The 72089-nt window shown below is 38.3% G+C and overlaps 3 protein-coding genes across 3 annotated transcripts; 1 reads left to right on the top strand and 2 right to left on the bottom strand.

Moving 5' to 3' along the window:
* Positions 1-12345: 12345 nt before the first annotated feature.
* itga6l (integrin, alpha 6, like) lies at positions 12346-24595 on the top strand. The gene is made up of 25 exons (XM_030781145.1): positions 12346-12527; positions 13141-13268; positions 13475-13563; positions 14156-14393; positions 14907-15011; positions 15638-15854; positions 16185-16390; positions 16738-16826; positions 16978-17105; positions 17271-17360; positions 17465-17529; positions 18174-18319; positions 18570-18716; positions 19169-19284; positions 19659-19815; positions 20192-20275; positions 20435-20514; positions 20982-21056; positions 21264-21366; positions 21464-21640; positions 22076-22195; positions 22567-22677; positions 22844-22942; positions 24049-24174; positions 24506-24595. Exons 1-25 carry the CDS (start codon positions 12346-12348, stop codon positions 24593-24595), a joined length of 3168 nt encoding a protein of 1055 aa, XP_030637005.1.
* Positions 24596-43318: 18723 nt separating this feature from the next.
* LOC115808783 (neuronal acetylcholine receptor subunit non-alpha-2) lies at positions 43319-48754 on the bottom strand. Its single transcript, XM_030770266.1, has 6 exons — positions 48742-48754; positions 46732-46883; positions 45149-45193; positions 44912-45021; positions 43915-44797; positions 43319-43459 (listed from the first exon to the last, which is right to left on the bottom strand). The coding sequence occupies exons 3-6, from the start codon at positions 45173-45175 to the stop codon at positions 43319-43321; spliced, it is 1161 nt and encodes a 386-aa protein (XP_030626126.1). The 5' UTR covers positions 45176-45193; positions 46732-46883; positions 48742-48754.
* A 9959-nt stretch (positions 48755-58713) lies between these two features.
* Positions 58714-65569, bottom strand: chrnb5b (cholinergic receptor, nicotinic, beta 5b). Its single transcript, XM_030768978.1, has 5 exons — positions 65384-65569; positions 64374-64418; positions 62245-62354; positions 60859-61828; positions 58714-58863 (listed from the first exon to the last, which is right to left on the bottom strand). The coding sequence occupies exons 2-5, from the start codon at positions 64398-64400 to the stop codon at positions 58714-58716; spliced, it is 1257 nt and encodes a 418-aa protein (XP_030624838.1). The 5' UTR covers positions 64401-64418; positions 65384-65569.
* Between the last annotated feature and the right edge of the window lie 6520 nt (positions 65570-72089).

The following is a 72089-nucleotide window of genomic DNA, read 5'->3' as shown; positions in this document are numbered from 1 at the left end:
AGATCCAATCACAGCTCGAATGAACATTTGTATGGGTAAAATGAGTAACAGTGATTTTGACTATGGTATGATCATTGCTGACAGGTGGACCGTTTCCAGTATCTCAAAAGGCCACCCCCACCCCCTAACCCCTTTGGCTTGTTACATGTAACAATGTCTTGAGTTTACAGAGGAATGGAACTAATGAGAAGATGATTGCTAAGACTGTGCTGATGTCTCAGTCAGGAATAGGTGTTAGCCTGAGTCCACTAACCCTTCCTGCCCAGTGTCAGTGCCAAAGGCTGGTGGTAGTGATTTAATATTTGTTAGAATGTTTTCCTGGCATGCCCAGTCAAGCAGAAGTTGAATACCATAGCACATCTGAACACTGCTTCTGATCAGATGAATCCTTTCATGGGTACAGTTTACACTCCATTATTGGGTAAGACACAATATGCTGTCTCAGAATGGTTTCAGGAATACGACAGTGAATTTATTTTGGAGTGGCCTGTGCATTTCCCAGACCTCAACCAAGTAAAATGTTTGTGGGATGAGATGGAGCATATGGTTCACAGCTTTGATGTAACACCATCCAATCTGCAACAAGAACATGATACCATTACATGCACAAACCTACATCCTTGTGGCATCTAGCCTTGTATCAGACATCCGTGTCAAATAAACTAGCCACTGAGTGTTTATGTATGTGTTTATACTACAGTATACATATCTGTATGTACCAGCCTATCCAAATGTATCGATACAGAATTTAAATTAAAGGTTTTATAGATGACAGGTAATGCTGTATATCGATTCATTGTGTATGTGGTGCACATGGCAAAAGCTGGTCAATCAAATTCAGAAAGAGACATTCACAAGGCAGGGGACTTGAGCACCAGCCTAAAACCACCATTGCACTAAAGTTTCCAGATGACTTTGTTGCAAGGTGTTGTTCACAGTAAGATGCTGATGTCACAGTGGAAAATTCACTTGCTCATTGTGTCTTACTTGTGGTCAAACTACCTATGCTCAGACTGACAAAGAAGCTGCTTGTATTGCTGATACATAAGCACCCTTTTAATACTTTTATTTCTGCATCCTTTTGCCTAACCGAACTTTTTTTTTTTCTTTTAACTGATTTTATGACTGCAGAATACTAAAAAGATTTGCTTCAAGCGATACAGGGTTGGAATGTTCATGCTTCCAGTGGATTAGTTTTAAAGGCTACCTAAGTTAATCGTTTTCTGGCTTACCTTAAATTACAAGTTTTTAACTGATTTAAGCATATGATCAATTACAGAAATAATCTATTACTTTTGTATAATTTCTGTCTGTTAGGTTACTTCAGTTTGAATTCTGTGTCACTTGACAGCAGTGGTTTCACTCAAGGAGGATCAGCAACTGTCAAATGCAATAAAATACTTGAGAAGTATTGGAATTAAGTGCAAACTGAGTGGAAGACAAAATGCTGTAGTACTATCAATATTACAATGAGATAAAAGGGGCTTAAAGTCTCATTATCAAAAAATGATTTTTTTAAACACTATAACAGGCTTTTGAAAAAGGTTGACTGTCAGAGGATGTGGTTAAGCACAGAACATGTAGCTGAGTGAGTGTACAGGGTGTTGATGCTCAAAAAGCCCCGCAACTGTACCAATATAATAAAAGTGTGTGGCTAACAACAGAGTTGACATGTTTTTGAAAGTTTAACTTTTTAATTTGATATATCTTATATTTCCACTGAGAGAGGAAGTCCACTAAGAGGAGAGATTTTTTTTTTTAATTGAATTAAAAAAAAGGTCACCACCCAAATTGTTCGATACAGAGATGAATTCAACTGATTCATTCAATGAATTCACTCGTTCAAGGTTTTCAAAATCATCACTATCCTTAACTAATAAACTTACGTATTCTTTTTAAGGGCTTAATGTTCTCTATCATAAAAAGAAAGGTGCACTATGTTTCATAAGACAAAACACAAACTTAAATTTCTGCTCTTGTTTGCAGTCACAAGCATGAACACTGTTCATATTAAAAATGAAACACTGAACCAGTTTTACAGGATGACAGCACTGGTGCGAGGGAGTAAGATGTGAGAGTGAAGTCTTGAAAAAGTAGATTGTGCAATGAGACATCCTAAACAGCAGTATCCACAAACAAATCTCTTTTGTATTTCTTCACATTCTGCCAAACTAATTCTTTCCAACGCTAAAAATCTTTATCTCCATGAAAAACACTGCGTGTAAATGAGTCCAGGGTTCTGTAAATATTTTCAGAAAGAATTTCACACATATTAAGAACTAAGAGGGAAGTCCAGGGAAACAATCATTTTTATTTGCTCAGTTCTTGCTTGTTTGCACCCACTGACAATCAGTTTGTATAGCTGATATATAATTTGAGCTCATTATCTAACACTGATGGTCACAGCATTGTGGAATGATTTTATCGCTGATAACTGGCGCCACCTAGTGAAAAACTAGACCACATCCACTAGCTGTAAGATTTTGAGTCCAAAGCAGACAGTTAGTGTGTGGTTGGCACACTGGTTGGCAGTCTAACCCAACACTGGTGTCCCTGAATAGGGTCCCTCAGCCAGGCATCTTCTCTCTCAGCCAAGAACAATTCCCCAGTAGCTTTCCATAGAGAGTGGACAAATAGGTATATACACATAGGTATTATCTATATTTTCATGTTTCACTTCTTCTTCCCATTCTCTCTCTCTCTCTCTCTCTCTCTCTCTCTCTCTCTCTGTCTCTAACTTTAAGTCATACACACGTACGCACATGTGCGCACACATACACACGCCCACACAAACGCGCATGCACGCACACACACGCGCACACACACACACACACACACACACACATTTTTTGGCAAGGCTTGGTCCAAAGCTGGCTACACTCCATACTTTATGGTTCTTTGTCATGACCAGTTCTACGTTTGATTTCTTCAAAATTCCAAGGAACCATTTAGTTTTGTTGCTAGGAGTTACACTGACAGGACCAATGGTAATTCAGACAAAAGGGGCAGCAGTAAATGTGAATTAATCATATCAAAAGATCTCAGAAAACTCAGCTGCGTAGAACCGCATGAAATCTTTTTTTTTTTTTTTTTCTGTGGAAGGGCACCAACCCTGAGCAAATCAATCCTCATCAGTGTGTTATACTAAGACACAACACTGGCATTGTGTCACTGTTTGCTCCCAGGAAACTGCTAAGATTCAAAGGTTAATAAACTCTGTCTCTGAACGTAGGACTTTGGTAAATATTAACTTAACTCACTTTATCTTGGCCAAGCCAAATCATACCACACCCAAGTCTTTTATTGTCATTCAGTGTAATTCTAACCATTGCCAGAACCATAGCAGACAGCTAAGACTGCTAGACTGCACAATGCTAAAAGATTTTCAAGGACTCAGTTTGGCTTCTAACCATTTCTAAAACCTGGCTGATCATTTCTTACAAGTTGGGCACTCAAAATGGTCTCAGGAAAGATAAAGAGCCAAGCGACATGTTTATGTGTGCTGCTTCTATATCACTCTTTAGGTTAGCATGTTGAAATGGGGGAAAAAAACATTTAAAAAGAAAAGCCAGTGATTAAAGCCAAGAACAGGGATGTGTAGTAACAGGTACAGAGTACAATTTTGTGTATTTCTGTGATCATGAGCATAAGTGCAGATTTTTTTTTTTTTAAAGTTTTTATTAGTGGTGAAACACTTCAGAGTAATAAGCCACCTTACAAGTTAATGCATACTCTTTCCCAGGTAGCCTAGTTAGCTAAGTCCCATCCAACCTTTTGTGTCATTTATGATACTAAAGATCTTACAGTGTGAGAAAAGAAGCTGGCTTCATATGTAATAGACGAAAAGTGTGACAGCCTCACTGATCATGGTTGCCATAATTGGCTAATTACACTGGACACTGGGAACCCCTTAGCCTAACAATGCCAGTGCACTTAACAGAGGCTACAGTCCTCTATCTACCAGCAAAGTGTAGTCAAGTGAGCTTATGACTGGTATGCGCAACCTTATTTCTTCAAACAAGATTTCATCAGAGCTAAAGACAAGTTTAGGGTTTTGAAATTTATCAGTTGTTCCACTCAGCTGAAATGAAATTGAGTGAAAAAGGACATTGAATATCTCTAAGTTGCAGTGATATTCTAACCATTTCAAAGAAAACAAAGCAATTCAATTCATAGTGGCGAGCATATATACTAAATCAAAAGTTAAGAAATGCAAGGCATTGCAGTGAAGTAAAAGGGAGAAACAATTTGACATTTTTTACACACATTCTCAGGCTCAGTCTTACTAGGAAACAGAAACTGACCAAAGTGGCAGCAGTATTAGTTTCAACTGCAGCTGCGTGATCAACACACTGTGAGATCAGAGGAACTTAACACCTGTGGGCATTCACCTCATACTAGGCCTTGGCAATTTGCTGTGAACTTCTCAGGAACATAGAGGAAGAATAGGCAGGAGTGAAACAAAGACAACATTCTTAATTCTTTCCCTCAATCAACTTCAGCACCATGCACAGCAGCACTATTTGAGCATCACGGAACATTGCAACATTGCAATGAAAGTGTTTCAGCACTCTGGACAGCAACACGCCACACATAAACATGACTAGCATTCAGTCATGCCATGATTATGATGTGTGCATGTATACATATGTGTGTGTGTGTACAGGTGAGCACTCATAGTGGGTGCATACAGATCTAAATTATTCACTCAGGTTTAAATTCAGATACATGCCATTTTTTTATTTGCTCACTTAATGTAGAAAATGTATGCTTGCTAAATACTTGATAACCATACACATGTATGAATTTTAAGCTTAAGAAGACTATACAGTATATACTGATTTTATAGCAAGATCTTCAAAAGCTCATAACTGAGTTACAATTTACAATTTAGCATTTAGCAGACGCTTTTAGCCAAAGCGACTTACAATCAGTGCATCAGTCAGATTCCTAATACCTCATAAGCATACATTGCTAAAAAGACTGAGCGTCAATTTATTCCTTCGTATTGCGCCCTGGAATTCTTAGACAAACAGATACAAGAGAAGGGTTTTTTTTTTTTTTTAAGGTAGAGGTGTAAGACTTAGGGGGATAGGTGGGTTCTGAAGAGGTGGGTTTTCAGTTTCTTGCGGAAGAGGGTGAGGGATTCCGCAGTCCTAACTGTATGAGGGAGGTCGTTCCACCACCGAGGAGCAATGGCGGAGAAGAGGCATGGTCGGGAGGAGCGGCTGCCGGGTTCCCGAAGTGAGGGGACCGTCAGCTGACCAGAGGTCGTAGAGCGGAGGGTTCTAGTAGTGGTATATGGAGTTATTAGGGACTGAAGGTATGATGGGGCAGAGCCTCTTGTTGCCTGGTAGGCCAGTACCAGTGTCTTGAATTGGATGCAGGCAGCTACCGGCAGCCAGTGGAGCGCAGTAAGCAGTGGAGTGACATGAGAGTGCTTAGGGAGGTTGAACACCAGGCGTGCAGCGGCGTTCTGCACGAGCTGGATGCGGCCTGGAGTAGTCCAGACGGGAAATGACAAGCGATTGGACCAGGAGCTGGGTCGCCTGTTGTGTGAGGAATGGGTGGATTCTCCTGATATTGTATAGGGAGAATCTGCAGGATCGAGTGATTGCCGCGATGTGACCAGAGAAGGTTAGCTGGTTGTCGAGGGTTACGCCAAGGTTTTTGGCTGCTGTGGTGGGGAACACCACAGATCCCTCGATGGTGATTGCAGTGTCAATCGTTGGGGAGTTCTTAGCAGGAAAGAACAGAAGCTCAGTTTTCTCCAGGTTGAGTTTGAGGTGGTTAGCAGACATCCAGGAGGCAATGTCAGCGTTATGTAAATTAAAACCAATTTCTCAACCAGGAATCATTTACACCCATAAGAACAGGACTGATGAATGTGAGACAGCTTCTCCTACACAGAGCTGTGTCTACAACTTTTTGAAGAGCAATTTCAGTCACTCTGATGCTGGCACTTACTTATGTGCTGTGGCCACCTGCAGAAAGATAAAAGTTGGGAATGGAACCACTTTTACTACTACTAATTACCATTAGTAGACTGTTATTTTCTAAATTACATCACGGTTGCATATCTCTCAATTTTATTGAATATGTGTAAAATGAATTTTTGTCTCTGTCCTCATTAACATGTTTCACAGAAGTGTCAGTAAGTCCAGTAGTTACTGGAATTGAAGTAGCACTGGGCTTGTGTCTTATTCTAATTGTTACTCTCAGCTGTGAGCTTCATAAAAATGGAAGATGTGAATGCCAGACAGCTAAGTAATTATTTATGACTATTTACCTGTCAGATGTATTTTTAAGTGATCCTCTGATGACCCTTTTCCTGTCTTTCTCCTGCAATGCATGAGATGTAAAGCTATGAAATGAGCTGTACAAGCTCATTGTAAAGCTTTACAAGTGCTGAAGCATGTTGAGATTACCATAATGCCAACCCCCCCCCCCCCTTTTTTTTATTCTTTTGGAGGGGGTCGTGCAGAGGAAAATTAATATTTCAGTGTATACACTGGAGTGCTCTATGGCAGACCAGGCCGGCAGCCAGGCACATATCTGAATACCTTTAAAATTAATTTTTTAAATGGATAACCCTTTTAATGAAAAAGCTTCATTCAGTACAAACAGAAATATAATAACATTTTTAACATATTTACTGAAAAATGTACCTCAGATTTTGCCTCTTGTGACATGGCTATTTTAGCTGACATTTTTGTTGCAGGATGATGATTTAACAATTGTGAATTATGCTGCTTTGCATTTCCCTGAGAGGAGAACTAAAAGAGGAAGAAAGAACCGAGGAATCTGTCCAGAGACTATCTACAGTATGTACCTTTATGTCAATCATTTTACCTTCAGAACAAATCCACACCTATTTTATTGGGCACTTGTTCGGTAGAAAAGATACTAGTCCACCACTGTGGAAACACAGGTTCTTATTCCAGAAACAATTCAGCTGGACAGGGCTTCCTCACCAACAGAGTTGTGTTTGCAGGTGGGAAACCGGCAAGAGGTCATCTCAGTGCACTAGATCAGTGGTGCATGGATATCAGGAGCATAGGAGAAGACCTTTGTGATCTGGTGAAAAGAAGTGATTTTTGACTCCACATGTTTTTGTGTGGGAGCTGTGCATGTGACCAGAATAGAAAAATGGGAACTGGACATGGCTATATTTGGGGAAAAGGGAATAGGCAAAAAGTTACTCTTTTATGTTTTTACATGATTAGACAGTTTCCATTAAACCACTACCCCAACTGCCACTACTACTACAACTACTGCTGCTGCTGCTACTACCACAACTACTCATTGCCTTTAAATAAAATATTCCTTTTTATAAACTGTAGTGCTCCTTGTCAAACAATGCAAGAACAATAATAATAATAATCATCATCATAATAATAATAAGTATAGCTGCAATCAGCGATGTGGGGGCCCAGCAGGGCAGAGTCGCCATGGCAACTTGATCTGATTATGTTAAAAGCGTGGCTTTAAGCACTGATAGCAAGTTTTGCGACAATTGACCTGACACAAGAATCAGTTTTGCTAAGAGAAACACATGAAAACTTAAGAGGCAAAATAATATTTGCTTGTTGCAGGGCCAACCAGAGGTCAGATGACAAAATTTTTTTGCACATGCTCAGGAAGAGGTCCTGAGTTCACATACCAAGTTTGGTGCCAATACATCAAAGCATTGATGAGATATGCTCTAGCTTCCTTTTTGGCACCTTCGTAAGCCGTAAGCCGTGATTTTCATGAGCCGTAAAAAGTGAATGGGTTTGAAAATCAAAAATCCATCTTATAACTTTTGTGAGGCTTTGTCTGAAGATCATCTGTGCCGATTTTTGGGAAGATTGCTAAACTTTGTGGCCTGTAAAAATTATTTTAATCTTTCCCTGAAATCCAAGGTGGTGGCCATATCAATTATTTTGACATAACAAGGTATGATTTCTTGGCCTTGGGAGCTCCCACTGTGTGACCAGACATGAGAATCAATTATTTAAGGTAAACATATCTACAGTTATTAGCCAAAACACATTTTTGCTTATTGCAGCACCCCTCAGTGGTCAAATGAGACAGAATTTTTTGTGCGTCCTCAAAATTCGGCCCCGAGTTCATGCACCAAGATTGGTGTCAATAGATTAAAGTGCTTTTGAGATATGCCCTCAATTCCTGTTTGGCAGCTTCGCCCACGGTTTCGAATGGCTGTGAAAGACTAATGCTTTTGAAAATCAAAAATCCATCTGATAACATTTCTGAGGCTTGCTCTGAACATTATCTATGCCAGGTTTGGTGAAGATTTCGCAAACTTTGTGGCCTGTGAAAAATATTTTAACTTTTCAATAATATCCAATATGGCGGGTGCATCAGTTAGGTTGACATGTCAAGTTGCCATGTCTCGGCCTTTGGACCACCCGCGGTATCACCAGACATCTGAATCAGTTATTTAAAGCAAACACATCAACAGTTATTAGCCAAAACACATTTTTGCTTGTTACAGCACCCCCCAGTGGTCAAATAATGCAGAATGTTTTATGCTTCCTAAGAATGGGGTCCTGAGTCCATTTATTAAGTCTGGTTTTGATACATCAAAACGTTGCTGAGTTATGACCTCATTTCTTGTTTTGCGACTTCGCCAAAGGATACGATTGCAGAACTGGAAATGGCAACATGTACAGACATCAGCATCCACAAGGGCATGATTGCAAATAATAATCATGACTTTAGACCAAACAAGCGAAGAGAAATGAGCAAAAACATGTTTTTTCTTATTATAGCGCCCCCGAGTGGTAAAATGCAGCAATTTCTACTGGTGTCTTGAGTGAGTCCACCAAGTTTGGTGTTGATGAATCAAAGGCCTTACTGAAATTAGACCTCATGTCCAATTTGGCAGCTTCACCACCAATTTCAATTGGCTGTGACGGACAAACGCTTTTGAAAATCAAAAATCCATCAGATAACTTTTGTGAGGCTTGGTCTGAAGATCATCTGTGCCACTTTTGGGGAACATTGAACAAAATGTGTGACCTGTGAAAACCTTTGAAACTTTTTCATGAAATCCAATATGGCGGAATATCCAACATGGTGGAAATTGACGGCATGGGGTGCATTGAACTTAGTTGTCACTTCACTACATGTACATATATTAATAACTTGTTTATCTGTGTTTTGAAAGGTGTCAATAATCCGCAAACATGTTGACTAACTCCCCGCCTTCTAATTATAATGACATATTCAAATGAGAATGTATTATTGACCGATAAAATACTTCTTCTGCTTCTTCTCCCTCTTCTTCTTCGGTTAGACTGTTGGCCCGTACTCAAGCTAATGCAATAGTTCTCTCTTAACCTTTTTCTAATTTGCTTATTTCACTCCTTTCTGGTCATTCCATGCATAACTTGCAATGAAAATCTAGACTGGAAAGTGTTTTCTTGGCTGTCTTGCTTCATTCTGCACTGAGACCTTTAAAATTTAAAATTTTATAGTGTGGAAATAAACTTTCTAGCGAACCATACATGTCGGGGGTGTTTTGGTGTTAAGATCGAAATTTTTTTTTTCTTTAGTGTCCAAACCTGAAAGAGCACTATCATACTTTCTAATACCAATTTCAAGAGTAAAGATTGTTACTTTTGACACCTGATCACATTCATCTGTATTTCAGGGGTTTACAGCTTGCTAATGAAGATGTTTTTAAGGCATTGCCTGGTGCTGTTCCAAGAACATGTTAGAACATTGGTCTTGCGGCATGTAATGCTAAACAGACTTTATAGAGAGTGAGCTGAAGTCAATTTACTGTTTAGACTAAAACTACACAGTACTAATGATGTGTGACTATCACCATTTACTGCTTGGTTTCAGGTCTGACTGGTGAAGTTGGCTGATTTTGATAGCTGAGACAGATTTAATTGAGTAAGTAAACTTGATCTTCATTCACTGACAACATATTCCATGTCAAGAGTTACTAATTCAATTTTATTTTATTTGTATTGCACAAACTGTCACAAATTAGCTTTGTAGAACACTGAGCAACTTCAATGAGCAACAGTGGTACAGAGAAATTCCCCTTTAGTAAGACAGAAAGACAGAAATTCATTGATTTTGGTAAGAAAGCGTAACAGAAAACATTAAAAGAAATGTGACACATCTCCCCGTGTCTGCGTGGGTTTCCTCCCACAGTCCAAAAACATGCAGGTTAGGTGAACTGGAGACACTAAATTGCCCCTAGGTGTGAATGTGTGTGTGAGTGTGTTTGTCTGTGTGTCTGCCCTGCAATGGACTGGCGACCTGTCCAGGGTGTTTCCCTGCTTTTGGCGCTATGAGTGCTGGGATAGGCTCCAGCACCCCCCACGACCCTAATCAAGATAAGCAGCTTAGATAGCGAGTGAGGATATTCATTGTAAACATGCAAAGTCAAATAGAGTCAGAATTTATTTGGATTATGTAAGCAGGAGAAGGAGGAGGGGAGAGTAAGCAAGGGAAGAGTTAACAAACAGGATGTCAGACGTCAGGAAAACTGGCAGGTTGGATGGCACGCCCCAGCAGTAGTAAGGGGATGATAGGGAGAGGCATTTGTACTCTTATGGAACTTTTAGCTTCACATGTTCATGTGCCAAACCGTGTCAAAACATTCTCATGTTCTCACCTGCTCAGAAAGCATTTTAGAAGTGACAAATGATCATTACAGTGAATACGCCATCCTTTGTCAAGTATGTGCTTCAGTTGTCAGACCTCTTCGTTCTTCAGTTCGGAAAAATGTACCGGAAAGGAAAGAATTTAGAGACAAGTCAAATGAAGACTTGTAGTTCACTTACTTTTGATTTTTTTTCTTTATAGTGAAACATACTGTCTTGCTGTCTCATTTGACAATTCAGAAAGTAAATGTTGTCTTCATATCCATATGAAGGAGGCTGTTTATTGATGCACAATGTGGTCCTTTAAGTGAGCATGTGACTGAGATGGAAGAACTGTGTGGCTTTTTTCTTTCTGCAGGGTATTTTAGGTCCTGTGTACCTCAATGGCCTATGATCTTCTTTTCTTGTTTGCTTTATGCTTGTTATCTTGCACACCTACACTCTGAGAAAAACCGACCTGTCTGCATAGGTTTTGCTTGTAATACATGTCTTTGCAGTCTGGTTAATCCACTCCAAGCGTGTTTCTCAGAAAATCAAAAGAGAAAACCCCACCATGCAGGTGACTGTTTCCGTCAGATGCTTGACTATATTGTTTACTTAATGCTTCTCACCCAGTTCCTTGTGGTCAACAAAGGAGAGTTTAAATGAGAGCATCTGTTTTACAGTTTTAACGGTCACTTGGAAAGTAAAGTAACCAGTCCCTATTATTATTATTATTGTTGTTGTTGTTACTATTATTATTGTTATTATTCATTTGATGTGTTTGGTTTGAAGGACCAGCAGACTAATCATCTTCCAGTGAACCTTAGAGTAAGAAGTTATAAATGGCTTATTAAAGTAATAAATGGCTCATTATGAGAGTACCTTAGGGACTACTGAGGTTTACTTACAGAGCAACAATTTCAAGTATATGTGCACATGATAAAAAGTGTGCATTTGACAAGCATCTAGTGATCATTTATGACTACGGTGTGACCTAACATGCTCTATCCCCACAATAGTCTGGATAAATTAGTCTATTGCCATCAAAAACCGATTTAAACATAATTTAACATACAATGTTTATATTGCCCTAGAATTCAGAGAAAGGTCTGAGTAAATGATTCTTCTTTACTCAGTTCTAGATTGTTATTGGTAGCACTTGGTTGTTCGCAATTTTGCAGGATATCTCTCTCTCTCTCCCTCTCTCTCTTCCTCTCTCTCTCTCAAACATGAATTAATGTGGTAAAGCAGGACTTGCAATTGTGGTGCAGGGCTTAACAGTAGTTCAGATTAGAAGAACCGTGCCAATGTAATAGTAGTGTTTGTATGTAGCATAAATGCAGCACTGTTTTTGAAAACATTATTTGAAAGCTTTTTTTAAAGTTCAGGATATAATGTTGTACGTGAGATTATTTTTGAGAGATTTTCTGTTGTCCATTGTTATAATTCAACAATCTATACACTGATTGTTTTTGAACATAACGTGACTGTTGCCTCTCAGGAAGTTGCTGGGACCAAAGGGCACTAAAGTGTCGTTCTGAATGCAGGAACTGGTAAATATTAACTCAGTTTATCTTAAGATACATTGCTGTCTCAGACTTTCTCCACACCCCTACGTGATGAATCAACCACAGCAAATCACACCACACCCAAGCCAGTAACTGTTATTTAATGTAGCTGCCAGCCATATGCAGAGGCACACCAGGACAGGAGACAGTTCAACTGTGGCAGCAAAATGCGAATACATTTTCAGGGACTGACCGTAGGCCTCTGGCTTCTAAACATCTTTCAAACACAGAAGATTGATGCTTTTAACCTGGACACTCAACATGTTCTCAGGAAAGATGGAGAGCCAAACAGTCTGTTTGGATTTTCCCTTGCCATGCACCATCAGCTCCAGCCCACTGATGAACGAGTGTGAGTTTGTTCTCAGACTCAGTTTTACTACCTTGAGATAAATGTGGCAGTCCATACACCATTTGTGTTGCTTTGTCTGGGCAGGTCTTAGGTCTTTTAGAGTTGGCCACAGCATGAGCTGCAAGAGGAATGATAAGAGGAATGGAGGCTTTTATTTGTATTCATTCATTTATTTATTTCATGACATTGTGAAAATGTAGTAATGAGCCATTCATGCATGTACATATTTTTAAAGTCTGTGAGGATAATGTTAAGTTTAAAGAGTAATGTGTCAGTGTAGTCTCAGTAATAGGCACTGGGTATAGTTTTATATGTTTTCGAGATTATGGAATATGCATCATATTAAGTTGTTCTTTTGTATTATCTATGCACTAGTGTATAATCCAATGCTGAAACCACATTTCTGGAATTCAAACTCATTGGGCTTGACAGTCATTATTTTGTGCTGGCATGTCTCAGCACTATTTTCTATTTTTAAAAGAGGCTCATAGATGTTTGTGAAGCAGTTATTGTGATTAATGACAGTCCATAATCCCTCTTTTCAGAAATGCAAGAGTGAATGTTTTGTTATCAGCAATATCAGTGACTCACACACTTTGTATCTCCTTTCCAGGTTATTGATTGGTGCCCCTCGGGCAAAAGCCCTGGCCAATCAGAAAGCTAATGTAACTGGGGGTCTTTACCGCTGTAAATTCACTGCCAAGCCTGGGGATTGTGAACGCATCCAAGTTGACAATAAAGGTCTGTAAATCATCGCCTTTCCACAATGTAGATGCTTTGCTATTTTTATCCCTTTATTATGTGCTTATGTAAGTGACTAAGTGAATGAGAATCAGCGAAAACCAAATTCTATGGAATACAAACTACACAGCATACTTTTGAGGGCATGCTTAGGCTTGTGCAATTTCCATTTGTTTTACCTGATTTTCTCTACTCTGAAATGAAAGCTTCACAGGATTTGAATGGGGTGGATCACAAAGAGAACCAGTGGTTGGGTGTCAGAGTCAGGAGTCAGGGCACAGGTGGTAAAGTGTTGGTAAGGCCATCTTCATGTAGAGCAATGGTTTCACTGGTTTAGTGACCATGCCTAAGCCTAGGAAAACATCCAGTCAGGCACAAAATCTCAGCTGCAGCACTATAAAGTGCACAAGTTGTTGTTTGTTTTTTCCTGTAAACAGTCTGTAGTATAAAAATGCTTAATTTCCCATCAGCACCTTCAAAACAGATCATACCTTAAATGTCAGTGGAGAGAAATGTGTCACCTGTAATAACAATATTAGACTCTGACAAACCATTAAAACAAACATTTTTTGTTAGTAAAACTATGCTTTGGTCTTTACTTTTGCAAATGACTTTATGAATATTATTCAATCAGTGTTTTGTGTGTGCCTGCTATTGTGCTTGACAAATTGGCATTTTTAATTGTGGTCAGGAGAAATATTGTATCACTTCTGTAGTTTTCATATATAAAGAAACAACTTGGTCAAGGATTATGTCAAATAAAACATGATAAATTTGGTGTCAAATAGTCAAAGCATCCTGTTGCAAAAGTGGCATGGATAGGAGAAATTTATCAGTGACTACGTGCAAAACCTAACTGATTTACTAATAACTTATTTACTGTTTAGGTCTGTGCACACCGTTATCAGAAGTGGAGAAATGAAAATCGTGCAGTACTGGGGCAATGCCTCATACTAGAGCAGGACCTCAAAGAAGTGCCAGATGGCTACTCTGAGAGATCATTTTGTCAGGGTCGGCCTATGGGCAAACATCTGTTTGGCTTTTGCCAGCAGGGCATCGCTGCTGACTTCACAAAGGATGGGAATTATCTTCTTTTTGGTGCTGCTGGAGCCTATGAATGGAAAGGTACAACTACAGCCACCTTCTTTAAAAATGTACAGTTTATAATAATAATAATAATAATAATAATAATAATAATAATAATACTTTATTTGTATAGCACTTTTCATAAAAAGAATGTAGCTCAAAGTGCTTTTACATATCAGTAGAAAGAAAATTAAAATAATTATGATAATAACAAAAAGTAATAAAATAAATAAAATGGTAGTAAATAGACCACACAACAAAAAAAAAAAAGTTTATCCTGCCTTGACATAGATGAAGTGTGATGGCCAGTTTACTGAACTGAGGTTTGCTAAATACTTAATAAATTGCTCACTCACACACAGTGAGTGTATAACTGAGTGTGTGTAAGCCTAACCACTGGTATAATTTCAGTATGTCTAACATAAGAAAATTATTTAAAATCTTGAGATGTGTTATGTGCTACAAAGATGTGCAATGTATCATAAATACCCGATTTTTGAAAAATAAATATCAGCATATGGAAAATGTAACACTGTTTGGCATGGGCTGTAGGTACTGTGAATATGGAGCCTGTCGATGACTTTGAACTGGACACCTTTGAAACTGGAGGTGAAAGTAATGGAGATCTCATTCCAGTCCACATCAGCAGCTACTTAGGTGAGCTTCCTATGATTAGACAACTATTGTACCAAAAGGAATTTTGTGGCAGCAAGGGTAAAATACATCTAACTCAACCTGATTCCTTAAAATACTCATGCTCAGAAAAATGTTCATACTGATTACCCATATCACTCATGATATGTGTTTATTTGTATTTGTCTCAAAATTTGCTGATTTATTTGTTTGTTTGTATAACTGTACAAAATCCCTACCAAATGGTCAACAAAATACTAAATGGCCCTGCAAGAAGGACGAATAGTCTTCTCAAACAGATGGTAGATGAACCTACGATTACACCCAGTCCTGACCTTTTCCCCATGATATACATTTAAGATTGAAATCTTTCTACATGTTAACGTGTGGTGTCTGTTAATGAGACCTGATGGCATAATTACACAGTCAGAACTAGTGAATTTTTTGATTACGTCCATTTCAAATGGAATTGTCTGAAAACCTGCTCCTCTCTCAATAATTGATACTCTCCAGATTTAGAGACAATAACCTAACAGAAGAATGGCTCATGCGATAATAAAAATGAAAGTAAAAAGTTTAAAAAATATATTTAAAATTAAGTATGAAATGATTGTTCTAATGTTGTTTTTTGTTGGGTTTTTTTTTGGAAGGCTTCTCTCTAGACCAGGGATGGAACCTCATAAAAAAAGGAGAGCTGATCATTGTGGCTGGAGCACCACGTGGCAGCTACAGTGGAGAAGTGCTAATGCTTCAGAGAGATAAACGGGAAGGTCAAAGTATCTTAACCCAAGTGCACACCTTCCGTGGACCAGGCCTGGCATCTTCTTTTGGCTATGATCTCGCCGTTCTTGACCTAAATGCAGACGGGTAAAACCATCATGAAAAAAAACAATGCTTAGCACCTTTGATGTCTCATTTTTTGTTTAATGACTAGATATTGTTTTAGGGAGATTTGAGAGTGTGGCAGAAATACTTGCATGATGAGTGGATTAGTATTACCACATTTTCTCACACTGTCTGTTCACATTATACACATCTATATCCCTTGACTCATGCAAAAAAAAAAATTGGTCACACAATTCTGTAGTTTTAGTTCTGAGAAGCCCAGCCATACCTACCCTGTAGAAACTTTTAGTGAAGTTTCTCTGCATATCGTATAGTTTTCACGGATTATATTGATGTTTTTTGTTGTTCCAGGTGGGATGATCTCATTGTGGGTGCACCAGAGTTTTCACTGACAGATGTGGAGAAAGGAGTAGGAGGGGCTGTGTATGTCTACATAAATCATGCTCATAGTCCAAACTGGGACCAGATCAAACCAGTCTCTCTCTACGGGAAAACAGAGTCCATGTTTGGAATTGCTGTGGAGCCCATAGGGGATCTTAATCAAGATGGTTACCAAGGTTGGTTGTGACATTTTCAGGACTTCAGTGTATTACTTCATAATGGAATATGTAGTGATGTTTGTGTTGTATTCAGATAATCTGAAACCTAAAGACATTCTCAATCCTTAATGTCGCACTAGTTATTAAAATTATGAAAATGTGTTGCTTACAGCACAGTGACTATTATAGGAATAAACTACAGTTTAGGGGCACTTTAATGTAGCAAACTGGCTGTTTTGTAAAACATTAAATAACATTTTATGTGGTATGCCGATTATAGTCTAAAATAACATTATTAGAAAGAATCTCAGCAGAACCTGTTTCCTTCCCCTCCATGTAATATTCTTATTGTTTCTCTTTGATAGATTTTGCAGTGGGAGCTCCTTATGAAGGAGATGGAAAGGTTTACCTCTATTATGGCTCCTCTGATGGCTTCCATCATGAACCAAAACAGGTAAAAACAATATTTTTGTATGTTGAAAAGGAATTAAAAAAAGTCAATTAAGACATAACTGTTGCTTCATACATTAAATAATTCCAATATGTTCAATTAGTAAGGTCTTTTGTTTGGTTGGTTTTTTTTTTTGTTGTTGTTCACCTTTTAGGTTTTGAAAGGTGAAAGCCACAACATCAGGTTGTTTGGATATTCTCTCACCGGGAATATGGATATTGATGGAAATGGATACCCAGATATAGTTGTTGGGTCACTCTTAGATGCTGTGTTTGTTCATAGGTATGTTTATTTATCCTATTGAAAATGATCAAGAGGCATTTATTTAATGTATGTAGTCTTTTGTATATAATGTTGTATATACGTTGATGCATTAAAAGCATGCAGTGTACTTCTTGTATGGATGTCTTTTGTAACTGGTTTGTTACATTTGTTTGTCTTTTTCAGGGCAAGACCAGTAATAAACATCAAGAGGACCATAAAAGTTGTCCCAACTCAAATTGACTTTACCAAGCAAAACTGCAAGGGACAATCCTGGTGAGAGAAAATGGACAAACTCACAAAACAGAAAAAGAAAAAAAAATGGAGTTGTGGCACAGTGTCCAATTATGCTATATCTTTTTTTTTTTTCAATTATTTAGCATCATCACCACTGAATCCTGCTTCTCTTATTTGTCTCAAGGACTTACTCAAGATCATAGACTGAGTGAGTATGTTCATCAGTGTTCATATTCTTAACACATAACTTTGTTTCTGTCAGAGTTGACCTTTAGGGCTATTTAATAATATACTTAAATAGAAATAAAATATTATATATTAGTGCTGTAGATGAGTTTTAGTACATCCTTTAACCTCTCATTACTCCGTTTCCTCTGAATGCACCATGAGTAACACAATCCAATAATGGAGAAAAGCATATGTGTAAATAGAAGAAGTCATGTCAAAAACTGTCAGGTGGCTTGCTGAATTCCAAAACTATTTGCTTCCACCTTAATATTAAACTATCACTTGTTTGCAAAATGTTTGCTTTATGTTGCTACCGAGATGCGCCCTACAGGAATGTGACAGCTACTTTGTTTGAGTCAATAAAAACAAACTGAGAAAGATTATTTCTTTTCCCAACATAATGATATCCACAACCTCAAGGCTAAATTAAATTCTTATCATTATTTATCAGAGTTACAATGACAAAAATGCTTGAATATAACCCCTTTCTTTCAGTAGTATAGGTACCACCATATTTCTCATGTCAGTGCTGTATATGTACAGATACATGAATGTGTCTGTATTAAAATGCACCTACATATATAGTCTTGTATTTATGATTTATACAATATCTCCGTTGCACAGCTTTTCAGTACAAACTGGAGGCTGATGTGTTGCATGCACAGTTGGATCTGCCACCAAGGGTTGTCTTTGAGAGCTCTTCTCAAGGATCCTATGAGCTCTCCGGCCAAGGCATTGAGAAATGTGTCCAGACCAGACTCAGGCTTAAGGTACAGCTTCACTCCATTCTAGTTCATCAAACAACAAAAATACATAACATTACAGGAAAATTCACATTCAGATTTCTGTTACTGTTGAAATGATCCACACTTTTGACCTTATTTCTAATGCATGTATATAAATTATCATTTCTGGTAGGGTCATATTGCCTGTAACTGGAAACAAAACAAAACGCTTTGATCATTAGGGTTCAGAGATTTAAACAGCAGTAAATGTAATTTCCGGCTTCATCTATGGTAGGAAGGCATCCAGGACAAGCTCAGGAATATATCCATCGCGATATCTGTATCCCTTCCTCCTGAAAGACAGAGGTCAACACTGAGAAGTTCCCTGCCTGAGCTCCAACCTGTCCTTGATGCTCTACAACCTGAGAAGACTGTGGCTGAGGTAGAGTGTGTGTATGTGTGTGTGTGTGTGTCTGAATGCAGATGAGTGTATCTGGGTGGTGTGTGTGAATATTTGGCTGCTTGACTTTAAATGAGTGTGGTTTTTAGATCTTTTTTTTTTCTTTTTAGCTACAATGTGCATCAAGTAAACAGATCTCTCTCTGCAAACATGCACTGATGTAAAACTGAAAGAATTTACTATATTTCATCCACAGTACTCTCTGTTAGGCTGTGAGAGATGGGAGATTCCATTAAGTGTTTATTGGTTTGTTTGTTACCAGGAATGTATGACTGTCATATTGCTTACAGAATGTTAACAAACAGCAACCTGTGATGACACACCGTGTGTGTAATTTCTCTTCATTTAGCAAGGCTGTGTCATACATACCACATGTGCTTCTGTTTGTCATATGTTTATGCTTTATCCTCAAATTAATACACTCTCTATCTCAGGTTATGTTCATGAACACTGGTTGTGGGAGAGATGATATCTGTCAAAGTAATTTGCAACTCCAGTACAGTTTCTGCAGCATGAAACAACACCAAGACAAGTGCATTCCCCTATCTAGGTACATGTATATGTATGTGCATATGTGTATGTATATGTATATGTATATTTCAGTGCTCTCTTATTAAATCAATGCTTTTTCATTTCATTATCTATAAAACAATATGCAGTGTAAAATGTAACATACCTGATTACCATACATATGGAGCTTACTTTCAGATGTTGTATGCTTGCTTATGACGAGTTTTATTTGTTTGTTTGTTTTGTGTTATAATGTTCATTACAGCAAAGTAGGCTGTTCTTACACTAAACTGAGGATTGAGGACAAAATATTTGTACAGATCCCTGCTGAAAATTGCTATTGTGAGTCTATGAGATTCACTTCACTTTGTTAATTCAGATATTTTTCACTAATGTCTCTTTTTTCTTTTGAAGTCAAAATGGTCAAGCGGTGATCTCACCAGGTACTGAAAACATTGCCTTAGAGATAACTGTAACAAACAAGGGGGGAGACAATGCCCATCAGAGTCGACTGCTGGCAAAGTTTGAGGAATCTCTGCCCTTAACATCTGTCCATGTCAGGGAGAACTCTGTGAGTCAGTGTTCTCTCTCAATTTTCTGAATACATACAGACGCCTGCTTGAAAAATTAAGACTCACATTTCAGTTTTAGTAACTGAAGTGAATCATTTTATCATCAAACTAAAAGTCAACGTTGATTCATTTTGGGAGACGAAATATTTGTTTTGTCCCTAAAGGAAGGCATTGAGTATCTGCTTTTCAGGCAAAAACATTTTAGAAATTGAATGACTCTCTTGTTCTACCCCTTTATAATTGTTTCTTCACTCACTAGGAGGAGAAAATAATGACTATACTGTATAATGGAAACACCACAAAATATTAATCATTTTTGGACCTGTGTTCTTTAGCTGCAGCTCTGACAATTCACATTTTCTGTATTCATCTCAGGGTGGAGAGGTCCAGTGCGAAGCTCTTGCAAGTAAAACTCGTGCAAACTGCCAACTTGGAAACCCCTTCAAAAGAGACTCACAGGTAAGAATACCATATCAGTGACCAGCTTCGTTCCACACCTCCTATATGCCATCCTCACACTTATTTTCCACACAGTGTTGTGTCTTCCACTTTGCCCATGACAAAATCCTGCAAAAACATTGTCTGACTAAGTGATTATTTTATGGTCTCGCTCATCAGGTCACTTTGTACCTAATGCTGAGTACTGAGAAGCTCTCCATTAGCGACACAAATGCCAGTGTGGCCCTAGAACTTGAAACGTAAGTTAGCTGGTAATAGAAATATATTGACGGTTAGACTGTTCATTCCCACATTATGTTCAACAAATTTCTTAACTGTATCTTGTAAACTAACTCAATGTGAAGTATAGGCTTGAGGTTGGCTGCACCACAATATACGTATATTTATATTGTCTTGGATTAAGATAAACCATTGTTAACAATCAGACCAATATTTAATAATTGCCCAGAAAATTTTCAATTATAAATGTTGTTATTTTGAAAATATTATTTCTAATGTTGTTAGTTATTATTCCTGCATATTTCTGTAACTGTGATGTAATATTATTTATTGTTACAAACAAGAATGTACTCTAGAAATTGTAAGAGTACCAAAAACCTTTTGAGGCCTCATAGTAGCTCATCAAGTTAATTAATATAGAGATATAATGAAACATCTGCCACCATGTCCATCTCTGCAAATGCACATTTATTTTTCCCTGTTTTAGGACAAGCAATCAAAATTTGTCATCGGTTGTTGCTATGGCTAAAGTTGTCTTTGAAATGGATTTGCAGGTCTATGGGTAAGTTTGACAAGGCAGTCGGTAGCAGTATAAATGTATTACTTTTATTTCATGCTGTTCTATCAAAGGTAAAGAGTATAGCTGCATAGTATAACTACCCTAGGCAAATAGTAAGTTATACTAATTATCTGAAATCTAATCATGGACAGAGTAACTATCATCTCCACATCTGCACATTACATTATTTTTACTGTGAATATTTTCCAGTCTGGCCAAACCCTCCCAAGTGTTCCTTGAGGGGAAAGTGAAGGGTGAGAATATGATCAAAACTGAGGAGGAGATTGGACCATTAGTCCAATATGAATTTAGGGTGAGTTCATGGTTTTATTATTTATGTTTTAATAAATGACTGTGATAAGTAAGTTATGTTAAATAATAAAAAAAATGTCTCATGTTTCCTGGAACAGATCAGTAATGTGGGTTCGCCTCTGAAGTCTTTCACCTCTGCAATGCTAAATATCCACTGGCCAAAGGAGGACAAGCAGGGAAAACAGGCCCTCTACCTGATGCAGATCACTGGGAGGGATCAGAAGGAGATTTCATGCTCTCCTGCAGAGGAAATCAGGCCACTCAAACATATTAAGGTGTCTGCTCCACCTTTTGTTGTTCAGAACTGTCCACACCAAGGCCATGATTAGCAGCTAGTTATTTGGTGTCAATGACAATTTATTCGCTAGTCTACTTTCAACCAGTTTAGGTTTTTTTTTTTTAATTAGTAACTTTAGGTTTATGGATGGACGGATGGATGAATGGATGGAACAAAGGAAGGGAGGGAAGGAGGGAGGCAGGGAGAGAGGAGGAAAGATAGGACACTCTAACTAAACCTTCTGTCTTTGCATCTTTTGCTTCACTTATGCTGGCATTCATTAAAAGCATATACACAGAAAGAGACCAGAGTTTGGGGTCCTCATTCAAAAACTGTATGTAAACTATCTATTCTGTTATTTGCAAACACTGGATTATATTAATCATATAATGTAATATTACATTTTATAAACATTTTCCTATTTTGTCACCAGTCATCACATGGATCGTCCAGACAAAGGCGTCAAGTAGAACAGGAATCAAATCTTGAAGCTCTAAGCACTGAGAACGGATTTCTCTCATTTCTTGGAACTAAGAGGAAGTACAAAACTTTGGTAAATATCAGTTTTAAAAGTCTTTTTGTGGCGATAACACAATATAAATCCTTATACTGTTATTATTACTTAATAAGCCAATGTTTTTAACTTGACACCCTCTCTTTATCAGTAGGAAAAGTACTATTTATAATTAATATAAGCAGCTCTATGCAAAATCCACATGGAGAAAGAGCGCTTACTGTTGGCATATAATGATAAGAAAAAGAGGATTCATTGGGTGTCACAACTGACCCACAGTGGATGTGGCCAAATTCTAAAATGTTCAGCTAAAATACTCACAAAAAGATGATAATAATAGATGTTAAATTAAATAGTTGGAAAACATTTTCAAATTAGAACCATGCTCAGCTGTTTGTCTTGTTTTACAGACCTGTGCAGATGACCTGAAATGTGTGGAGATAAGATGCCCTCTTGAGGGTGTTGACAATACTGCGGTCATTGTCCTGCGATCCCGCCTATGGAACAGCACATTCCTCGAGGTGCTGGATTAATTTATTATCATGGATTATCATATTGTTAGGAGTGGGGTGACAGGAAGAGTGGCTGATTCATCTTTGCATACAGTGATTTCATTTGTCAATACTTTTGTAGACATGTGAAGGTTAGACACTTGAGCTGGTCTAAAGTTCCTTTTTTCCATGACAGGAGTACAGCTCTCTGAATTACCTGGATGTAGTAGTTAATGCTTCCTTGAGTGTTGATGGATCTCAGAAGAACATTGGACTCCCCACAAATCAAGCTCAGGTAAATCACTCATTCCAGAGAACCAAAAGCTTTCTGTTGTCGGTTTTTTGATTGGTTATTAAGTATACATGCACATGTGAAGTCAGCCACCACCTCTTTCCACCTGCCCAAATTACAAGTGTTTCCACATGAACGTGATAAATGGGGAGACTCACACTATTTCACATACATTCATCTGCAAGTGTAGAGGTGTCCCGTTCATGATAGGAGTAACCAGTAGTGTTGAAAGGAGTTTGACATTGGAGCGGAGTCAAATTTGCGCGGGGTGGGGGGTGGGGGTGGGGGGGTTACTAATACTATAGCCTACTGGGATGTCTTTGCTTGGACAAGAGAAGGAAGCTATCTGGAAAACAGGCAGGCCTACAGGCGCAGATAGATTATTAACAGTAGGCCTACACGAAAATATTTTTATGAGTGTACTCTCCTTAATTTGTAACCGCATAAGCAATAGGTGGGTTGAGCCATCAATGACGATTTATTTGTTAATAGCAAGAAAAAAATGGTGTTTACTGTTGTATCCCTAGTCCTAACCTAACCCTAACCATAACCCCAACCATCTAGTTTCTTAGTAGGTTTCCATGTCCCTCCTAGATAATAACTTAGTACCTACTATACATTTCTAATGGATACTTTCCGAATAACTATATTTTGTTGCCATTTAGTTTCCTAGTAGGTTCCTATGTACTTACCAGAAAACTATTTAGCACTCCCTATCCAGTTTTTTTGGGGGGTACTTTCCCAAAAAGCTGTATTTCTATTACCATCTAATTTCCTAGTTAATACCTGGTAATTAGCAGACTGTAAAATACAGCATTACCCAACTTTCAAGCTGACGAAAAGTACCACAGAAACGCATGGTCTGCCGACATTGGGGAGGATGCGTCCTCTCTATTTCCAACGCCCCTGGGAGTAACTGGAACACAATGACAGGGATAGTGCTCTGTCCAGCTGACCATCTGTTCTTTACCATGGCAAACACAGATGTCAGTATAACTGAGATTAAAATGATCCGCCGTGAGATCATGCAGTGTGATTTATTCATTGTGTCCCCATCGTGTCATTGTGTATTTATCGGCCTGACTGTATTCTAACCTTTAATAATGCAGGTTAGGCTAACAGTCTTTCCAGAGAAGAAGCCAGCTCTGTTGACTCGGGTTCCATGGTGGCTTATTCTGCTCAGTGTAGTGACAGCACTCTTTTTACTTGGTCTACTGATCTACCTGCTGCTGAAGGTAATCCCATATTCATCACACTCTTTATTCCATGCACATATACAAAAATATGTCATTCAAGATTTGTTTATGTCTATGACTATCATAGTTTCACCTATGTACATCTGAGTGTTTCAGGACTGAACAATGTTAGGAAAATTCATCAGGTGATACTATCTCTACGGCAGCACAATGCAACATTAGCAGAGCTATGATGGTTCTGTTAATTTAAGACTTAACAAAAAGTCAACAACTTCGTTTTGTTTGAGACTTAACTACATTATACCTCCATCATAATAATTTAGTCAATGTTTTAGCAGCATCATCTGAGATTTTGATTTATGTTCTTCAGCTTCCACACTTCAGAGACTCAGTATGCACCAAAGAAAAGAAGAGTTATGATATCAACAACAGATATGAAGAAAATCACCTTTTGACATGAACATTCAAAACAGGACAAGAAATGTATACAGCCTTTCCTTGTTCCAAATATTCCAGGCTAAGTGTCAAGTAAAGAATGACCTTTTTTTTCTTTTTTTCAGCCATTTTGTTTTTAAATGGAAAAAAAATAAAGGTGGAATCTAGCTACAGCCTATTTGCATGACACTTTAACTCATGCTGATGTCTCACTTGACCCGTTACGACTTTCTGTTAAAATATATAAAAGAAAAAAAAATCATAACTATTTGGCTTTGTTGGTATGAACTGGCAGTTAGTCCAGACCAGACCTATGTTGTTATGGTGGGAATGTTGCCACTTTCACAGACAGATAGAACTGCAAGCCAAACCTGTCAGTGTGGTAGGTAAACCTGGACTACCACAAGATTTCTGGTGTCAAGATTGCTACGAGTGACAGAGTAATTTACAATCATTAGGAGCTCATCTTTCTGATTTGTTAAGTGTTTACTGCCTTCTTCTTGTTTAGAGCATGAAAGCACTAAGAGTGTTGTAAAGGCCACATCAGTGTTTCAATACAGTCATAATTAGCATTTTGTTATGTATTATACATCATTACTCAGTAATCAAATCAGATACATATGAGGTGTAATCAAATGCTCTGGTAATTATCTTCCTCTCTATTTTTTAGCTTGTTTGTCTTGTTAGTGTTTTTTGTTTGTTTGTTTGTTTTTTGTTTTTGTCTTGAGGTACTTTCTTGGCAGCTTTTCAGTTGCATTTACATTCTAGATAATTCCTCGTTAAATTTACCATAACAAAATGTATAGTATGTTTGTTAATACTCAATATTAATTGTACCAACAATATTCATTTTGAAATGCAGTGGTGGTTCTAGTTTGTATGGTGCCCTGGGTCGACCCCTCCTTCAACTCCTCCTTCAACCCCTTCTTTTATATTGCTCTTAGCAATTTCACATAAACCAGAAAAAAAACGCAAGAATATGTCTGTGAAACTATGGATTCACAGTAGGCTATTATGAATGAATTGTGGTTTATTTGGTAGCATTTCACAGTGTGACTGATTCCACTAATTGCATTAGTAATGTACAAAGTTAGAGGAGGGCTATTTGACAGATTCCCCCGCTCCCCCGACCTCGGGCTTCCAGTGAGGAGACCTGAGGTCAGTTGAACCCCACCCCCCTCCCCATCTCTTACTTGTGAGTGGGAGACCTTCCCAGGCAGTAGCTTACCTAACCCACAACCTAGAATCAGGGCGTTCACTCCGACAAGGATAATTGACCCATACGGTGAGATGATATCATTGACACGACGTGCAAATGAGCGATAGAAAACCGATCAAATGTCACCGTTTCGAATTTTTTGTGCAGGCGCCCTGTGCCACCCCCGGCAAGATGCGTGAGAACTACCAAAGCAGAATGATTATTGGCATGCGTATGTGTTTGTTTATTTGTTTATTTTCTTGTTTATTAATCTTTGATAGAGCTGTTTAGGTTATTTCACACCTTTTGATATATACAAACATGTTACTGACAATGAAGTTTAAAGCAGAAAGGATTCATGTATTGTAGATTTCTGCACCTGCACAATCATGGCAAACATGATGGATTAAAGCCTTGCTGTTGCAAAATTTCAATTTTATTATTGGCTTTTGATGTCACAAAAATATGCTGCCATGTGAAGGTATAACTGATGAAGATCTATTAGGATTGAAACATTTGGATAGTAATAAGGTGTGTGATTACATCACAGAGTGTGGGTTTTATTCACTTAAATAAATACATGTCAATGTCCTCCCGACCAGCGACTATGACGTTTTGCTATGTGCAAATACTGTTACTGACTGTATTGTGTTGCTGTCACTAAATTTCAATTCTGTTATTGGCTATTGATGTGACATAAATATGTCATCGTGTAGAAGTGTCCCTGATGAAGATGCATTACAATCAAAACATTATCATTTGATCTTAATAAACATGTGTTAGTATGTGAGTTAGGGTGTGCGCTTTATTCAGTATTCAGTGTGCATGTGAGAACCACTGCTCATGTAAAAGTATGTCAATAAATATAACTGTTTTCACCTGACTCTGCTCCATTGTCTTGCCCTGAACTGTAGATGAAAGACTGTGTGCACTACAAAGTGAGAAGGTCATAACAGGTTTTGTCTAACCAACGAACTCTAGACCTCTACTGGTAGACCTCAACCTCTTTTTTCCTACCTCAGCCAATCACAGAGCATGCTTTTACTTGTTTGACTGTTTCACATAGCAGAGTATGGCTAGGAGTTATACAGGCACAGTGAGAGAAAATAACGAGCAATGCAGTATGATTGTTGTCTGGATTTTTATGCTCCTTCTTTGTCAGTTCTGTGAGTACAAACACTGACTTTACTTTGATTCTGAAATTATCTCTGTAATTTCATGTACACGTTGTTAATATTTTTTGGCACAAAAATAAGACACAATGCAGTGAAGAATATATATGCATCTACATATCAGCACAGACTCTAAGGATTGATCCCTTAAGGTTATTTCATATGGATTTCTTTTCAGACACAGAAAATGCTCACAAACCAGATTCAATGGTTTATCAGCCAAGCAAAGAGATCACAACAGAGCCTGGTGAAACTACCACCCTTCACTGCTTTTTAACAGGAAAAGGCAACAATTTTGTTTATTGGTATAAGCAAAATGAAGGACAACCACCTCATATCATAGCAAGTGTGATGAACACACATCCCACATTTTTCAATGAGTTTAAAACTCCCCGCTTTCGTATAAGTGTGTCTGAGAGCACCTGCCATTTGACTATTTCAAACATCAGTTCATGGGATGAAGCCGTATACTACTGTGGAGTAAGAAATGTTCACCTGTCTTTTGGAAATGGGACCTATTTATCTTTAAAAGGTAAGACAACTTTGATTTATTATCATGTCAAAATCAAATGAAATGTTACATCAAATTATTCACTTCATATCACTCAATTCTAAAATCTGTACTGATGCCGAAATCCTTAATGACTGATTTGTTAATTGAATCAGACATTAGTGGTGTTACTGCCAGCACTGGTTGGCTTACTCAGAAAAAGTCATCAAAAATAAAAATAGCATAAAAAGTCACACAAAAGACAATACAGATTTAGCAATAATATATTTTAAAAATTAGATATGGGTTTCTGTGTCGGGGTCCTCATGTTAAAATCAAAGATGAGCGGAAAACAAATTATCCATATTGTATATTAACATATAACACATAGAACAACTCCTGCCAGATAAGACATAATTTTTCTGCAGTACATGTACAGACCACGGACTCACAAATAAATTAGCCTTAGCCAACTAAACTGATAACTAGACATCTACTTGCTGTATGAAAGCGGTCCGGTTAGTTAAAAATTTGAAACTGCACTTTTTTTTCAAAATAGGGATAAAATCCTGTAAATCTGATATAAAATGGAAAGTACATTCACTTTAAATTGGAAAAGATTTCACTGAATAGCTATATTCTTTCTCGGGGATGCCATAAGTATAAAATGGTGATAATACATCCACTAGTAATGTTCTCTGGTCCATTATGATGAAGAATAAAACAAAGCAAAGGCTGACACAAGTGCTACCAACAGGCCTATATCCAAATCAGCCATTTAATGGAAGCAGTTATAACTCAACACTGGTCATTTTAGTCAGCTAATCGCTGCAGAATTGCGAAGTAGTCCTTGCTAAATATTATTCTAAGCGTGGCCAGTGTACAATTTCAGGTCAACGGGACTCAGTTACAACACCAGTGTCAGAAACTCCAGTGACTAAGCCAAGTTATGTCTGTGACTCCCTGACTTCTGAACAAAGATCAAATGGAAGCATCATCAAGCTAGAAAGCGGTAAGAGCTCGTGCTGTTTCTCTCATGCCGTTTCATTTTGTCCTTGTTCTACAATTCATACGTTTGTGGAAAGTCCATACCAGACTTGAATTGTCAACCAGGTAACTTTTTTTTTGTTTTGTTTATATATATATATATATATATAAATTTGTCTCAGTTAACTAACTAGTCAACTAGATGTCTATTAGCTGTAGGGTAGCTATCTGGTTAGTTCAAAAATATATGAGACTGCACATTTTTTCGAAATAGAGATAAAATCCTGTTGATCCGATGTAAAATGGAAATCACATTCACTTTAAATTGGAAACGGTTGCTCTGAACAATTATATTCTTTCTCAGGGTTAGATAAATATAAAATGGTGATAATACATCCACTAGTGAGCAAAACACAGCAAAATTCAGCACAACAGGGTTCAGTTATGACACCAGTGTCAGAAACTCCAGTGACTAAACCAAATTACATCTGTGACTCCCTGACTTCTGAACAAAGATCATATGGAAGCATCAAGCTAGAATGCAGTAAGAACTCGTGCTGTTTCTCTCATGCTGTTTCATTTTGTCCTTGTTCTACAACTTATATGTTTGTGGAAAGTCCATACCAGACTTGAATTGTCAACCTAGTTAAGGCTGGTTTTAGTTGTTCCTGTTTGTTTGTTTGTATGTTTTGTTTTTAGTTTTGCTGGAGTTTCTGAGGTAAATACCTTGTCCGATGACCGAAAAGCAATGTGGAATCCACACTTTAAAAGTTGTTCATTACTGTTCATTCTTGCATGTTCCCGTCTTCTTCCCACTGCCTCATCCAAACACTGTCTAATTAACTAAGTAACTGCTGCATTTGGATTAAAGTCTTTACATTAATGGTGTGGTCTTACATTTAACATGCTTATGCACACACAAAAATATACTATTACAGTTGTGCTGTGCATTAAACAGCAGTAAAAACCACTGCACCATCCCACCATCTCAGTTCACTGCTCAAGTAAAGTATCCCTTCAGATATGTAAAAACTGTTAGTTCAGCTGTGTACGAATGCGCACAAACTATATAATGTATTGCCTTTTTTTAAGAGGGCTCTGTTTTGCTTGGTGTTGGCGTGACTTTGTGTCTGTGTGGAGTTCTACTATCTGCTCTGGCATTTTGGAGGCATAGGAGAGGAGTATGCTGTGACTTCAGGGGTAAATGAAAAAAAAAACTCATTACATTTGATAAGGAAATATAGCGCAATATAAGAACTGATTTTATGATTTATTAGCTCTGAAAATTTCTCTAATATTTTGTTCTAGATCATGGATGTGCAAGAACACATTCCCATACAGATAGATTTGGGGATGAAAAGTTGAACGTTCCAGTGAGTTTTCTCTATTCTTTTACATACGCAATGCATCAATTTGTCTTTTAACATAGTTAAGGCTACACAAATGGCTTAGCCTGCTTTTGTAACGTGTCCAATTGCTAGCGCTTAAATAAAATGGGAAAAAAAAGAATACATACAATAGCCACAATAAATGTGTTATAAGGGTGTGTCCATCGAAAACTAAAGCAGTTATGCTCAGCTTAAATGTATTGTATTTATTATTTATTCTTTTATACATTTCTACCTAGGAACCTGATTCTAAGACATTGAATTACGCAGCCCTGCAGTTTCCTGAGTCAAAAAACAAAGAGCCAGGAACAGAATATAAGATGAGAAGACTGCAAGACAAGACTGTCTACACTGAAGTGAAATTCACCAAAGAATGAGTATTAAATAGAGCAAATCTTGACACAGTGATACAACTCGTCAATAGATCCTCTTTTATTTTTTATGTTTGCTCTGTTTCTTCTGTTTTGTCAGCTCTCATTCTAAGCTGTCATTGTTAACCATAGTCTCTACCTTTTTTTTTTTTTTTGATAAGCTCTGTATCCACCAATCATGGTACATATTCTAAATGATTATTATTTGCTTTTGACTTGCTTTTTAAATTCAAGGTTTCAACAAAGATACATTTATCATTACATTTTACATAGTGCAATTACCGTAACAAAGCCACATTCGTCTGATTTTGACTCAGCTACTGAAGTATTATGCAGCTCATGTTCAGTGTTTCAAATAATGGCTTACTTATTAGTTTTATCAAAATATTTTTAAAATATTCATAAAGTATAAAGGGGGGAAATGTTCTGTGTTTGAAATGTGGTGCTATTTCACTGACTAATATTATGCTTATGAATTTGCATATCATTTTCCTTTCTCACTGACCAATAAAGTGTATTTCTCGATAATGTAGGATGCATTAGCATTACTTTTTTTTTTTTTTATTTAAAAAATGCATGATATTACATAGAGCAACGGAAGCAGCAGACTATGGACAAAGTGATCAGTAGGTGCAGAAGCATGTTGAGTAGAATAGGTAGACATGCAAGAATGTGTGGGATGCACAACAGCTGTGGCTCTTGTGCATAATAGTGTGTGATTGAAATGCAATCAGTGTGGGTTTGAAGGTAGAGAAACAACTGCTGATTTGTTTTCAGATTCTAAATAGTGTGAGTTTTGTCATGTCTTCCTCCCCCTCCTCCTCCCCCTCCTCTTCCTCTTCCTCCTCCTCCTCTTCCTCCTTCTCCTCCTCCTACCCCTTCTTCTTCTTTTATTCCACCCACACTCTGAAAAGAGTTAACCTGGTGCACAGGCCTCAAGTTCACTGCAGTGTGTCATAGTTTAAAATGAAAGAATCATTTGATCTCAAGTAGCCTATTTACATATACATGTGTGTGTCCATATGTGTACCCATATGCTTGTGTGTGTGTGTTGTGTGTGTTGTGTGTGTGTGTGTGTGTGTGTGTGCGTGTGTACGTGAACACATGTATGGATGATTGTGTCTGTGTGATGTAAGTGAATATTTGAATGCCACACTTTAAATGAATTTGACTTTCAGATCTTTTTGCAGCTGCAATGTACATCAAACAATCATCTTTCTATCTTCAGTACAACAATTTTCAACAAACAAACATTGATGTACAACTGTCAGTTTACTGTGTTTAATCCATAGCACTCTTCATTATTGTGATGTTAGATATACATGATTCCATTAAGTGTTTATTTGTTTATTTGTTACCAGGAATATATGACTGCCATTTCTAAAAGGTCATTAATAATCAGTAACTTGTGATTATTTGTAAGGCTTTACTGCTTCTAAAATTTCCATGACCAAAATCTTTTAAATGTCATTTCTTATGATGAAAATTGACAGGAAATACATTGTTTTATTATTATTATTATCAAATTTTAAATATATCACCGAATCAAGCAAAAAGTGGAAAATGAGGCATGCTCTGTCCGGAGCAGTCAACATATTATGGTTGCTGGTTGCCCTCTTGTGGTCACAAAATAGTACTACTTGTCAAGGGCAGTTTTCATTTAACAATAAACAACAAATGATTTCTCAGTGGCGCAGTGGGTGGCGCTGTCGCCTCACAGCAAGAAGGTTTTGGGTTCGGTTCCCGGCCGGGTGGCCAGGGTCCTTTCCGTGTGGAGTTTGCATGTTCTCCCCGTGTCTGCGTGGGTTTCCTCCAGGAACTCCAGTTTTCTCCCACAGTCCAAAGACATGCAGGTTAGGTGAATTGGAGACACTAAATTGCCCTTAGGTATGAATGTGTGTGTTTGTCTGTGTGTCTGCCCTGCGGTGGAGTGGCGACCTGTCCAGGGTGTTTCCCCGCTTTTGCCCTATGAGCGCTGGGATAGGCTCCAGCATCCCCCGCAACCCTAATCAGGGTAAGCCGCGTAGAGAGTGAGTGAGTGAGTGAGAGTGATTTCTCAGTGATGACCATCACTACACACACACAGAGAGACACACAACAGTTTACAGTCAGGGTCTTAAAGATGCTGGGAAAAAAAACTATAACTACCAAATCGGGAGGCACAGTGGCGCAGTAAGTAGCGCTGTCACCTCACAGCAAGAAGGTTCTAGGTTCAATTCCCTAGGCGGGCAGCCAGGGTCGTCTCTCTGAGAAGTTTGCATGTTCCTCCCACAGTCCAAAGACATGCAGGTTAGGCAAAATGGAGGCACTAAATTGCCCATAGGTATGAATGTGTGTGTGTGTGTCTGCCCTGCAATGGACTGGCAACCTGTCCAAGGTGTTTCCCCACCTTTCGCCCTATGAGTGCTGGGATAGGCTCCAGCACCCTCCTTGACCTTAACAAGGATAAGCAGCTTAGACAATGAGTGAGTGAGAACTACCAAAGCAGAATGATTATTGGCATGCGTATGTGTTTGTTTGTTTATTTTCTTGTTTATTAATCTTTGATAGAGCTGTTTAGGTTATTTCACACCTGATGATATATACAAACATGTTACTGACAATGAAGTTTAAAGCAGAAAGGATTCATGTATTGCAGATTTCTGCACCTGCGCAGTAATGGCAAACATGATGGATTAAAGCCTTGCTGTTGCAAAATTTTAATTTTATTACTGGCTTTTGATGTCACAGAAATATGCTGCCATGTGAAGGTATAACTGATGAAGATCTATTAGGATTGAAACATTGTCATTTGATACTAATAAAGGTGTGCGAGTACATCACAGAGTGTGGGTTTTTCATTCACTTCAATAAATACATGTCCATGTCCTCCTAAAAATATGTCCAGAAATACAATTTTCATTTGACTCTGCTCCATTGTGTGGTCCAGAATTCCAGCTCTCAGCTTGTGTGCTAATAAACAAAGGTGAGAAAGCCATAACAAGCTTGATCTAACCAGCAAACTCTAGACCTCAACCAGTAGACTCAACCTCTTTTTTTCCCACCTCAGCCAATCACAGAGCTATAAGTAGATTATGTTTAAGATTGCTTGTTTGACTGTTTCGCATAGCAGTTTATGGTTATAAGTCATACAAACGCTGTGAGAAAAAATAACCATCATGCAATATGATTGTTGTCTGGATTTTTATGCTCCTTCCTTGTCAGTTCTGTGAGTACAAACACTGACTTTATTTAAATTCTGAAAATGTCTCCGTAATTTTGTGCTCGTTTTTAATTACTGAACAATACATTGGAAATTAATCAAAGAATATATAATATTGTTCTGCATAGAAATAAGACACAATGCAGTGAAGAATATATATTCATCTACCTATCAGCACAGACACTAAGGATTGATCCCTTAAAGTTATTTCATATGGATTTCTTTTCAGACACAGAAAATGCTCACAAACCAGATACAATGGTTTATCAGCAAAGCAAAGAGATCACAATGGAGCCTGGTGAAACTACCACCCTTCACTGCTTTTTAACAGGAAAAGGCAACAATTTTGTTTATTGGTATAAGCAAAATGAAGGACAACCACCTCATATCATAGCAAGTGTGATGAACACACATCCCACATTTTTCAATGAGTTTAAAACTCCCCGCTTTCGTATAAGTGTGTCTGAGAGCACCTGCCATTTGACTATTTCAAACATCAGTTCATGGGATGAAGCCGTATACTACTGTGGAGTAAGAAATGTTCACCTGTCTTTTGGAAATGGGACCTATTTATCTTTAAGAGGTAATTCAACCTTGATTTATTATCATGTCAAAATCAAATGAAATGTTACACCAAATTATTCATTTCATATCACTCAATTCTAACATCTGCACTGATGCTGAAATCCTTAATGACTGATTTACTAACTGATCCAGACATTAGTGATGTTACTGCCCATACTGGTTACTCAGAAAAAGTCATCAAAAATATAAATATCATAAAAAGTCATCCAAAATGTATAATCTGATGGATTAGATGAAAAATGTGATCTAATTTGGTTACTTTATGATTTAGATCGTGTTCATTATCTAAAATTATTTATGAAAAGTAAATTCTGGATCTTTGAAAGGGTCGCCGAAAGACAATGTATTCTTTTACCTTCTTTTATCATCAGAAAAAATACAATATATATATATATATATATATATATATATATATATATATATATTTGTCTCAGTTAACTAACTAGTCAACTAGATGTCTATTAGCTGTAGGGTAGCTATCTGGTTAGTTCAAAAATATATGAGACTGCACATTTTTTCGAAATAGAGATAAAATCCTGTTGATCCGATGAAAAATGGAAATCACATTCACTTTAAATTGGAAACGGTTGCGCTGAACAATTATATTCTTTCTCGGGGATACCATAAATATAAAATGGTGATAATACATCCACTAGTGAGCAAAACACAGCAAAATTCAGCACAACAGGGTTCAGTTATGACACCAGTGTCAGAAACTCCAGTGACTAAACCAAATTACATCTGTGACTCCCTGACTTCTGAACAAAGATCAAATGGAAGCATCATCAAGCTAGAATGCAGTAAGAACTCGTGCTGTTTCTCTCATGCTGTTTCATTTTGTCCTTGTTCTACAACTTATATGTTTGTGGAAAGTCCATACCAGACTTGAATTGTCAACCTAGTTAAGGCTGGTTTTAGTTGTTCCTGTTTGTTTGTTTGTATGTTTTGTTTTTAGTTTTGCTAGAGACTGGGGAGAATACCTAGTCCGATGACCGAAAAACAATGTGGAATCCACACTTTAAGTTGCTCATTACTGCTTATTCTTGCATGTCCCCATCTTCTTACCACTGCCTCATCCAAACACTGTCTAATTAAAGTTACTGCAGCATTTGGACCAAATTCTTTTGAAATGGCCCCAGTGTTTCATTAATAGTGCAGTCTTACATTTGATTATGATTATGCACACACAAAAATATATTATTACAGTTGTGCTATGCATTAAACAGCAATAAAAACCACTGCATTGTCAGCATGCTCCCACCAACTCAGATATGTAAAAACTGTTCAACTGTGTACTAATGCACATAAAATATATTGTCATTTTTAAAGAGGGCTCTGTTTTGCTTGGTGTTGGAGTAGCTTTGGGTATGTGTGGAGTTATACTATCTGCTCTGGCATTTTGGAGGCATAGGAGAAGAGTATGCATCCACTGCGAGGGTATATCAAAATATCACTCAATATTTTTGATAAGCAAATTTACTACAATGTGTAAATTAATTTGAAATATATATTTCAAAATATAACTCTGCCAGTCTCTCTAATATTTTGTTCTATTTTGATCATAGTTATGTAAGAAGACCTTCCCATACAGACAGATTTGGGGATAAACAGTCAAATGTTCCACTGCATTTCCTCATTCTTTTACCTGTCCAAAGCAATAAATGTAAATGAATGCAGAAAAACCTCTATGTTTGGTTATATCTTAAATGCCACACAAATAAGTCAACGTGCTTCTCCAATATCGCTCCCCGATAGCTAGCACTTAAATAAAATGGAAAGAAAATAACACATACAACAGCCATAACAAATATAAAGGTATGTCAGAAAAATAAAGGCAGCTAAGCTTCGGTTGAATATACTGAACTTATTATTTATTCTTTTATACATCTCGACCTAGGAACCTGATTCTAAGATGTTGAAGTATGCAGCCTTGCAGTTTCCTGAGTTAGAAAACACAGAGCCAGGAAAAGAATATAAGATGAGAGGACTGCAAGAGAAGACTCTACTCTGAAGTGAAATTTGCCAAAAAATGAGTATTAAACAGAGCAAATCTATACACAGTGACACAACCACTCAATAGATCTTCTCCTATTTTACCTGGTACATTTACCTTAACAAAGCCACATTTGTCTGATTCTGACTCAGCCACTCAAGTATTATGCAGTTCCTGTTCAGTGCTTCAAATAATGGCTTACTTGTTAGTTTTATTGAAATAATTTTAAAATATTCAAACTGTGATGGGGGGAAACTGTCTTTTGAAATGTGGTTCTCTTTCACTGACCAATATTACATCACCACTTTCTTTTATTACTATCTAATTAAGTTTATGTCTTGGTGATTTAGGATGCATTGGCATTGTTGCTTTAAAATAAAAAATATATGATATTATTTCGAGTAACTGAAGTAGCAGACTATGGACAAAGTGTAGGTGCAGAAGCATGTTGAGTAGAATAGGTAGACATGCAAGAATGTGTGGGAAACACAAGACACAAAATAGCTGTGGTTCTTGTGCATGATAGTGTGTGACTGAAATGTAAGCAACGTGGGTTTGAAAGTAAAGAGAAAACTGTTATGTTTTTTTTTTCATATTCTGCATTGTGTGGTTTTCATTATGTCTTTTTTCTCCTCCTCCTCCTCCTCCTCCTCCTTTTCCAGCTCCTCCTCCTCCTTCTTCTTTTCCACCCACACTCTGAAAAGAGTTAACTTGGTGATGGTGCACAGGCCTCAGACTCACAGCAGTGTTTTATGGTTTAAAAATGAAAGAATCTTAGTTGTGCTGAGTTTTACACCATTTAATTGAAAGTAGCCATGTGTGTGTATATATACACGTGTGTGTGTGCGCGTGTTGATGGATGTGTGGGATCCGCATATAAATGAGCATATCTATGTGATATGTGTGAATATTTGAATGCCTGGCTTTAGAGTTTTTCTTTAGATCTTTTTATTCTTTTCAGTTACAATGTGCAGCAAATAAACCGATCTCTTTCTGTAAACATGCAGTGGTATAATACTGAAACAATATACTGTATTTCTTCCACAGTATTCTTTATTAGGCCTGTTACCTGTGATGACTCACTACATCTAAATTTTCAAAGACCAAATGTTTTAAATGCCCTCTCTTATGAAATATATAGACAGCAATTTAATCTATTATCCATCTGTGACCGGGTGAGGAGGAGGCCAGGGTAGATGGGTAAGTAAAAGGGCACCCCCTGGGACAATGTATATACCGACAACGCCACTTTGGGAATTTCACCAAAAGAAATAGTTTTATACTAATCCTTTGGTAAACAGTAAGTATTGCACAGGTCCTTTATTGTAAAGCAAGAGCAGAGATGTGGTTTTCAAGTATCAGAGTAAGGTTTTTCAAATTGGTGTAGTGGAAGAAAGAGCTGCAAGAGCACTCATACAAGGAGGAGCGACACATTATTCAAATACTAAAGAATTTAATTTACTGTTTAATAAACCAATAAAAAGTTTTAAACAAAGTGTTTATGCCTACAACTGCCACTAAGGTTACCAGAATGCTATAAAAGAGGGGCACTAAAAAAAGGCCAAGCCGGCCGCAAAGGGGACTAATGGTGAAGTTACCTAATTGGAGAGGGATCTACTTACCACCGCCACACGTGATCGTGAACATGCACGCATTCACACATACACGGCACGCACGCAACCACACTGCAAAGGAGGCGCAAAAAGAGGTTAGGTGCAAGAAAAGCACATCAATTAAGCATGCAGTGGCAAGGGTTAATAGTGGGGGACCCAACGATAAAACTTCCCCTCAGCACGACCGCCAGACACTGAACACTTGCATCCATCAGAAAAACAAACTGATGCTCAAGAAACAGGAGCAGCTGGTTTACAAAATAAACAAATTTACAGTAAAACTCAAGAAATGCAGTAAACTGTAAATCATGCAACACAGTACAGCAGGCAAAACCAATAAGCAAAGCAAAACAATAAGTAAAGCAAAACAGCAGTGGCTGTAACCCTAGGAAACAACGAAACTCTGATTAAAATTTACATCAATCCCAATAAAATAAACACAGAAATGATTCAATCCAATTTACCTGGGGGCCGCAGGGTAGTGCTACGCCGTCGTGAGCAACCGCTCTATAAAACTAGGTCGGCTAAAACGAACCACAGTAAGTAACAAGTTGGCCCACATGAGATACTCGATTAACCTTAAAACATACTTTCTCGAGCAGGACTACCAGCGCGAACCACAAGATGAGCAGAACCACGGATCCTGCAAAACATTAGTGGTTAGCTAACGCACTAAACCCCATTCCGATAAACAATGGCTACACAGCACTTACCTATGGCAAAACTTGCTCAACCAAAACCACGACGTTACTTGGTAAAACGTCTGGCAACCCGACTGTTCATAAAAACAACTACCATCCGCAGCACCGGAAACCCCAGAAAACGTTCCATAAACCGGATGAGGTGTGGCTATAAAGTGGAATTAAAATTGGGTAATTGAGTTGGCGTTCCTGAGGTAAAAGTATTAACAGAACATGCCATTAGGGGGAAACCTTCTCCCTATTACATATCACTTGCACCATTTTAATTATATAAAATTTATCTAAAATGTCCAACCACCTAGAGGTGAAAAGAGTGACAGAAAGAAATGGATGAGTTTTTACACAAACACTGCTCTGTAATGACATGCTCTGTAATGAGTTTTCAACATAATTCATCATGAGCAAGTCCTGGCCATAATGTTGTAATTTTATGAATTGCAAGTAGCAAGTGCAATGCATTAGTTAGCGCTGGTTGCCCTCTTGTGGTCCCAAAATAGCACTATATAGCAAGTTTCCGTCTTAACAATATGTCACAAGGTTTTTGCACACACACCGACACATGCACACACCAGTTTCGGGTCATACAGTGCCTGCGGGCACTGTAAGAAAAAATAACTACCAACACAGAATGATTACTGTCTGGATGTTTTTGGTCCTTCCCTGTCAATTCTGTGAGTACAAACATTGACTTTAATCTGAATGTATTACAATATATGTACATTTTTTTCATTTTTAACTGAATAGTAGATTGGACCTGTAAAGCTCTCATTCCCAGGTACATGGATTTGAGTACTGAGTGTCTATATACTATTTTGTTCTGCTCTATTTTGTATATTTAAATATATGCTGTAAGAGTGTGTGTATATATATATTCACACAGATGAGTGTGTGTGTGTGTGAGTGTGTGTGTGTGTGTGTGTGTTTGTTAATCTGTTTATATAGGAGTGAGTTCTTGAGGTTATCTCACATTGTTTTTCTTTTCAGGCATGGCAAATATTCACGCACTAGTTTATCAGCCAAGCCAAGAGATCACAGTGGGAATTGGTGAAACCACCACTCTTCACTGCTTTTTAATAAGAGAAGACAAATATTCCATTGTTTGGTATAAACAAAAAAAAGGAAAACCACCTCATATCATAGCAATAATGATGAATAAAGATGCACAATTTCACAATGAGTTTAAAAGTCCCCGCTTTAGTATAAATGGGTCTGAAAGCACCTGTAATTTGACTATTTCAAATATCGGTCCATGGGATGAAGCAATGTACTACTGCGGATTAAGAAAATATTACATTGAGTTTGGAAATGGGACATATTTATCTATAAAAGGTAATTCAACCCTGATTTATTATTATATCATAATGATAGGCACTGCTGTGAATTAATCAATAAACCGTACTTCGAGTTTACTTAGACAAAGTCATGAAGAAAAACGTCAAATAACAGTTTTAAAATTATAATTAGTAACCAAGCCTGCTGAGTTAAATAGCAGGTTAGGTTAATGACTGCACAAATACTGTAATTGTATCTCATTACTTTCGGTTTATATTATATATTTAGTTTTTTGCTCTAATAAACAAAATTGCTAAATAGCATTGATAAGCCTGGACAATGTGTAAATTCAGCTCAACAGGGTTCAGTTACAACACCAGTGTCAGAAACTCCAGTGTCTAAACTAAGTTATGTCTGTGACTCCCTGACTTCTGAACAAAGACCAAATGGAAGCATCATCAAGCTAGAAAGCGGTAAGAACACATGCTGTTTCTGTCATTGTGTTTAATTTTGTCCTAGTTCTACAACTAATATGTGTTTCTGTACAATCAGTTGCTTTTTTCCCCTTTTTTCCCCCTTTTTTTCTGAGGTGAATACCTAGTCTGGTGACAGAAAAGCATTGTAGAATTCACTCTTCAAAACTTCTTTATTACTATTCATTCTTGCATGTCCCCATCATTTTACCACTGCCTCATTCAAACAACGTCTGATTAAGTAAATTATTACAGCATTTGGACCAAATTCTTTTGAAATGGCTCCAGTGTTTCATTAGCAGTGCAATCTCACATTTAACATGATTAACATGATACAGTTGTGCTACACATTAAAGTGCACTAAAAAAAAAAAAGCATTGCATTGTCAGCATGTTCCCAGCATCCCAGTACATGGCTCAGTTAAACTATCCCTTAAGACATCTAAAAACCGGTAGTTCAGCTGTGTATTAATACATGTAAAATATGCTGCTTTTTTTAAGAGGGCTCTGTTTTGCTTGGTGTTGGAGTGACTTTGTGTCTGTGTGGAGTTCTACTATCTGCTCTGGCATTTTGGAGGCATAAGAAAAAAACATGTGCTCACTGCAAAGGTAAATCATAATAAAACTCAGTTCACTTGACAACGAACTATAGTAGATAAATTATCTGAAATGAACTCTGCAGCACATAATTTTGCAAATCACTCTAATATTTTGTTATAGATCAGGTTTCTGTAAGAAGACCTTCCCATACAGACAGGTTTGAGGATGAACAGTCAAACGTCCCAGTAAGTTTTATGTATTTTATTTTTTTTACATGTGCAGAGCATTAGTACGAATGTTAACATCATAAAGTACATGTGAATAAATTAGCACGCTTCTCTAATATGTCTGATCACTACCACTTAAATGTAATAGAAAGAAAAGAACACATATAATAACCACAACAAATTAAAGGTATGTCATAAAAAATAAAAGCAGTTACGCTCTGACTGAAAATACTGAATTCATTCTTTTATAAATTTCTATCCAGGAGACAGATTCTAAAATGCTGAATTACGCAGCCCTACAGTTTCCTGTGTTAAAAAATAAAGAAACAAGAACAGAATATAGGATGACAGGACAGCAAGAAAAGACTGTCTACACTGAAGTAAAATTTACCAAGATATGAGATTAAAATACAATATACCAAACCTTGACACAATGAAACAATTTGGTCATAAATAGGTAAATGAAAGCCTGAAACACATAGCACAAACATCTGTTGAGACCAGTCAGTAAGTCCTCTTTTATTTTTGTGTTTTTACTGCTGTATCAGTGTGAACTCTACTTGTTGGTCAAATCATTCTTTGATTGCTGTTGCATACCATTTCCTTTTATTACTGGCCAGTGAAGTTAATTTTGTGATCCTTTAGGATGTATTAACATTGCTGTTTAAGAATGAAAAAATAGGTATTGTTTCAAGAATGACTAGTAATTGACGTCACAGACTGTGGAATGCGGTGAATAGAAAGCCCAGAAGTCCGTTAGGTCAAACAGATTGGCATGCAGGAATGTGTAGGATGCACAAGATGAAACCCCGCTGTGGTTCTTGAATTTGTTTATGCATTATTGAAATGCAATCAGTGTTGGTTTGAAGTGTACCGTTTGTTGTTTGTTCTCTATGGTGTGGTTTCATAGATGTTGTTGTCCTCCTTTTTTTTTCCATCACACCCACACTGTGAGAACCATTAACATGCACAAGCCTAAACCCCACTGCAATGTTTCAGGGTTTATAATGTGCTGCATGTGTGCACGGATGTGTGGAAACATGTACTCTACACCAGTAATTCAACATGCATAATTCTTTTCATCATGTGTTTACTTGTTTGATCGTTTGTTCCCAGGAATGTATGGTTATGATGTCGCTAACACTTCATTAACACTCAGTAAATCAGTTGATTTGTCACTATAACCAGCATCTAAACTTTGCATCACCCTTATGTTTTAAATGTTTTCTACTCTATTCTATTCTACTTGGATGCACTCGCACTGTTTCCATGTTGATCTAAAATTCACAACTATAGCATGTTCTGTCACAGACTCTTAACATAACTCATTGAATCTAAGTCCTGGCTAATATGTTAAAATGTTGTAACTTTGAATTGCAATTAAATGCAATCAGAATATATCAGTTGTAAGTGGTTTCCCTCTTGTGGTCCAAGAGAGCGCTACATGCCAAGTGTATAACTTCAAGTGTATAAAGACGTGTCCGTCATCTCTGTGTGCACACCCACACACACATACACACATACATACACACACAATATTACATTTTGTAACTCAACATTCCTGACTTTTGTGAGTCAGTGTGCACATATTCAGTCAAAAAAAAAAAGAACATTTGCAGATTTTTGTGCAGATTTTTTTTTATCACACATTAAAATTTGGTCAAAGTATATTAATTGTTTTGCTAGTACACCATGTAAATATGAGGTATTGAATGCACATGTATCTGCAAATGAAAATGTGATTTTTGAGTAATGTGCCATAACAACGTGCCATTTATACCAAAATACTGGAGTCAAAACCAAATGATTATCCTGTGGGTTTCAGAAAGTATATCATTTTCAAGATGTAGTAAAAGATCATATGTAGTGTACTGGTTCTTCAACAATATAATAACAGGTCTTGTTTATATATATATAACAAATAAAGTGCGTAAAGCGCTGTTTGTTTGTAATCGAATACACCACGTGAGAACCTAGTTCCTAGTCACTGAGAGCCAAAGTGATGCTGAACATTAACATACTTTTTACCAAATACATACTGCCATTTACAGGAGCAATAGACCATGTGATCGTGGATATGTAAATATGTAATTACAACATACTATAACAGTAAAAAGACACTGTATCATAAAAATATCTTTTACTCAGTAGTGAAAGTGATATACTTTCTTGAAATAATCAAATTATACTTCACAATGATAGACTGAAATTTAAAAAGAAACTTGATGCTTGGCAGAAATATGTTTTTGTAATAAATACTTCAGCACAAATAAAAGCAAACAATACATTTTAAAATTTCTATAACATTGGAAAGTCTGATAAAAGGAAGACAAAGTGTATGTTTGGGGAGAGAGAGAAATATATACATACTGATGAGGAATTTGGTGCTGAGGGACTTCTGCAACAACTGATTAACTGTTATCATAAACTAATTAGATTTTTGTACAGATTAGACTTTCTGTGTTCAGGGAATATTGTAGGGTTTCAGAGCTGGATGCTAGTAAGTGCTTGAACACTTGAGCACATTGTTAAGTGTTTTATGATGGAGGTGGAGTATGCAGGAACATCTTCAGTGCAGGGGTGAAGATGAGGATGGTACCCAGCACAGATACAGTGAGGAAGGCCCAGAGGAAGATACGATCCAGTACCTGCGCCACAAACTTCCAGTCCTGCACCACCTGGTAATAATCATGACCAACTGATTATTCCAACTGCCTTTATTACATTCAATCACAATTCTAAAAGTTTCATTAAAATAATTAACTAAACATTAGCTGAATTTGAGCATGTCTTCACCATTATATTGTGAATGCTGTTTGGTTCTGCCATTTAGAGTGAAGGAAATTGCTTGTTCAAGCAGCAGTCTTTCAGTTTCTGTTACTAACACAGTTGATAGTACTCAGTTTCAGATGTTAATCCAATGCAAATGCAACACATTTATTTTTTACATTTTGATACATATTTAACCATTCCTAAGACTCAAATTAAACCATACAGCACACTCTAGGCTTCTTGACCCCATGTGATGTAGTCTGCCTCCAAGGACCAGCAAGCTCTGCTCTCCATAATCTAACAATAAAATGTGCAAGGATCTTATCTTTCTATTCCCATCGGTGTTACACATACATCATACCTCTCTGATGAAGTGTTCCTTCCTTATGTGGCGAGAAATGTAGCGGACAGAAAAGGTGGCTCTCTCCAGCATGGTGACCCAGTCATCGTCCCCGTCTCTTCCTTCAGGGTTTGCTGTTCCCTTACGACCCCGGGGCTTCAGCTCAGGACTGTGTGACTCCAGCTCAGGGTAATGGTAACGATCTGTGTGCCCCCTCATGCAAAGCAGATGTGGCAGACGCTGGAGGAACAGTGAACGGACCCAGGGGGACATGGGGTGGTAGGTAGCTGAGGAGCGGTGGTGCACATTGATCACAAACACTGTTACGATAATGGACAGTGTGACAAAAATCATAATGAAAAGCAGGTACTCCCCAATCAGTGGAATGACCTTGGATGATGAGGGGATGATCTCCTCAATGACGAGGAGGAAGACAGTGAGTGAGACAAGGACTGACGTGGAGAGTGAGAGTTTCTCTCCTTCATCAGAAGGGAGGTAAAACACAAGCACAGTGAGGAAGGACAGACCGAGGCATGGGATTATGAGAAAGAGTGTATAGAAAAGAGGGAGACGTTTCAGGATGAAGGAGTATGTAATGAACGGGTAAGAGAGGTGGCCATCACGGCGACTCCCCTTCATGCCTGTCGCGTTGAGAATCTCCCACTCGCCGTTATCAAAGAAGTCACTCCGGTCCACATGATGGTTAATAAGCAGGAGGTCCACCATGTTCCCGTCGTACGTCCAGGAGCCAAATTTCATGGAGCAGTTCTGTCGGTCAAATGGGAAGAACGTGACATCCATAGTACAGGCCGACTTGTAGCTGGCAGGAGGGGTCCAGGTGATGACACCATTGTATTTTACGATGGCTTTAGTCATGAGGGAACCTTCAAAGCGTCCATCAGCACTGAAGAAAATCAGATATGAATTAACGTCAAGCACATTCCTAACACCCAACGCACAAAATGTATAACAGCACTATTCATGTGATGCAATGAGCAGGATGTCAGTGCACTCATACTTCTCATACAACACAATGTCTGGCAGCCAGATGCTCTCAGATGGAACTCTGATGGAAGTGATGCCGCCGTAATCCTCTGGGTCCCAGCGCAGTTTATAATCTATCCATTGCTACCAACACAAATTACAATCCACCTCTGAAGATTATAGGTACTGATTATAAACCACACCTCTACATTTCTCACTGAGGTTTTCAAGTCTATAATTGACCAAATGAGACAGAAATCAGATAACATACCTGCCATAGCCACACATTGGTGGTCATGAGCTGATTCTTCTCATCCTAAATGGAGAACAGGGGGAGTTATTAGTTCCATTGTTCCACTCCATCGTTGACTATATCTGGATGTTGTTAATCTTCAGCACTTTATGCCTTCATCTGTACCTTATTTATAACCGAACCATCAGTCAGTTTCTTCCCCAATCTCCCATTCACTAGTCTTACTGTTTATTCATGTCAGCTGCTGTGTTCATGCACCTGTTTGTCATTTGTATTTTAATGTACCTGGCTGCTATGATGATTTAATTTCCCTCCGGAGATTAATAAAGTCATCTATCTATCTGTCTGTCTATCTAAATCAAAGAAAGTGAGAGAGCTTGCTTCAAAACACACTTCAAAATTGTTTTGCTATGAGATAATTAATAACTCCTGTTTACCTCTGTTTTGATGCTCGCTCCCTCTCTCTCTCTCTCTCCATCCATCCATACTTATTCCCAAATACTAGAAATTCCCTACTCCATATGGATTTAGTTTTGGTCTACACTGTTTCCTTGAAATCTCCTATGTTCGGTAAATTACTTGAAAGTAAACATCAGGCCATTTTCAAACTCATTTGGGTTTAAAGGGACAGTTCCCGCGAGTCAAAAAGTCATCATTTACCACATGCTGTAATACTGTCACCATATCTATTACACTAAGAGATATTCAACAGCCTTTTACACTCATAATCATCTTTTACACTCATCACAAGACCATTAATTCCTGTTTCTATCTGCTACTTAGGCTCTAAATCTAAATTATGGCTCCAGTAAAAGCAGTAATAGAATCGCATTAATACCAGTAGTTCTAATAATAGAAATGTCAAAGGTGAAGCTAGACATTTCTTTTTCATACCTTGGAAGAGTGACATAGCTCATACAATTATAACACTTTACTCTTATTTTTATTCTTATTCTTACTCTCACCCTTCTTCTTCAGCATCTTTAAATTCAAAGTTTTTAAACTGACTGAAAGGTCTTCATCCAATGCTGATTGTCTAAATAAAAGTACTAAGTTTTGTACTATTGATAGGCTATATTCTTGGATCAAATGTAGCAATCTCTCAGTGTCATAAATTCAAAGGGAGAACCCCTGAAGTATCACATTTAGAAATAAAAGAAGAGCGTAATCTAACCTGAAATTGTTGTAATTTAAAAATAATCCCAGTCTGTTGACAGCATTATGGTAAGAAATCAGTGGAATCTTGCTTCAAAGAAAGTGTGTCTTAATATATTGTGACACAAGGTTGTTCTCTGTCTCCTTTCACTGTTAATAATTCACCTTTCCTAATACCAAAACCCTGCTCCTGTCCCTGAACAGAGAAAACCTCTTAGGAAATGACAGATAACATAGTGATTGTGAGAACGGAAGAGCACAGCACAGCTCTTAGCTACTTTGAATTGGATATTCAGCACCAGAGCTGATAATGTCCCAAGACGACTTCAGTACAATGGACAGCATCAGTCCAATACAGCATGAGAGTCAAGAACAGCACCAACCTGAGCTGTGCCAATGTTCATGTATATGTGAGCAGATATGAATGCAGTTTTTACTATATTTACCACATCCACCAGCTGTGAGATCTTGAGGCCAAAGCGGACAGTAACTGTGCGGTTGGCATGCTGGATGGGTCTAACCCAGCGCTGGTATCCCTGAAAAAGGTCCCTGAGCAGGGCATCTTCTCTCTCAGCCAAAGACACAAACTCCCCTGTAGCTTTCCATAGAGAGTGGACAAACGTGAATGTGTGCATTGTGTACAATGTGTACAATGTGCATGTTTAACCTCTTTTTATTGTAGAAATTAGATTACCAGTATCATTTTAATCATGAATTCCCTCTCTCTCTCTCTCTCTCTCTCTCTCTCTTTAATTTTTGTAACAAAAAAAAAACCGACTATGTAATTTGCATTTAAATCGGAAAGTTACAGGATATTCTTTGGGAAGAAGGAAAGACTATACAGGAGAGACGGTAAGAGAGAAAATTACATTTTCATTCAATTTAAGCCCACTCTGTCTTTGTTCCCCTACCTCTGTTTACACAACACAGTGAAAACAAAAGTGCCAGGATGAAAACGAGAAGAAAGGTGAAAGCACACGCGCGCGCGCGCACACACGCAGACACACAAGCATTTTGTAATTCTATAGGCTGCTTCTGATTCACGTTTGTCAGCAGTAGTCTATGACCGTGTCCTCTAAGAATTGATTTACGGAATCGGAGGGCAGGCATCTGTTTGTTGGCTGCGATGACCGACAGTCAACATTAAATGTGAAAGTACACATCCCAAGTCTTAAAAAAAGACTTGTCGGAGAAAATGTTCGATAACAATGCTACAAATGTAGGAATCTCTTCAGTTTACTTCTTTCCTTAGCCTATAACATCTCCTCCGCGAAATATTATACATTACACAGGTAGCGAAAGCTGATAAAACAATCGCCTAAAGTGCGATGCTAATCGGTCGCTAGGAGGTAAGCAGCTGTGTCAATGACATATTGACAGCTTCACCAAAAGGTCATCGGGTTCAGAGTGAATCGTTTGCTTGAGCAAACTCAAGTTTAAAAACCTATCTAAACAAGTGTGCTCGATCAATGTCTGCATAATTTCAATTCAATCAGAGCACGGTACATATAATCCCAAATCATATGTACACTCCAGGTTTACATATCGTGGACATCCCTTAACCTTGAACCAAAAAGACATTTTAAATATGTTTCTCAGATTCTGGAGTTCCTCATAAGCAGGAATGTTTAGGTTACTCACCCGGAATGTTAGCGGCAGCGCCCGCAAACACCGCAAAGAGCAGGAGAACTGAGAATTTCATACTTGTCCAATAACTGTCACACGCACTACCACAGGGCATGAAAAAAACAAAGAAATAACTGTAACTGTATACCAAAGTTTAATTGTTAGGAGATGAAATCTGTGACTTTGTTTCTTCTGGTCGATCAGTCTCGGTATAGATTTGTAAAAGCTGAGTATGGGGATTCCGGCACAACTGGCTGGGGAGGGATTGAATTAATACAGAGGGGGCGCAACCAATCGCTGAGCATGTCAAATGCTGGCGTGGTCACACCAAAATAACTGTGACCCCAGAGTTTGAGTCAATTTGCGCCACAAGGAGCGAAGTGTGACTGTAATTCTCTTGACCCCTGTAGGGTTGTATTGTTTGTTTTTAAGGTTTTCTCACCACAGCTTTGACAAATCACAAGCAAAATATCCGTCTCAATCGGTTGCAGGATATCAAATAGCAGTAATCAAGATTCTCAAAATCTCACATACGCAAACATATATATGACGTGGAATGAGTTCTCCTTATGAGATGGGAAGCTTTTGTAATTCCCCTTAGGTGCAAGTCAACAATGTCATCATTATTATGATCATAGTTTAGTCTCTCTCTCTCTCTCTCTCTCTCTCTCTCTCTAACTCTCTTTGTATTCTGCTGTTGGACCAGGGGAGGTCACTACAGTAGCCAAGTACAGTATGTGTGTTTCAAGGAAAATCTCACCTTCAACAGCATTATCAGTTGGGACTATGAAATCTGCAGTGTGAAATATTCCCTTTTGTTACAGTTACACAAGAAGAGGAAGGTACACCTGATCTTGTTCAACAAACAATAAACTGTGCAAGGGTTAGTTTTTCATGGATGAGTCATGGTATTCCACCCATGAATTGTTGTTCTGATAGGAGCATTGTTGGTGTCTGATAAAACTTTTACTGTATCAGTGACAAAATATTCTAAAGACAATAGGAGTTTGAACCTACTTTAGTGACAACAAAATATACTGAAAAACTGGGCATGTTATGAATTCATACTGTCAGTAGAGTTTGTTAAGGACTGGTTATGTGCCATTCCTACCTTGATTTATCATTTTTCATTAACGTAACACTTCGAATTCTCTTCCGTAAGAATAGCTTGAACAGGGATGCTGTTCAGCTATTACGAATATTCTATGCAGTCATGATTTACAGAATTTCAAAAACAAAATCACATAATGGAAATAAATGAAAATGAATGTATTTGAAATTTAGTTTAACTTTACTAAACTTATTATCAATAGTGTGTGTATGTGTGTGTGTGAGAGAGAGAGGGAGAGAGAGAGAGAGGGGACATAGGTTGTATACTGACAAAATTTCAACATAGGCCTTTGATTTTAATCATGGAGAAGAGAGAGGTTGCTCTGGTTGCACAGAAACAAGCAGACATTAGTGTAGTGGCCTTACAGTTTTGCAGAAAGTGACCAACCAGAGCAATAATATCTGTATATTCATCCAGAAAACAGAATGGAGGAACAGGACAGAATGACAGTGAGGATGAAATGGGAGGATGAGAGAGCCAACAGCATACATAAGAGCAGCAGAGCATGAAGAGACCCTCCCTGCAGCACAGACCATGAGGACTCATAGAAACCGGCATTAGAGTTTGTTAGAGAGGTTCAATAAGAAACATTATGGAAGCGTAGAAATAGAGAATGTGTGTGTGTGTATGTGTGCATGTGTGTGTGTGTGTGTGTGTGTGTGTGTGTGTAGATGATGGACACTGTAAGAGGGTAGTCATGTTGGCTGAATGGTGAAACCTCATGACTGAGAGGATAGTTTATTTTCTCCCAGAGCAGAAGTGACATGAACACAGCCATAGATGAGCACATAGCCACACTGACAGGGCAGCAAGGGTGAAAGTGGGTTTAGACACAGAAATTTCTTTTGTGAAACATGAATATAACACGTCCTGTAACATAATTCAATGTAACACATTGTTAACTTTGTTTGTGCCAACTATCATCACTCCATAATCACATTCAGTCAGTTATCCATAAAATTTAAATGTAATGTATCATAGCAGTTGTAGTCATTTCGTGTTAGACATTTCAGAAACAGTTGTTTGGTTGAATAAAATATCAACAATTTACACTGTTCCAGCTTTTCTTGGCTGCTTTAAGTCCATTTTCAAAAGTGTGATCAAGCACAAAAATTAATCTCTCTCACACACACGCATATGTGTGTTTGTATATATATATATATATATATACATATGTGTGTGTGTGTGTGAGAGAGAGAGAGATAAATGCACACACACACACACACACACACACACACACACATACACACGGCTACTTTAGATTAAATGATGTAAAATTTAGTACAACTAACATTATTTCATTTGACATTATTCCACATTATTACTATGCAGAAAAAACAAGATGACACAGAACATAACAGCATGTTTTTCTCAGCTCCATGTCATATGTATGTAATCAGTGGAACATCAGTGGAACACAGAACATCATTACATTGGAATTGTCTGAAGTTTGTGAATCTTTCAAAGTGATAAAATATCTATAGAACAGTAACAAACATGACTGATCTTTAGCAAGATGCAGCCCTTCAAAAGAGAAAGAAAGGTGATTAGAGTAGCTTTATTCTCTTTGGTTAGTATAGTCCTGTTTGATGATTAATATTTAGTGGTATTTGAATGTAATATTTGTCAGTGTGGATTTCATTACAACCACTGTAAGCGGTTTCCACTGTATTTAAGTTGATATACAAATCAAATGTAAAATATTCTGAATCAGAGGCAAAACATTATCTTTTTTTCATCTGACAGACTTACATAAGTCATCATGCTTGTTTTAAAAATTTGCCTGTTTTGAAAACTGTTTATTTAATGGTCTGAAGTTGATCAAAGCAATCAAGAAAAATATGTTAAAACACTGTGTGTGTGTGTGTGTGTGTGTGTGTGTGTGCGTGTGTGTGTGTGTACGTGTGGGTATGTATGTTTGCATGTTTGTTTGTGTGTGTGGCTGAGCTGCTGTCTGTGGAATGATGATTTTCTGCTCCAGTTGGAGCCAGCTGTGACTTTCGTGAGGGTGGGTATCACTGCCTTCCAACCCCTTTGCTTACGATTTGGAATCATTTGCAAAATGGAGGAAAGATGCCTTCACTGCACACCTGCAGAGGAGGAGCAATGCCTCTTTTGCTTAGCTTACTGTCTGTGTTAGAAACTGTATTTTTGTGGTGCTGTGATGCTGGACAGTCAGTGTGATTGCCAGAGATATTGTCAATTTGAAAACAGCCCTGCAAAGCAGTTGCAGTTATAGTGTGTTGTATAGTTCTGTATAGCAATTAACTATTCTGAATGCTTGTCCTGGCACCCACTGAATTTTGTTCTATTAGAGGTACTTACATGCACTGTAAAAAAAAAAAAAGAAAAAAAAGAAAAGAAAATAAACAATCAAATAACTGACGATGCAAATGACGATCATTGACAAACAAAAACCATCAAATTAAAGTGAAATATCCTAATTCAAATAAAGTGCAGAAGCAATAAATGTACAGAAATTTTCATTAAAGGTTTTATAGAGAAACACTCTTATTTTACAGGTATTTCCTGAATTATTATGATCGAACACCTTCAAGTGACAGCACTAAAAGTTCAGCAGAGAAACGCTGTTATTTTACAGTTTTTTCTAAATTATTCCAATCAAACACCTTCAATAAAGTGATAGCAATAGTAGAGAGAGACGGGAAAGGCAGGTGAGAGAGAGGGGATGACACACAGCAAGTGGCTCAGAGCCAAATCAAGCCAAGTCCTTTGAGTGGAGAAACTCACTGAATAACTGGCATTTTGTGGCAGCTTCTTTGAGCTTCCATTCTGGGCAGAACTGGGTTGGACAGCTTGTGAGCAGCAGAAAAGGTTTTTCAGCCACTGTGTATTTGAACTAGTAAGTGAAGCAGGTTGTTGGAATTTTTTATCTTTTTTTCAACGGTAACATTTGCATAAAATCGTTTGGCATCCTTCATCATGTTGAACAGCCAGTTAAGTTTTTATTCTCCCAAACATTAAATGGTGTGTGTTAACAGTGGGGTTTTTTTCCTGACTTCGCCCCTTACTCATTTCACTTTTGTCAGATTCATTAGTATGTATATGTTTTTACTCACTGTGACATCACTGATTGGGTGTGGCCAGAGGCGCAACATGCCTGAAAGTTTCAGCCTCCAGAGCAATGCAGCTTTGTACTCTTGAAAAAAAGACTATGCATTATGTCTCATGTAATGAAAAAAGTTTGCTAAATTTGTATCCAGAATCACAAAGTCTGAATGTAAAAGTACACATAAATATAAAACTGATAAGATTTATCTTAAAATTACAAAGAAAAATGCTAAATTGTTAGTATGGACATAAATCTTTATATAACGAGTTACATATTTAATTACTGATAATTATTGTCATTTTACATAAATGTGTATGCAATTTAAGAAAGCAGAAAAAATACTGTATAAATACTGTAGTAATTTTAGTCATTTTTCTGTGCAAAAATGAAAAATAAATTTGTCATTTGTAATTTGTCATTATTGGCATAATACTTAGAATAACAGTGGGGTTGTTAATTTAAAGAAAATGTCCATAGTTTTACAGAGAGTTATTCTCTGCAAAATTAGGATTTTTTTTCTACAGGGTGTTGAGTGATTTAGAGATATTTGTAAATTAAAATCTGTGTGGTTTATGGCATCTGACTGGCATTTTAAGTAAGAGGTTTAAAGATTTGATGTGTTCAGAGGCTGAGTGGCTTTTTAATGCTTAAAAAGCTGTCAAAATATCAAATGTTTTATGTTTGATTCCATATGTGTGTGTGTTTGTGTGTGTGTGTGTGTGTGTGTGTGTGTGCTCGTGCACATGCACATTCAATTTCATTTTGAATTACTACACAAAGACACACATTCACACACACACACACACACACACACACTGCTATCCAAGGAGGAAGGAAGTCAGACTGAAATATTAAAATATTCATCCTGTCAGTTCTTTAAATAATGCATATTTGCCTCCATTTGCAGACTATACCGCCTCCACACTAGCCATCTGTCACAGCCGCAAAAATCAAACCATCGTAATGAACCCACATCACTTAAAATAACACAACACAAACCCACCTAATTCATGTCCTCTTTTCTTTGTTGAACTTTATCAGAAAATCTAATTGAATAATTCCATAATTAAATATCGATTTGATTGTATTGTGCCTGTGCCACTAAAGAAAAAAAAGGCCAACACATGACTCTCTTTCTTATATACAGTGTGACCAGTTATCCTCTCATTCTCATGATTTCCTGAGAGTGCTGAATTACATCCAGTGCTTATTCATATGATTTTAAATTGCATAACTTTTACATATACTGACATACCATTGAGAACATTATCATCACATACATTTAACTGATTTATATTCATTCAAATTAGACAGGCTTCAACATAAGTGATATTGTTTTTTTGGTTCATAGCACACTAACTTAAAAATGTCACAAAATCCCTCTCATTGCTCAAAATGCGTTAATAATGATCAGGCAGAACCTCTGGAGAATCAGAGGTTACAAACGCATAATGTGTGGCACACAGATCCTTTAGTGTCAATTTATGTCATGCCCTGATCTCAATAAGCCCATGGAACAACAGAGAGAGAGAGAGAGAGAGAGAGAGAGAGAGGAGAGAGCAAGAGAGAGAGAGAGTTGTTTCAGCTTCCTGCTGTCACTCTGATCTTTGCTGGTTGTGGTTGCTGCAGTGATACAGGGTGGCAGTGTGTTTGGTTGTTGCAGCTGCAGTGATGATGTGAACTGACACGTCTGTGTGTTTATATTAACTGGAGGAAGAGAGTCTCACAGTACAATGGGCCTCAGACACTGCTTGGAAACCATACCATTCCTTTAAGTGTGCCTTTACTATAATAGTATTTATAGTTCTGATTTGTTTAGGCTCTGGATGAAAGGAAATCACATCATGAACACTGTAATAAGAATAAAGTGATCCATTGTGCAAAACTCACAGTTTTTCTCTCTTTCTCTTGGTCTATTCCTTTTACTCCCCCATGCTCACTAATACCACTACACAATGTGAGGATGAGTTTATGTCTGACCTCTGGCTTCTCTTCAAGGGTAGGATGAGTGTATATGTATGTGATAGAGAGAGCGAGAGAGAGAGAGAGAGAGAGAGAGAGAGAGAGATCCTTACTAAGTTATATCTCAGCACTGACCTCTGCTTTACCTTACACTGGTCATAGTCACCTCTCATGACTGTGACTTCTTATGTCCTAGCTGTAACCTACCTTTGAGCAGTTGATGAGACTGCAGTGTGAATCAATAGCCAAACCATACCAGACTGGAGTCTGCTCTGCAGGGTTAATCTATGTCAGACTGCACTGTGCTGCGACTAAGTAAGTTCTTTCAGATCTCTTTAGATCAGCAAATATATATCATTATTTATACAGTATTATACTCACATTTTTGGGTTTGAAGTTCTTACTACATTTTGAGATTTATAAAATACAGCAGAATACAGCCGATGGTTAAGACAACATAAAGTAGCTGTGTAATAGTTAAGATGTGCTACCATGGCTGTGTAATGGTTAAGACAGGATACTGTGATTGTAATGGTATGGATATGGTATTCTGACTGTAATGGTATAGATGTGGTATCGTGACTGTAATGGTAGAGATGTGGTATCGTGACTGTAATGGTATAGATGTGGTATTGTGACTGTAATGGTAGAGATGTGGTATCATGACTGTAATGGTAGAGATGTGGTATCGTGACTGTAATGGTATAGATTTCCTTTTGACCTCTTGACGTTTTAGAAGTGGAAAGGGTTTATATTCCCACATTCTTTCTCTGATAATTATAAATATCACTGTTATATTATGTAGAAAAAGATTTCATTACCATAGAGGGAGAGAGAGAGAGAGAGAGAGAGAGAGAGAGAGAGCGAGGAGAGAGAGTCACATGCTGACTGACACATGAAATATGAGAATAAGCTGAGTCATGCAAGAACAGCCTTTATGAATACTGATTACACAATGCAAAGGCCATAAAATGTGGTGTACATCCTCTGTGGTGCGTGTTCCTGTCTGCCTGTATAATGAACAGTAGAAGGGGTATAGATGTATGATAGAGTCTTGAGTTCCCACAGGGTTTGACTAATATACAGGAAGTTAAGGGGAACCAGCATAACTATTCTGACAAATTGCATCTTTCAAATCACTCACAGTGACTCCTCTTTGTAGAAGCCTGATTATGGCTGAGTGGCATCATATTATCTCTTATTGATTTTGTTGATTTAAAAGCATTCAAGGAGATAGTCGCTTTCTATTCAATCACCTATCACTCTATACAATTTTCAAATATATAAAATATGCTAATATAAAATATAGATATAAATACACTTGTTATTTCAGAGTACATATTTCATACTGCAGTGTTGTCTGACTGAAACATATGATTGGATGTGGGGAAAGCTGTCTACAGCCATTCTGCTGTGTATTACAAATGACTCAATGTATATGGAAATCTTATGACTTACTGATGTATAGATTATTGTTGTTGCTGTGGACCAGTACAAACTCTGAAAACTTGCATTGCAATAATGAAAAGTAATAATTAATTTAAAATAACATCAAGTAATTAAGTAATGTAAGCAATCCGCATGAAATTTCAAGTGTAAGCAGATACACTGGAAATGAAAGACTATATTGGACCAGTTTCTTTGAAAGTGTAAAGCTGTTCTGTTCTTCTGATAAACATTACTAAAAAATGATCAGATCATTTCAAATAGCACTCATAGCCACTGATCTGTTTAGGATGGTTTAGGTTTAATACAGAATTGGTTCAATTCATAATCTTCCACATGTGAAGGAAAAGCGAAATAAATTAAAATGGTGTCCCAAATGGCTACCTCATTTTTACCATTTAAGTCACTAAGAGAGGAATCACAGAGCCAGCCAGACCTCCCCTCACAGATTAGTTTCATTATGTACAATTATTATTATTGTCATTATCAATTATTATTATTATTATTATTATTATTATTATTATTACTATCATCTGAGGGCGCAGAGTTCAGCAATGTCAAATGTCCCCACTTGGTTTCCACATGTCAGACGGTCTGCCTATATGACACACACACTCTCACACACTTTTATTCACTCTAACAAAGTTTAGTCATCTTTACAACAACTGAAGACTTATTTAATGGAGACGTGTGTATAAAGAGATATTCAGCACTTGTCTGTAGCAAGTGCTTTAAACAGTTTAAACATTAATTGAACATTTTCCATGACTTAACATAGATATAATGATATCAGTAGGTCACTATATTATGTTCTCTGTATGTCCAATCTTTCCCATAATCCAGATTTTTATACATACAAAAGAAAAATTGTGCCAGCAATCAAAACTATTTTTATTTGCAAAAATCTGTTGAACTTTTATTGCAGAGGAGTAGCACAGAGGGGGGTTCATGTCTTTGGTGTGGAAGTGAGTATGTGTGTGTCTAGTCACATGTGAGTGTGTGACTGCAAGGGCAAGTGCATGCATGCACCACTGGTTACCTTTGAGATTCTAGCTGTGGAGATATTAGTCACAAGCGACAGCTCCATTTTTAACTAAACATGGGCTGTGTCTGAAATGGCATACTAGTGTACTGCATACTGCATACTGGCCCAGTATACACTGAGTACTGCACACTACTCCCCATCCTATTATATAGTATAGAATGCAAGTATGAGAACTTACATGTAGTGTAGTACATGTTTGCTATCGGTTGGGCTATATGTTCTGTTAAAAACAAACAACACACAACTACAACAAACATCTATCAAAAGTAGCCCTATAAGAAAGCATCTGAAGACTTATTACACCAAAATATGCAAGTGATACATTTATCTTCGGAACTGCAGCTGGAGTTTACGTTGGAGCCAGTTATGTCGCTGTCCACCATGTTTTTAGAATTTTTTGGCAGCTGGAAATCACCACATTGTATCATGCGATGCAGTACCCAACGAAGTGAGCTCTGGTTGTATACTGCAAATTTTCGCCAGAGTAGTACATCATCTGGGTAAATGTCGTGTACTGCAAAATTTTTATTTTTCATGTACTGCATACTACTTACAGCTTTTACATCAAGATCAGTATACGAGTAGTATGTAGTATGCCATTTCGGACATAGCCATGGACTCTTAAATTTTACAAGTCAGACAAAAACTACAGCAGAACAGCTCAAACCCTCTTACAGAGCACACCAGGGCCTGACCATCTCCAGATTACCGATACACATTTTGAAGTCTCTAAGGCCACTAATAATATAGAGACTCATGTCCTGTTTAAAACAATAAATCAAATATAGAAAAAAGTAAAAATCTCAGTTTCAGGTTTAAATTTTATGACATAACTAAGTCAACAAATTAAATTGAAGTCAGTTTTAAAATTAATAATGTTTACCATCAAACTTTGAAGCATTTCATCAGTTTTAAACAAACTTACATAAACAACTATTAACTCATAAAAATAAGCAGAAAACTAGTTTAAGTTTAGATGGGTAATGAACACATCAGTCTGCTAGCATAACCCTGCTGCACAATTTCCTAGCTCTAAATTTGACAGTGATTTTAATGTGCATTTGACTGAAACAAGTAATCCTTTACTACAACCTAATCTTCCCTAGTGCATTTAATAAAACTGCATTTAAATGCACTTCAGTTGTATGTGTATTTTTCTGACAAGCACTGACATGAGGTTCTCTGACAGAAATCTGCCTTGGGTAGCCATGTCCTAGACTGTTTGTCTGTACTCTCCAAAAGGACATTACAACTTCTCAGTAAATGAAAACAATAAAGGATCCAATTGAATTTTAAATAATAATGATGAACTCCAGAAGTGTGTTGACATGTGAAGCAACAGAAGAACACCTGTTTGTCTGTGTGTGAGGAAGAATGTATTCTCTGTGGTGTGTCTATATCATGTGGCTGACTACCAGTGTGGTCCAATTGCATTCTTTTGTTATGTTGTTATGTGTGTTCTTTTCCTATTTGTGTGTATTTGTGTGTGTGTGTGTGTGTGTGTGTGTGTGTTGATTACATTTCATCTGTAAGTAGTACGTGTGTGTGTCTGCTTTTAGAGGGGTTTTAGGAAGTGAGGGGAGGTGCAGTGGTGCAGCAGCAATTTAGACACTAGTCTTGCAGTTTGAGTCTCTTCTGGAGTTTACAGCTTGGAGTTGTGTTCTGGGTTGTCGCCCTGTCAGTGAAGGTTTGGCCTGATCTACATGAACAGCTGGTCAATCACCATAGCAACATACATACAGTCCTCTAACATGAGGGTTGGGTTGTTGACCAGTGTTAGTATGGCAACCCAAATTGTGTCCAAAACCTGATCTTCGTCGTATGATTTGGTGATTATATTGTAGATCCTGGATCCTGGCTTTTACTATCATGTCTTTTGCCTTGTGTTTTTTTTTTTTTGAGTCAAAACTTGCTGTGTTTTGGCTTGTAGCTTAGTGTTGAGTGCTAGACTGGCCTAGAGCTTTATATTCATTCATAGGTTTTTAACCTGTAACCTTGTAACCCTGTAGAGGGGAGCTGAGTGTTTGGTTTAGAGTCTGGGGGTTGGGGTACATTGCTGAGGCCTATACCCATGCAGCAGGTCAGAGGACTGATCACTGTGAGGGTGTGACAACAGTTGCTTTATTGGAGTGGTCGCATAGCAGTGCGACACCAGTCCCAAGGGGTCACTCCGTATCATCTACTGTCGGAGTATTGTAGCTCTTGAAGAGAGGCTGCATGAACAAGCCAACTGTCCCAGCAACACAAACCAACACAAAGATCCACAGAAAGAGCCGATCAATGACCATAGCAACATACTTCCAGTCCTCTATGATCTGTGGAGGAGAGAAAGAAGTTCAGTTGCAGCAGACCTGCTTTTTCTTTTAAAATGGTTCCCAAATGTTTGAAACCTAAGGGTTAAACATTTGAAGATTTCTTTAGTACGAGGTCTCGTTTAACTATCTGACATACTACAAAGATAAAGTATATTAAAATAAGACAAATTATATTCTATGGACCTTATGGTGGTATTCTTTCTTGAGATATATGTGTGCAAGTTCAACCCATGATCAAAATTTGAGTATTAGATCACTTGTCCTACATGGATTCTAATTCTTGTTGAACTTACACTACACTGTTAACTACATACAGTTAATTATTCATACCCATGCCAGATTTGGATTTATAGTCAATTTTTATTTGACCAGTAGGTTTCATCTGGCTGGATAGGACATAAACAAGTGACAAAAGACAGTGAGACATTGTGTCAGAGACACATTAAGGATTAATTAAAATTAATGATTAATTTTAACCATTTCTATGTTGTTTTTTTACATTTTTATTAAAAATGCCATGTCCAAAATTATTCATACCCCTTGAAATTTTCACAAATTTTTGAGTGCTCCTATACCATTCCAAATGGTCCAGGTCATTTCTACCATGTTCCAGAGCATTCTAGTCAACTGTAAATTGAGAACAGCTCATGCAGTAGTTCTCTAGTCAGTTACTAATCAATTGCAAGTCATGGCTAAAACCAAAGAGCTTAGTGAGGACCTCCGGTTGCACATTGTGGTTGCTCACAAGATGGGGAGAGGCTAAAGTCATATCCACGTGTTTTCAAGTGCCAGTGGTCACAGTGTAAAGCATAATCTAAAAGTACAAGAAGTTCCACACTGTGAAAAATCTCAAAGGGTGGTCTCCATGGACACCGACCAAGGAGGACTCCACTTCTCCAAGACAGAAAAAAAGAAAGCTTTTGGTCATCAATTCTGTGGTCAGATGACCAAAAGCTTTTTTCTTTGTCCAGGTGAGCTTTTGCAAAGGCTAGGCAAGCCTTTGTGTGCCTGTCTTGGAGAAGTGGAGTCCTCCTTGGGTCTGTGTCCATGGAGACCAGCCTTACGCAGTGTCCGCTGGAGTGTCTGCCTTGAGATGTTGGTACCAGAATTGCTAAGATTCATTAGAATGGCCTTGGTTGTGATCCTTGGATTCTTCTTGGCCTCTAACACTGCCATTCTTGTCAGCGCAGGGGTCACTTTTGGCTTCCTACCCGCACCCTTTGAGATTTTTCACAGTGTGGAATTCCTTGTACTTTTAGATTATGCTTTGCACTGTGACCACTGGCACTTGAAAACATGTGGATGTGTATATGCCTTTAGCCTCTCCCCGTCCTGTGAGCAGCCACAATGTGCAACCGGAGGTCCTCACTAAGCTCTTTGGTTTTAGCCATGACTTGCAATTGATTAGTAACTGACTAGAGAACTACTGCATGAGCTGTTCTCAATTTACAGTTGACTAGAATGCTCTGGAACATGGTAGAAATGACCAGGACCATTTGGAATGGTATAGGAGCTTGCATTTTCTCAAAAATTTGTGAAAATTTCAAGGGGTATGAATAATTTTGGCCATGGTATTTTTAGTAAAAATGTAAAAAAAAAAAAAAAAAAAACATGGAATTAGTTCAAATTTGTCATTAACGTCTCTGACACAATGTCTCACCATCTTTTGTCACTTGTTTATGTCCTGTCCAGCCAGATGAAACCTACTGGTCAAAATATTCACTATAAATCCAAATCTGGCATGGGTATGAATAATTTTGTGCTTAACTGTACATATGTGATGTTATTACATGTTCTGAGGTACGGTGCTAAGTTAAGGTTTATAGTGAGCTCTAGTGTAAAAAAGTTCCCCTTTAAAGATGCAGCTAATATGTTCCCAGCTTGTTGCACACCAGGGTACTATTTGTGAAAATCTGGGAAATTTGCAGCTTTCCTTTGAAATATCTAACATAAACTTTGCAAATACAATGTTTAGACTACAATCTTAACACTCACCCCCTCATCATCATCCTCACTTTTCATTTTGTCTGCGATATATCGGACACCCTCCACGGCTTCCTCCATGTCAGCAGAACACTTAACTGCCAAACGTTTCCGCACCTCAGAGTTGTCTGGTACATCACTTATTCTCCAGCCAAAATGCTTTGCTGAATCTTCATTTACAAAGAACGTGGAATCAGTCGCCGAAGATGGGTCTTCACTTTTGACTGGCAAATCAGAGAAGGATCTCATCTGGTGTTTCTGGCGGAATCGCTCACGAATGTTTGCAGCACCTGGTCTGCGCATGAAGAGGAAAGCTGGCAATCGATGTAGGAAAAAGTGTTTGACCCATGGCGGCATGGTGTGTGTGCTTGGGGATCGGTGATGCACATTGAGCACACAGACACTCGTTACGATGGAGAAGGTCACCAGGACCATGGTAAACATCAGGTATTTCCCAATCAGGGGCACAGCAAGTGAGGTGGGTGGCACAATCTTTGATATAAGGAGCAGGAAGACAGTGAGTGCCAGCAGCACAGAGATGCACAGTGTCATCTTTTCTCCACAGTCTGATGGCAAATAGAAGACCAGTATGGCTAGAGACGTGATGAGCACACATGGGATAATTAGGTTGATGGTGTAAAAAAGTGGCTTGCGTTTAATGATAAAGTCATAAGTGATGTCTAGGTAAGTAATGTCATTGGGATCCTCATTCTTTCGGCCGGGAAGTGACACAATGTCCCATTCGCCACTTGGTTTGAAGTCATCTCGGCTTGCAAAGTCAGACAACAAGATCAAGTCGATCTCTGTGTGGTCATATGTCCAGGACCGGAACTTGAGTGTACAGTTTTGTTGGTCAAAAGGAAAGTCCCGCACCTCAATTTTACAGGCACTCTTGTAGATGGCTGGTGGTAACCAGGCAACCTCACCATTACTGGATACAACAGCGTTGGAGTAAAAAGACACTTCATATGTCCCATCGGCACTGAAATGCACACATATATGTAAAGCTGCAACTATCAAACACAAAATAATGTCTCCCAGTGTTTTACTGGTCGAGAATATTTTTCAAGAGGTAGGAGGTCATAGAGTTCTTATATTAGTCTTTGATGACGTTCAGCCAATTGTAAAAGATTACAATTAATGAATTTAAAATTTGCTCTTATATATGATATCTGAATAAACCGTAGTTTTTTTAACCAATCTATCCATTCTTTTTCAGTGATTGATTATTTGTTTTACATTGCATGGCTACAACAGTCTTCATTTTACACTATTTTTGATTCTCTAATCAAACTGGGCACTTGCATGTCGAGATAACATGATTACTTTAATCTCATATCTTTTGCTCCATCCATTGCTCATTCTCTCTCTCTGTTTCACCTACAAACACATACTCACTTGTTGTACAGCACAATGTCAGGCAGCCATATGTGCTGTGAGGGGAGACGAACCTTTTTAATCCCCTCATATTCTTCTGGGTCCCACATAAGTCGGTAATCATTCCATACCTGTCAAACAAAGGCACTGCAATCATGTCACATCTCAGTTCAAAGAAAAACACACAATTTATTATCATATCTTAAAAATAAAAACAAATAGCTAAAACTGGAAAATTAACAGGTTGGCAGGTTCCAAGCAGACTGTGACAATTATATAATTTCCCAATTTAGACATTTACATTTATTCATTTAGCAGATGCTTCCAATTGAACTGCTATGAACAATGATCAACAGTACACTGTTGATCATTGCCATAAAAACGTGCAAAGTGGCTCTGTTACATAAAGTTATTTTGTACCTTGCAAGATAAATTCTCTCAAAAATAGTTGTGTTTGTGTCATATACACAAAACGGAGAGTACAGTGTTTCAGTTTTGACAGACTAACCAGCTTTGGATAACAGATATTTCACTAATTCTAGTAATGTGTTGCCCCAAATGCATAATCACCTCGAGAACAATCACACTAAAACCAAATCAGATCACATTATGCATTAATGACATGGAAATGTGTGGGTGGTAAAAGCTACACATGTAACATCTAATTCACTTGCAATCCCTATACTGTGTACAAAGTTTAAAATTTACTTGTCAATCATATAAAGGTAATTTTTTGTTGAGGACTGTTTTAATTAACTTCTATGACCACACATGGAAAATGGCTGGACACACACTTCTTAAAGTTGGTGTGAGACTACAGTGTGACCAACACTGACCCAATTGCATATGGCATTACAAAACACAGAGAGAAACCCACTAACTGAGGCTGCATTCCCTTGAGCTGCAGAATGGCTCCTTACACGCATGTCAGCTATATGTGGTATCTAGAGACCAGCTAGAGTCTATGCAGCTAGTTACATGCATGTCAGCTATATGTGGTGTCTAGAGACCAGCTAGAGTCAATGCAGCTAGTTACATGCATGTCAGCTATATGTGGTGTCTAGAGACCAGCTAGAGTCTATGCAGCTAGTTACATGCATGTCAGCTATATGTGGTGTCTAGAGACCAGCTAGAGTCTATGCAGCTTTACTTCAACAGATTTGTTGAGCAGCACATGTAGCCTTGACAGCTGAGCAAACAGTGTAGTCTCCAGCATAAGAATAAATACAGTGTAGCCTCCAGCATAAGAATGAATGCAAAGGCTGTGTAGATAAATAGCCTAAATGAACAAGTGATAAATGCATAGAGGTGTGTCCTACATATATACATTTTAAATAATAAGACTTTTACTTTAAGCTATAATTTACCTTATAAAACTAAAAATGTTCAAATAACTAAAAGTCCGATAGTTCCACGAACTAAAGATGTTGTAGTTCATTCAGTCTTATGGAAAAAGTGATGATAATGATACTGCACAAGAGAAAAGAAAATCAAATGAAATAACAGGGTTTAAGTATGTTCACTGCTTTGACGCCTAAATAATGCAGTGAAACACACACACCACCACTCTCTGTGCCTTTCCCTCTGTCTCTGTCCCCCTAATATTCCTGGTCTGATTATCAAACTCTGAAACACCACTGAAACATTCTATAAGCACTAATCACCATGTTTTTCCTGCTATAAATCTCATTTCAACCACAAACATATGTGCTAATTTAAACGCTTGACTATGTACTTCATTCTTTTGTTTCTGAGAAACTTCCTGATGCCCTGCCTGAGACTCTGATTGGCTGGACAGGGTTTGCATGCAGGCATTTTCCCAAGGCCATAAAATTCACACTGAACATTGATACTGAAACATACAGAGCTCATTCCTGTTCAGCCTGCCCCCAGATTTAAAAAGAAGGTACATCACATTCTGTAGATGAATGCAACTACAAATACAGTAGGTAAGTAGCTAGTACTAAATTATTAATTTTCAGTTGATGTCAACTCATGATATTAATTGACTAGATTCTACTTGACAAAAGCTCAGTCCAGTCAATGTACAGCTGCCATACAGATATACACATTACAAGGTAATCAGACTTGAAGAATACATTCAGCATGTCACACTAAGGGTAAAGACACACACTTTCACAAACCAATACCTGAGTAAGCCAGCAGTTCGTGGTCATGATCTGTTCCCTCTCATTCTAGAAAAGGAAAATATAAACATAAACGTGTCATAAAGCAAAGGAATAAGTTACCATTTTTTTGGCTGGCAAAGTAAACAGAGACATGAGTATGTAATCTTTCATTATTCACTTTGAGTTTGAGAAGCCAAAATGCACAAAGTTTGTCACTGCAGTCAAAACCAGATACTATTTATCAAAGTCTCAAATTTGATACTGACTCAGATGAATCTGTGTAACATTAGACACAGATGTTGTTTTACCTCTGCAGAACCTATTTATTATTTTTCAGGCTTCTTCTTTATCAATTATTCAATTATTATCATTTCCCCCTTCAAACAACAAGTAATCTAATTTCACAGACAATGTGCTGCTTGAAATGTGTAAAACCACTGTATGTGTTGTATGGAGTGAAAACAGTGCATGTTATAAAAACTGTTCTTGACTGTTTTGAAAATGTCACTTCGAATTGACAGAATTTGTTTGATATGAAATATGACTCCAAATTGAAGACTCCAAAATAACTCATTATGTTGGTTTACCCTGATGGTCAAGAGCATGCATGCACAGAGCATAAAAATTTTTTTGTACAGAAAACACATCGCTGTTTTTCCGCAATAAGGTAGAATGTTTGTCTAATTTATTTATGTTTATAAGTTAAAGGACATAATTACTGCAATACTGGTTATGCAGCCTATAATTTTCAAATGACTCCCTTTTTCTGTTTTTCTTTTTTTTTGCAGATAACCATATTAAAAGCTCAGCAGAAATGATGCTGGATAATGTCATTACTAACATCCATTGTTCAAACAGATATATTGCATGTCATAATATGATACAGACGGAATAAGACTCAATTCATATGTACGCTAACTGACTTTAAGGGCTCCAACTAGTGAGAGAAATCAATTAAATTATTCATAAAACAAGTGCAGCATATATGTCAAGTACAGAAGAGACACAATTGGAAGAAGACAGATACTCACTACGCTGATGAGCTGTGCTAAGGACACCTGGATTGCAATGGTAACTTGCTGGCTTTTGTTTACAGCTGGCCGGATGAGTTTGTTGTAACGTTCGGGAGAGAGGAGATGATTAACCAGTCGTTCCTCCACGTCTGCACACAATGCAGCTAACACACACACAGACACACACACACACACACAAACAAACAACACAACTGAGCATGTAAATACACTACATGTAAATACAGTAAAGAGATTTAATTACTTGATTGTCCTTAACAATCAAGTTTATCTACAAAGACATCCAGTCATCCAGTTATAAAACGGTCTCTGTGAAATTCATCCACCCCACATCACTTTCACATCTTAATGGAACAAAAACTTGACTGGTCCCTGGAAATAAGGCCACTTGAAGACAAATCTAAGATGGAATCAATCTCTCTCTCTCTCTCTCACTCTCACTCTCACTTTCACTCTCTCTCTCTCTCTCTCTCTCTCTCTCTCTCATTGCATGTGTGTGCATGTGTTCGTGTGTGTCTTTGTCTTTGTTTTATAGAATATACATGCACAGAATCATATCTATCTTTATAGCATTGTCTCTGATGGTTACAGAGATAAGCAGCAGTTAATTAGAAGATTCACTTATCACAGACCCATCACTGAATGCACACACACATGCACACCCTCACACACACTCATACACCTCTGATCAGCCACAGAGGCAAACCAATTTTGACAGAAAATACTGTAATGAGTCCTTAATGAGAGAGCTGAAATACCCACACACGGAAAAAAAAGAAAAAAATGGCGCAGACCTCATTATGCATGCTCAAAACCCACGATGAATCGCGCAGCAAGGTTGAGAGGTGCAAATTTACGACCAGAGCCCACACATATAAATATGCAAGAATTTCTTTGATATCCTTTATGGACAAAGAAATATCCACCACATTTACATGAAAGTTTATTGCTGAAAGTATCACAGCAGATATAAATTGAATTTTAGCCGCATCGAGCTGACCGAGTTTACACTTCATACAATCAGCATTTATGGAACCACCTATGAACAAGCTGATAGGTCTGCAACTAAATTAATGTCATGTTCATTAGTTGGCTAACTGAGCTCTGTATTATCAGATCTTTTTGTTGTGCTTCCGTTACAAGATATGTAAGGACTAGAATCACAGCTGCATAAGCAGACCATGTTTGATTTGATATTGAGAACTGCTACTTTGGAACTGTTTTGTGTGCTAGCCAGATTAAACAAAAACAATCACTTTATGTTACAGTGTGTAAAACACAGTCATTACTGTCAGTGTAGTTTGTCGTTCATAGTTATGAGAATAAAGATATTTCTGAAAAAGAAAAAATGTACACAGGGCTACAATAATGTTATTACAGCTATTCTATTACTCTGAATAAACACTACACAAGAAAGCTTGGACCCATTTTCCTTCGTTCCCTGAAAAAGAAAAAGGATCACATCTTGCATTTTAAAACACATCCATCATTACTTTGTCGAGCATTACAAGCGGCTGTCATATCCGGATTTCTTTTGAATATCATCCATGTCCAACTCTCTTCATATCTTCTCCAGAACAATCTCGTGGATCAGAACCAATCTGGATTCAAATCCGGCCACTCCGCCAAGACGGCCCTCCTTGCTGTCTCGGAGGAGCTCCACTTGGCCAGAGCAAAGTCTCTCATCCCTTGCTGGGCTGGGCTTCGTGGGTTCTGCACTCGCATGGTTCAAGTCCTATCTGTCTGACCGTTCCTACCAGGTCTCTTGGAGGGAATCGGTCTCCTCCCCCCGCCCTTTCCACACGGGAGTCCCACAAGGTTCGGTACTTGGTCCACTCCTCTTCTCTCTTTACACCAGATCACTCGGTCAACTTATCTCCGCCCATGGGCTCCCTTACCACTGCTACGCTGATGATACACAGCTGTTCTTCTCCTTCCCCCCTCTGACTCTCAGGTTCAGCCTCGTATCGCGGCCTGCTTAGCTTCCTGGATGTCCGCTAACCACCTCAAACTCAACCTGGAGAAAACGGAGCTTCTGTTTTTTCCCGCAAAGAACTCCCCAACGATTGACACTGCAATCACCATCGAAGGATCTGTGTTGTTCCCCACCACAGCAGCCAAAAACCTTGGCATAACCCTCGACAACCAGCTGACCTGCTCTGGTCACATCACGGCAGTCACTCGATCCTGCAGATTCTCCCTATACAATATTAGGAGAATCCGCCCATTCCTCACACAACAGGCGACCCAGCTCCTGGTCCAAGCGCTAGTCATCTCCCGCCTGGACTACTGCAACGCTCTACTGGCTGGCTTACCGACATGCGCCATCAGGCTGCTCCAGCTCGTGCAGAACGCCGCTGCACGCCTGGTCTTCAACCTCCCTAAGCACTCTCATGTCACTCCACTGCTTACTGCGCTCCACTGGCTGCCGGTAGCTGCCCGCATCCAATTCAAGACACTGGTGCTGGCCTACCAGGCAACAAGAGGCTCCGCCCCATCATACCTTCAGTCCCTAATAACTCCATATACCACTACTAGAACCCTCCGCTCTACGACCTCTGGTCAGCTGACGGTCCCCTCACTTCGGGAACCCGGCAGCCGCTCCTCCCGGCCACGCCTCTTCTCCGCCATTGTCCCGCGGTGGTGGAACGACCTCCCTCATACAGTTAGGGCTGCGGAAACCCTTACCATCTTCTGCAAGAAACTGAAAACCCACCTCTTCAGAACCCACCTATCCCCCAATGCCTAACCTCCTTTCCTAAAAAAAAAAACAAAAAAAAAACCTTGTCTCATTTCTATGTTTGTCTAAGAATTCCAGGGGCGCAATACGAAGGAGTAAATTGATGCTCAGTCTTATTGCGATGTCTGCTTATGAGGTATTAAGAATCTGACCGATGCACTGATTGTAAGTCGCTTTGGCTAAAAGCGTCTGCCAAATGCTAAATTGTAAATTGTAAATTTAATACGAATGATTCAGTATATGAAGATGGTCTGTCTGATCCATACATGATCAATACATATAGAGTCACTAGTAACTTCTTTTTACCAGACCATAAAAGTCTTCTCCAGGAAGCAATGACACACAGAGATTCATACGATACTCCCAAGACCTGCCCACCATTAATCTGATGCCCCATTCAACTATTGGGAGTTACTGTTGCAGTGACAGGGAAATGACCCCCTGTCAGCCTCCCACCAGTGAACATTGTGAACTGTGAAGCACTGCTACCAGCATACAAACCCTCTGTTTTGGGGTATTAAACTAGCATCTTTTCCACTGCACCACCAGCTAGGCCTGTTATCATGGAGACTGTAGAAAATTTTCAACTCCATAAATCAACCTGTTCATTATATATAGAAGTTGAATCTGATCATCTTCAATGGGAAACAGCTCATATATCTGAGGGCTCCAATAAACAAGTCTGAGATGAGAGTAACAAGGACAGTCTCTTTTGAACCATCTGCTGCATCACAGCTGTGACAACTGTTATAACACACACACACACACACACACCCTAATTGTATTATTTCCTCAAAAGCATATCTTTCTCTAATTATCACCATAAAAGTGTTGATGCCGAAAGCTGTTTGGCAGAGCTCAAAGGTTAGTTCCAATGGTAAATTTTATATTTTCAGTTTGTGTTCAGATGGTTCAGTTATTTAGATGTGGGAATGAATTACTACTCAGAGCGTTTAGCACCAAGGGACAGAACAGTCAGTACAACATTCCTCATAACATTCAAGGCATTCCAAATTCCCTATGGTACAACTATGGACCACCAACAGTTGAAGTACCTTTGGATAAGAGAGATGCCATAAGTTGTAGTGACAGTTAATGTTGACTAATTGCATAATAAAGCACAGAAATGTAACAGTTTTCCGATTGTTTTTTGTCAGATTTTATGACACACAGGCTGACATAACACATTATGTGAGTCATCAGATTTGGCTAGCTGGCTATCCAGGGCCTGAGTGTATGTAAGGCAACATTTGTCACGAACAAATATGACCACTTAACTATGTTTTTCAGTGATCTGTCCTCCAACACAGCTCACAGATAACAGGGCACTGTCTCTGGCTTTTTCCCCTTGTGGACAGTGTTTTATCTAGCATGACGAAACCCTTTGAGCATCACCAGAATCCTCAGCCTACCCTGACAACCCCTATGTCCTGCCTCAGGAGCCCCTCATAAATTTGCTCAAACGGATACACACACACACGCACAGACACACACACGCACAAGCCACTGAGTTCTTCCACCCTAGTGCACTTCTACTGAGTGAATAATTCAGCTGCACTAAAATAAATCCTGCCTCATCACAGAATGAGAGAAGGCCCACGCAAACACTTAAGACTAACTAAAGAACTGCGCAAAACATAGACTTCCAGAAATGCTCTGCAATACGCCAGTGCAAAGTTAACATGCATAACACAATGCATAATGCAATCACTAGTCCTCCTTCAGCATGCTCTCTCTCGCTCTCTTTCTGTCTGTCTGTCTTTCTCTCTCACACACACATGCACAGACCATATATACACAAAAAAAATTCATTATGCTTTCCACTGAAAATTCAGAATGAGCTTAACATATAACTGGAAACTCTCTTGTCCACTTGTGTTGGAGAGTGTGTGCATGTATTGTATGCATGCATGCATGCTTTAAGGGCGGATACATCCTCAGAGTAAATTATTAAGAGCCTCTGCATCTGGACCTGACCTCCACTGCATCAAAACTCTTTTGCTTAGACACACAGACACACAAGCACAGAAGGACTCACACAGCGTCACCAACTCTGTCAAAACACTGATCTCTAAAATGGCCAGTAATAATGAGGATGTATGTATTTTTGCATGTGCATACATGCTGATAACAATAATACTGACTTTGTCATTCTTCCTGAATATGGGCACTGATCTGGACTTGTACTGCATCTCTCAGCTCACCTCTTTACTGCACACAGGTTCAGTAGCTTTGCCAAGCCATGGAATGAAAAAAAAACAACCATTCACATGTATCTACAACGAGCGAATGCTTAACACTCCTGTCACTGGATCAAGTTTAAACATTCTGAATTTGTATCTAATCTAATTTACATAACAAAACACCACAATTGCTTTGCAGTTAATAATATTCTTAGGGCAAGATCTTGATGACACCTCTCAGCAGCTGAGAGAGTGTCAGGACAACCAGTTCATTTATCTGTTACTTGGTCTTACTGTTCAATATAAGAATTTGCTCCAAAGAAGAGTATGAAAATCATTACTATATATCGTGCTGTGTGGGTGTGCTTTTGGGGGGCTATGGGAAGGGCTACTTATTAATTAAGCTCACAAAAAGAGGGAGAGCGAACTACTGCAATTATGGCTCATTGAGCAAGTATAATAAGCACTATAACTGACTTACTCATCCCTGCAAGTTTCCAGTGTCATCTGTTAAGAGCCAGTGTCTCGGCCTGCTCCGTTCAAACTGTCATTATTTAAACTGCGTGGGGTTCGAGACTTGTACGTGGATGATGTCACTGAGAGGCTGAGGCAAATGAGCTCACAGAGTTCACATGCCCCTCCAGCAGGATGAGAGCTTGCGTGCGTAATGCAGGCGGACACGCGTGATGTTTGTAAAAGATGCACCCGATAGTTTACCGAGGCATATAAAATTTCACGTGCTAACCGACTCTGCCAAATGAAAACGTGTTACATTTCGCCCGTTTGTTTTTGCCCTGTTGTTGAGATCAAAGACAGGATAGTCAGAACAATTCAGCCACGATTGTCGTTCATGTCGCCACAGTCTGTTTTGACTAAAAAGATTTTTTTTTATTCAAGGACAGTTTTCTGGTTTACCTCTGATTAATATGCGTAGATGAGACTCGTTCTGACAGCATAGCTTTTTTCTTTCTTTTTTTAAAGAAAAGAATGATAAATTCTTAAATTAATTCCGTGAAATCACAAAACTACGTAAAGCAGCCTCATCACAGCTTCGCTACTCTGGTCAACTAGTGTCACTGAAACGTCCCAATTTTGGACCACCTGGTTACTCACCCGCCAAGGTGAGAGCGAAGAGTACAGGTCTTGAAATCAGCAAGGCCATCTTCTTGTACCTCAAGTTTGCCATACAGAAACGTGGAAACCGGTGACTTCTCTCCACTTCCCTCAGCCAGTGATCAAATAAAGCAGCAAACACAGCGCGTACATTAAAGTTCAATACACGAGCCACTTAAGGAGCCATTCTGTTTGTAGGTTCTGATCCCCTTTATTCAAACTGACCTCTCGGGACAGGGCGATGGGGATCAAGGTGTAGTGGCTCTTCGTCCAACGAGCCTTTGGACTCGCACGGCTTTTGTCGAGTCGGAAAATCTCCTCCTCGCAAACGCCACCGAATGCAACCACGAGAACGCTGGCTGATGCACTTTGCCACAGTCTGTCCAGCGAGAGGACTACTCCTCATCCCTTTCTGCGATTCTGATACACTCGTTCCTTTGACAAATTTGGTTATTTTGCCTTTGGTTTGCGCGCAACATCGCAAGATATTCGAGTTCAGGCGGCAAAGCAGGAACCAACTGATGTTCAAATGAATGACCAAACCCCAGATCTCCACATGGAAAGCTCGAGGCACATAGCGTCATCGCATGGGGAATGCAGAAGTAATTAAAACTATAGATAGACTGTGGATCAGCGACGCTTTAACTGACAGATTTCCGCCGATAACGGA

Source organism: Chanos chanos, chromosome 1 (assembly GCF_902362185.1).
Source record: "Chanos chanos chromosome 1, fChaCha1.1, whole genome shotgun sequence".
Classification (NCBI taxonomy): Eukaryota; Metazoa; Chordata; class Actinopteri; order Gonorynchiformes; family Chanidae; genus Chanos; species Chanos chanos.
Note: the sequence above shows the minus strand (reverse complement) of the source record. Positions and strands in the feature narration are given on the sequence as shown.

Excerpts from the sequence above, each read along its gene's own strand:
- itga6l (XM_030781145.1), top strand. The coding sequence starts at position 12,346 with ATGCGAATACATTTTCAGGGACTGACCGTAGGCCTCTGGCTTCTAAAC. Across the intron at positions 15,855-16,184 it reads CTTGACCTAAATGCAGACGG|GTGGGATGATCTCATTGTGG; the intron begins GTAAAACCATCA and ends TTGTTGTTCCAG. Across the intron at positions 20,276-20,434 it reads CCTTCAAAAGAGACTCACAG|GTCACTTTGTACCTAATGCT; the intron begins GTAAGAATACCA and ends CTCGCTCATCAG.
- LOC115808783 (XM_030770266.1), bottom strand. The coding sequence starts at position 45,175 with ATGACCACCAATGTGTGGCTATGGCAG. Across the intron at positions 45,022-45,148 it reads CCAATGTGTGGCTATGGCAG|CAATGGATAGATTATAAACT; the intron begins GTATGTTATCTG and ends TTGTGTTGGTAG. Across the intron at positions 44,798-44,911 it reads GACATTGTGTTGTATGAGAA|TGCTGATGGACGCTTTGAAG; the intron begins GTATGAGTGCAC and ends GATTTTCTTCAG.
- chrnb5b (XM_030768978.1), bottom strand. The coding sequence starts at position 64,400 with ATGACCACGAACTGCTGGCTTACTCAG. Across the intron at positions 62,355-64,373 it reads CGAACTGCTGGCTTACTCAG|GTATGGAATGATTACCGACT; the intron begins GTATTGGTTTGT and ends TTTGTTTGACAG. Across the intron at positions 58,864-60,858 it reads GTGAGGATGATGATGAGGGG|ATCATAGAGGACTGGAAGTA; the intron begins GTGAGTGTTAAG and ends TCTCCTCCACAG.